The sequence below is a fragment of the Hydractinia symbiolongicarpus genome, chromosome 15 (assembly GCF_029227915.1).
Source record: "Hydractinia symbiolongicarpus strain clone_291-10 chromosome 15, HSymV2.1, whole genome shotgun sequence".
In the NCBI taxonomy this organism is placed as follows: Eukaryota; Metazoa; Cnidaria; class Hydrozoa; order Anthoathecata; family Hydractiniidae; genus Hydractinia; species Hydractinia symbiolongicarpus.
Window position 1 is genome coordinate 9,809,314 of NC_079889.1, and position 71,795 is coordinate 9,881,108.

General features: G+C 34.3%; 5 protein-coding genes across 7 annotated transcripts in view; all 5 read right to left on the reverse strand.

Annotated features, from left to right (window-relative positions):
- Nucleotides 1-12,968: 12,968 nt before the first annotated feature.
- LOC130628559 (uncharacterized) lies at nt 12,969-29,452 on the reverse strand. The gene is made up of 4 exons (XM_057441505.1): nt 29,190-29,452; nt 21,443-22,365; nt 14,866-20,776; nt 12,969-13,888 (listed from the first exon to the last, which is right to left on the reverse strand). The coding sequence occupies exons 1-3, from the start codon at nt 29,270-29,272 to the stop codon at nt 14,874-14,876; spliced, it is 6,909 nt and encodes a 2,302-aa protein (XP_057297488.1). The 5' UTR covers nt 29,273-29,452; the 3' UTR covers nt 12,969-13,888; nt 14,866-14,873.
- Nucleotides 29,453-29,857: 405 nt separating this feature from the next.
- On the reverse strand, nt 29,858-40,057 carry LOC130628560 (ganglioside GM2 activator-like). Its single transcript, XM_057441506.1, has 4 exons — nt 39,935-40,057; nt 33,254-33,449; nt 31,312-31,468; nt 29,858-30,000 (listed from the first exon to the last, which is right to left on the reverse strand). The coding sequence occupies exons 1-4, from the start codon at nt 39,999-40,001 to the stop codon at nt 29,911-29,913; spliced, it is 510 nt and encodes a 169-aa protein (XP_057297489.1). The 5' UTR covers nt 40,002-40,057; the 3' UTR covers nt 29,858-29,910.
- Nucleotides 40,058-44,005: 3,948 nt separating this feature from the next.
- Nucleotides 44,006-55,605, reverse strand: LOC130628849 (plastin-3-like). Of its 2 annotated transcripts, none has more exons than XM_057441875.1 (13): nt 55,276-55,605; nt 50,234-50,389; nt 49,768-50,027; nt 49,291-49,498; nt 48,708-48,893; nt 48,119-48,199; nt 47,954-48,034; nt 47,612-47,744; nt 46,715-46,803; nt 46,131-46,326; nt 45,905-46,017; nt 45,437-45,583; nt 44,006-44,855 (listed from the first exon to the last, which is right to left on the reverse strand). In XM_057441875.1, exons 1-13 carry the CDS (start codon nt 55,375-55,377, stop codon nt 44,706-44,708), a joined length of 1,902 nt encoding a protein of 633 aa, XP_057297858.1. In that variant the 5' UTR covers nt 55,378-55,605; the 3' UTR covers nt 44,006-44,705. The 2 variants fall into 2 exon arrangements, with proteins under 2 accessions (XP_057297858.1, XP_057297860.1); XM_057441877.1 differs by lacking the exon at nt 55,276-55,605 and adding an exon at nt 51,867-52,020.
- A 5,033-nt stretch (nt 55,606-60,638) lies between these two features.
- The window catches only part of LOC130628555 (beta-hexosaminidase subunit alpha-like), an 11,968-nt gene continuing 811 nt past the window's right edge, over nt 60,639-71,795 (reverse strand). Inside the window, exons 2-15 of one of the 2 annotated variants that reach the window (XM_057441499.1) lie at nt 70,429-70,601; nt 70,183-70,248; nt 69,862-69,908; nt 69,379-69,489; nt 65,926-66,027; nt 65,678-65,785; nt 65,442-65,512; nt 64,954-65,085; nt 63,978-64,064; nt 63,776-63,848; nt 62,950-63,090; nt 62,235-62,356; nt 61,689-61,793; nt 60,639-61,098 (exon numbers count right to left, since the gene is read on the reverse strand). In XM_057441499.1, coding sequence (XP_057297482.1) covers nt 61,017-61,098; nt 61,689-61,793; nt 62,235-62,356; nt 62,950-63,090; nt 63,776-63,848; nt 63,978-64,064; nt 64,954-65,085; nt 65,442-65,512; nt 65,678-65,785; nt 65,926-66,027; nt 69,379-69,489; nt 69,862-69,908; nt 70,183-70,248; nt 70,429-70,601 — 1,420 coding nt within the window. In that variant the 3' untranslated portion in view covers nt 60,639-61,016. The remainder of the gene's footprint in view (nt 61,099-61,688; nt 61,794-62,234; nt 62,357-62,949; nt 63,091-63,775; nt 63,849-63,977; nt 64,065-64,953; nt 65,086-65,441; nt 65,513-65,677; nt 65,786-65,925; nt 66,028-69,378; nt 69,490-69,861; nt 69,909-70,182; nt 70,249-70,428; nt 70,602-71,795) is intronic. The other variant, XM_057441500.1, reaches the window with a different exon arrangement.
- Nucleotides 67,344-69,355, reverse strand: LOC130628556 (uncharacterized). Its single transcript, XM_057441501.1, has 2 exons — nt 68,783-69,355; nt 67,344-68,622 (listed from the first exon to the last, which is right to left on the reverse strand). Exons 1-2 carry the CDS (start codon nt 68,947-68,949, stop codon nt 67,686-67,688), a joined length of 1,104 nt encoding a protein of 367 aa, XP_057297484.1. The 5' UTR covers nt 68,950-69,355; the 3' UTR covers nt 67,344-67,685.

Consider the following 71,795-nt stretch of genomic DNA (forward strand, 5'->3'; position numbering starts at 1 on the left):
TAGACCAACGTGTTTAGTACCCGTATTGATTCCATTTAAAAGCTTTGACAAATTAGCTTAGAAAGAGATCCTTATCTTACAACATACTGTGGTAAATTTATAATATCCGGTTATTACAAAATGGTGCCATAATCAATGCCTAAAATCTTGACTTTGTCTGATGTTTCTGTTGAAATTATTACATTGAAAATACCTCTTGCCCCACTTTAGATTTACTTACGCACAATAAGCGACCATGAATCTGCACATATTTCTTTTTAGCATACTACGTACTTCTCTTCTATAGCCTGATTATATGAGGCGAGTTGGCTCGGTGTTGGTTCACCACATGTCCAGCATGATAAAATTAAACAGCTCGGCATAATGGCAGATCTCTACTAACAAATATTTGACGTTACATGAGGTGAGTCAACCCGCCTAGGCGAGCAGGCTCGTTTTTTCATCCCGGGACGGGTTGGTTAGGTGGGTTGCCTCGGTTCATATAATATCACTTCGCCGAGCCAGGGCCGGGCTAAAAAAGAAGAGCATGCGCATTGCGATCCAAAACAGAAGAAAAACAATAATGGCAGCAGACAAGAAGTTTAAATGAACTTCGGAAACTTGTGGAGCAGCTTAAGTGGATTTACCTGTTGATGTTTCAAACGTTTTAAGAGTTCTTTTCGTTTTGTAAAAAATTATGTCAATATGTTCTGTTTAGTCGATTTCTTCGAAGCAATGACAAATACAGAACACCTTGGATTTGAAATAACGAACTATTGGCACCAAAATACTTAATTATAATTTTGATTTAATTTTGCTTACATCTAGCATCAGCCTTTTTTTACGCACATTTTTTTCAACCCGGCAGCAGTGTAGGTCTTGACCCGGGTTAACTTTTCCCATATAATTTGTAATTTTTTCAAACGGGTTGACCCGCCAACCGGGCCAACACCGAGCCAACTCGCCTCATATAATCGGGCCCTTATTCACCAGCATTTATCGCAATAGTTCAAATAAGTTCAACTACAACGGCGAATGAGAACTTATTATCCAATCAGATTTCGTAATAAAATTTCAAAAGGACGTTTGGAGTTTTAAAAAGAAAACAAAATTGATTAGAAAAAAAAGTATAACCTTCTTGTGTTCAATATTCGATGCAAATATTGAATATCTTGTTATTGAGTATAATAAACCAAAAAAGTGTCGAAATGTGCTGAAATTGAGTAAAGTAACTAGCTGGTGGTATCAAACTAAAAATAATCTTGTGTGGAGTTTTATTTTTCTCGCTAGTGTAAACTAAATTCTTTCATTCGCAACAAATACATTTTTTTTTTTTGCTTTTCCTCATTCGAACGACTACGACGAATGACTGTGAACCCACCTTCACTGCTTTAAGGAGAATTCCGCTGTAGTTTGTGAACTTGGTGGCGGCAAGCGAAAAAATAAATCAGACATAACAAGTTGCTGATTGGAATTGTTAAGTTTTACTTCATAAACATTTGATCTCTTTATTTATACCTTTCATCTTTCCAGACATATGCACGGGAAGTATTTGTAAGCACTTAATTTTAAGAATATTTTTATTGCGTTTATACAATTATTTTCACATGCAAGACAGTAAAGCGACCGTTTATAGAGCTTAATGAGGCCGCTAAAACATTTAAATTTTTTTGTCAAGCAAGATTTAATCTTGCAGAATCCGCCTGTCCATGAAACATGTTTTGATGATAATGAACATTAAATAAAAGTGTTGCACCGTGTTTTAAAAAACCATATTTTGTTAATGAGGCTACAAGTGGGGAAATTGATTATCCTTTAAATTAAATGTATTTGTCCCTATTAACCTTACACATTCTCGACCTCAAAAAAAAATACAGTTTTTACATTGTAGAATCCACAGAAAAACCGTTTTAAAGGATAATAAGATAGACGATAAAGTTTTTTTTACAAGAATTTAGTTTGTAGAACATTGGGGCTTAGATTTTAAGAACGTACTTAGCCTGAATTCCTTTCTAGATTGCTGAGAAAAAAATTTGGCGTTACTAAAAACAAGGTTTCCAAACAGGTTTTCACTTTTTATTATTGTAAAAAGATACATAAATATATAAAATCAGCTTCATCACTAATATCACAAAATAAACTTAGCGTCGCAGTATTTTGGCAAAACACATATAGGAATATTCGAGGCTGTAAAAATGTAAATAAATAACTAAATAAGCTCATCTAGCCTTAAATTTAGATGTTCTTATAAAAAGTTTCTTATCCCTTAAAACGTACCTAATTTCGGCTGCAAGTGAAAACGTTTGAGAATTCCTTAGCATGATACACCACAATAGATTTAAGAAGCGCATCTCTCTCACAACTTACCATTTTGTTACAAGCAACACATAACTTTGTTTCTTCCATGTTCCTGTTACCGAAATATTAAACGTGGCTAGTTCTTGAAGCAAAAGAAAAATTGTCTCTTTTCGATACTGCTGTTGAGGTACACAATCTACACTTCAATCGACATTAAGATCATGTTGCTACACAGCCAAACAACATTAATAACTCAAAACGTCATAAACATTACTCCATCGCAGAGTATAATATTTGATATACAATCTCGCAGCCTATCCAACGTGATTATATACTTTCCGTTTCATTCACTGTGATAGAGCGCTGTCTCATCTTCTTACATTTATTGTGGTTTTTTAAAAATTTTGCACCTGTCTTGAATATGAAAGTGTATTTGCAGAGTTAGTTGAGGAGGAGTGTGTTTTAATTGTAAAGCTTTTGACTCATCTTATTTAAAAAGTAATTAAGTGAGCAGAAATTAATATCAAAAACCTTTCACGTTGTCATAAGAATTATCTTGTGAGAAAAAAATCGAGAGAACACGCCCTGTTGCTGTAGATTTTGGTTCACTTTAAGGCTGTTTTCAAATTCAAATGAAATCGTTGAACGGAACGGACAAGAACGGAACAGAAAATTTTACGGACACTTTGTGCTGTTCTTACGAAATAAAATAATCTTGACTAACTAATTCACTACATGTCATTTCCTCACACAACGCAAAGAAATACTTAAACTCGATTCTACTTTTCCCGGAAAAGAAAGGAAAATTTCTTTTCGGTAAATATTTGAATTAGCTACGCACGTTCAGAAGTTTTTCGGTTCCTGCCTGTTCCATTCCGCGGAAAATTTTCTTGAATTGAGAAATAGCCTTTAAAGATTCTTTACCATAACATAAAAGTTTTCCTGCTTAAATTTTATATCCCAAACTGCTGAATAAATTTTTTTCTCTTCTCTGTCAGTGTCGCTGCCAAAGTATTTCCTTCACATTTTTCTTAGAAGAATTTATGTTTTTTTTTTCCACTTCACTCACCCGCCCTACAAGCTACCTCCATAACACAGCACTGATTTTTCAATCAACTTCCCTTTCTTCCTTGATTGTTTGACGTTTTGTTCTTTAGATCTGTTTTTATCTCTACTTCAGGATCTACGAAACTCTCAGTTGCTCTTCGAAACCAACCTCGTTTTCAGCGCCTGTTGTCTCTTTTTTATATCAGGACGGCCTATCGAGAAGAACATGGTTCTGGAGGAGGCTTATCTGATATGAAACCTGATTGGCGCGAAAGTGTCACATAATTAATAGTCATAGAAAACATTTTGGCGAGGCGGCGAGTCTGTGACACGCAGGAGAAAGCTGTTCGAATTAAAATGGCGGAGGGGCTGTATCATGTTTTGTTTTTTTAAAGTGAAAAATTTAATAGAGATCGTTACTAAGCAATGAAAGTACAAGAAAAGACATCATAAGGTGATACTGATTACAAGTAAATATTTCAATAGCTGGCAAAGTTCAATAACTAGAAAAGTAGCTAGCTAGCACGCTTACCTAGCAAACTGTCAAGATAAGACCAAATAGAAAGAAAATGAACTTGCTTTCAAGTGGTAAGGTTTAATTTACAGCTTTATGCTAAGAATAACATTTCAAATATTACTACCTTAGAGACACAATATCAGGTTGTGATTAGCAACCATGTTTTTAACTTTATAAGTTTTAGTTACCAAAAAATATATAAAAAGCCGGTAGGTTAGTCGTCAGAGCCATCTCATCATTGAATGCACATTTATCAAACCTGATTTAAATAAAGTAAACAAAGTTATTGACTTAAAAGTTGTTATGGAGTGCTTTCAGACCAATCTGATATAGCAAAATTTTGAATTAGGCATAAAATTATTACACAGGCATGTTAGTAGAGTAAAAACCTATAAATACTGAGCAAATAATAAAGAAGATAGGAAGATTCTTGCTAGGCCTATAAACACACTATGATGAAATTTTGGACAAATCAACACCACCGTAAGTATTTTCCTCAATAATTAGGTAGTTTTATTCACTGGCTATCCATTTTATATTTTGCGTAAACGTCTATGGAAGAGTACGGTATGCAATAGACAGACATAACTAATTTTTTGTTGTTTTACAATGTAGGCGTTGCAAATTCTGAGGTTTGAAATTTTTGGATAAGAGATAAGGATAATTAAAGTTTGTAATTCAACATTTTATAATCAACTTTTGTTAGTGAAGACAATATTCAATGTTACCAAAAAACGATTTTTTGTATGGAAAGGTTAGATATTTTTGTATAAACGTTTATGGGAGAGATTGGGATGAAACCGAAATAAGCGATTTTTTTATATTTAAATTGATTTTTTGACATTTTGTGTAGCTAAGATTTAATGTGTAGAGATAAAAGTATGACTTTTGTTGACTTTTCGCTTGGGTTTGAGGCAAACTGTTCTTTTTTAATATTTTGCATTGGAATATCGCGTAGAGGGCAGGACGCAATAAACCGAAATAATTAATGTTTTTATATTTTTTTCTATGTGTTGATTTCCTACATTTTACTGTATGCAATATAATAAATAGCTGATTTTGGTTTGTGTTACAAATTGTATATTCATGACAAAATTTCGAAAAATTGAGAAACTCTGCAAGGACTACCAGCTTAACGAAATATGTTACGGTTTTTGAATGCCTTGTAGCTATACATTTTTCCCTGATGTACTTTTGACAAAAAAAATATATAGTTTTGTAGATTTATCTTTTACTATGCGCATGATTAGGTTGTGATCATTGCATAAGGCAAACTGTAAAATTCGCATTTCTGTTAGGTTACTTTTTGATGTATGTGTGTCCGTTACATTGATTAAAAGAGAAATACAGCGGATTCTTCCACGGGAATACAGCTAGTAATTATTATTACTGTCTAGCGCCAAGAAAAGAAAAAATCAAAATTTATTAAAGGTGAGATGATTCATAATTTGTTATAGGTGTTGTTTCACTCTTTTAAATGGGCATTGACATCGTTTCTGTAAATACTATCCATTTAATGAATTTATTTTGTAAAAGAACGTAAATATATAAAATACAGAAAGAAGGATAATTTGCTTGATACTCTTTTTACTAAAGCTTGACCTACTTTTCCTAATCTTAAATTTTCCGTAGGTCATGGCCCCATCTCGTTCAGATATCTAAACAGTGGTTTAAGACACAGAGAAAGAAATAAGGAGCAGTATAAAATAAGGGATGCAGAGAGAAAACGTCCAACATCAAAAAATCTTATTCCCATTAAGAATACTGTAGTCAAAAAGATTACTAAAGTTATAATTATGGTACATTCTGTTTGTAAATATACGTGAGATCATAAATCTATTTAATTTTCAATACTAAAATCAATACTTACGATAAAGAATTTAAAATACTAGTCGGACAGACGGACGGACGGACGGACGGACGGACGGACGGACGGACGGACGGACGGACGGACGGACGGACGGACGGACGGACGGACGGACGGACGGACGGACGGACGGACGGACGGACGGACGTATACGGGCATTATAATATAGATATCTAGGGACCGAGCAATATTATTTGAAATTTTAAATGTTGTACCTTTTAGTTCTCTTTAATATTGAAAGAATAAAAACGATTTTTGGGATCAATTTCTTTGAGTTCAAAAGTTATTACCGTCCAAAGTATCGTTCGTACGTCTGACAATTTTTGCTACTTCAAATCCCATGCATCTATACATCGCACCGATCAGATAGACAAAAACAGAATCGGCGTAAACCAGTCTCTTCCGTTATACATTGTGTTGTAAATTAACACAATGTATGGGGCAACAAGGGTAAAATGAGTTTATTGAAGTCTATCGAATGCAGTGAGAATACAGTTGACTCTCTCTATCTCGACTACCCTCTATCTCGAACATCTCTCTATCTCGAACCAAAGTCTCGGTCCCTTGGACATTTGTGTAGGCTCTAAGCTATTTTCCTCTCTTTATCTCGAACCTCTCTATCTCGAATACCTCTCTATCTCGAACCAAAATCTCGGTCCCGTCTGACTGTTTCTCTCTCTATCTCGAACTTTTCCGGATTTAAGAACCTATTTACACTAAAAATCGAATTAAAATGTTCCATTTTCGAACGAAAATGTTTGACGTTCGAATTCTAAAGTCACTCACAAAACATTGTTTACGGTGTTTTGAACCAGAAACCTTCTTGAGGTGAAGATGTGGGCTTTAAAAAGAAAACTCAATAACGTTTCTTTAATTCAAAAATGTCAAATAATTCGGGAAATTGTCGAAAAATCATCAAGATCAAAAGTCGAGTGTAGTATTGATCTTTTGAAAGATCTAGCAATGGGTTGCGAAAAAAATGAAATGCAAATGCTTATCTCCAAATTCGAAAAAATGTATAATGAAGACAGAGTGGCATCACTTAAACAAAAAGACATAACCGATTTCTTTAAATGAAGCTGTAAATTTATTTTATGTATTTATTTTAAAAGAAGTCTTGTGCATTGAATATTAACATTTTAACATCTCTCATTGACCTCTATCAACTCCCGATACACTGAAGGTTAAAAATAGGTTTATTACGAAAAAATCCAATTTTTGTCAATTTTTCTCTATCTCGAACTTTCTCTATCTCGAACAAATTTTCTGGTCCCTTGCGAGTTCGAGAAAGAGAGAGTCAACTGTAGGTCTTTTAATTGATGATCACATTTCACTATTAAAAAACAGATTAAAAGATAAAGAGCACATTCCAAAAAATACTATGTATTTTTTAGCAGCAAATGCTCAGAAAGATATATGAACAATCTGAAAGTCTGACTGCAAGAGGTAATGGAAGTAATTTGACCTCTAAAATCAACCAACCTCTTTAAGAAATTTTTGAGCAGCTTCACTCCATCTACAATCAATGTGTTTTGTCCATTTTAACTTAAAAAAACTTTTTAAAAACTTTAAGTTTGGTTTCTAATATTGGAGTTATGATGAATCGGGAGTTGTTCAACTTTGCAGCAATCTTTCATTTCAAACGAGAACGAGAAGAAAAGAAATTACAATCGTAGAATTTTGGGTTTTGATAATGGCAGTTTCACGCCGCTTATATTTTCAATTCACAGAAGCATGGGTGGCAAATGCATCACTTTTTACAGCCGGCTTTCGGAAATGATAGCGGATAAGTAGAACATACCCATTTCAACTGCAGTCACACATATACGCACAAAACTTTGTTTTGCTCTGTTGAGATCTGGTTTAATATGTTTAAGAGGTTCGAGAAGTTTATATAAAAAGTTCGATGTAGGAGATGATATTGTGGTTGATCATGAAATTTCAAAGTTAAATCGTTAGCTAGGAATATGTTGTGTTATGTAGTAAATTAGTCCCTCGTAATCATATAATGTTCTAGTTATTGTTGTAAAATTGAAAATAGTTATTAAAGAAATGAACACATAAAAAATAATAAAAAAACCTAAGTATAACTGCATTTCTTATAGACAACTCGCTCAAAAGTCACCACCATCTGTTATCTTTGCGAAATTTTCATTGTTTGACAGAATAAGTATTATTTTGAAACTTTTATATTTATCTGATATATTATCACAAGAAAAACACAATGCAATAACCATTTCCTTGCAAACTGCTACTGGTTATGATAAACCGGGATTTGTTCAACTGATTGTTTGGTCAGCTTGTTGAAAAGTTAGAAGATAACAATGTTTACGAATGAACTTATATCTTGATTGAGAAACTGTTTCCAATTCCTGTGTAAATTCTGCAGCGTCGATTTGCCTTCATTATCAAGTAACTTTTTTTGGCTTAAATGTAGAAGCTATGTTAAACCTGAAAACGGTGTAGCATATTGCGAACATTTTCAGTATGTCAGAAGTGCAGAGCAATGCAATGAAACCTCTAATATTATTTATGAAGTTTTTGTAACAAATGGTCCAAATAAAAAGATCAGCCTTTTAGTACCAGGTAATATGTTAAATAAATCATTGATTTCCCTATATAGCAGAATGTATAATTTCTAAAGAAGTTTATAAAATTAAAGTTTCGTTATAAACTTGACACTCGAGATATAGAATTGATTTCTTTAGACATTATTTTACCCTATTCGGTTCGGAGATTCCCGAACATATTATGACCCAGGGTGGAGGGTGGACACTTATAGTAGGTCACAAAAGAAACAAAATGGTAGCAATTAAGTTTTGCTTATGTTAACACTTTTTCTGTGCCGTCATCAACAGCTTGAAAATTGATCAAAATACCGCTATTTACCTAAAATTCAATTACTTTAGCGAATTTCCACATTCTGTTATTTAACATGTAAACTAACATGTTCTTTAAAAAAGGTGCCCGAAAATCCGGTTTTCTGATTTTCAGGTAAAGTCCGAAAAAGTCGAGAAATCGGATTAATCACGTGTTTAAAAGATACACAAGAATTCTACGTAGTCAAACTTAATGACTTTATGGATTTTAGAGAGATGTTCAGGGACATTTTAGAGAAATTTCTTCTGTATAATTTGACAATCTGCAGAACCCAAACATTCATTTAACGTACCGCGATCTGTATTCTCATCGATCTCACAAAACGACCAAACACCTCTTCATCTTCAACAGGCACATTTTTTGTTATATAGATACTCTTACGACAAAATCTATTTATAAATTAAAATCAATGTTTATTTCATTTGTAAGTAAATTCCCTAATAATCCATGGTATCTTTCGAATGAAAAGAGCCCCCCCCCAAAAAAAACAAAAAAAAAAACAGTAAATTGGTCCATAATCAAACATACGTTTAGCCATGTAGATGTATATTTGGAGTTACAGCTTAATCTCCATATAATCTTTCCAATTTAATTCAAAACTGAATGATATAGTTATCAATAATTCTAATGTCGTTTGCAACTTGTCTTCTTTTTTGCAATTTTTATAAAATGTGCTACATTCGGCAGTAATGGCAGCCTTCCTCTCCAAAAGACCTAGTTCAGCAGATGCAAGAAAAATGTAAACAAATTACGTATACCAAGTTCAGAAAACCTGTTCATTCAGCGCTTTTTAATCCACTGTTTTTATAAATAACGTGTTTGTTGAAAAACTTGTATACTTCTATTTTTTTTTCGAATAAACATGATTTCAAGATCAGAAGTGAAAGTTAACAATATTTTCCTGCACTAATATAATACAACGTAAATTGTGTGAAGCTGAACTTTTGAAAGTTTAGAATGGCTGTTACTTGATCACGTTGGTTGTTAAATTTCAACCTCATTCTCTGAGCCGGTTGCGTATTTTTAATATCTAAACATCCATTTAAGCAATATATTTTCCTAATTTAATGTGAGAGATTAGAGTACCGCGCCTTGACAAAACAGATTCTTTTGACTGAAATTAATTAAAGGAAATATTTTCCTTGTCACGAGATTAAGGATGTTATAATTAATCCTATAAGAGGATGCGGTTTGCAGTACAGTGCAGGACCAGAGTAAAGCAACATTGTGGTTTGTGATATCGCTATCGCTCTCCAATGCTTGTAAAAAGAAGAAAAGAACGCAAGATAATATATACTGTGACAAGGTCCGTGAAACAACAAGGAAAAAAACACCCGTCTTTTTAAAAGAACACTAGCCTGAGGTTTTTACTGATAAAACAAAATAAGAAAAGGCTCAGGCTAAAGTAGTTGCTTATAAAGCAAAAAAAAACGACTCAAAACGTGTTCATAAGATAAAAAAAATTCCAGGATATGAATTCTATTACACTTCTCTTCAAAGCTAACGATATTTGTTTTTATCATATGGTTAGAGTTTTTCTCGCACTGTGATTGACTAATCTACACGAAATATATGCTATGTTTTTATTTTTTTACCGAGAAACGAGTGCAATTTTTAATTATTTTTCAATTCTACAGTGCAAAAACCTGATATTTTTTCTTTGATTGGCTGGAATAGCGTGTAAAAAGCTGATATTTTTTTCCTGATTTGTAATAACTCGCTAGCCAGTTTTTTTTACTAGCAATAATGCAGCTAATTCCCAGACTTGGCCACCGTACATCTGTACATAACTGTGTAGGGTGTTTTATTGCAATGCGAATGCTCCAGTCAAACTGAACTTCAGTCGTCTAAAAGTATAAATTAATAAAAATATTAATTTAGAAAAATCACATTAAGTTATTTTTTCTTATTTAAGTTTATATTTTCATTTCCAGTTTTTACAGAAGGTTATGGGGTGATAAAGCGCTGAGGTAGGGTGTGTAGAATACGTAAATGTGTTAAGTTCTCCTGACATAACATATCCTTTAATAACGCAGTAACAACCAAAAACATTTCCATTTACAAATAGAATTTTTGTAAAGGCGAAATTTTAATAATAGCTATGAAATCTTAAACGTAATCGTTGTTAGTCCTTACAGATGACATCCTTACAGGTTTTTGTCTTTTTTTCCTTTCCCTTCTCCTTTTCTTCTCCGAACAATCTTTGAAGCGATTACCGTAATATTTTGGCTTGGTCCTGCGACCTAGCCCAAAACTGGATGTTTGCATATTATCAAAATCCGTGAAACTGTGGATAATGCCCGCGCATGAGTGCACACCGGTTATCAAAAAAACTCAGTTTCCGCTGATTCTTTCTTAGTTTGTTTGCACTGTCGATAGAATTGAAGGTTTAAGTTTCCTTAAAGCTTGTTTGTAGTTTTGATTTGTACAAAAAAACACAGTACAACCCAAATCAAATGCATGTAGCTATGAGTTCTGTCACATTTTAGCTGTAGTATAATATTAGAAAAGTGTAAGCTTAAAGCCATGAAGACAGATTAACAGATATCTGAGGATAATAAAAGGTTTGGGTTGAAAAGTATGTACCACCAGTAGTATTTCAACCTTTAGAGAAATGCTCCTTATTGATAATCCTTATCAATACATGCTATTGACATTCAGCATAAAGGGAATTTAAAAGATTCAGAAATATTATTTCAAAGTGAAACCCAATTACTACCTGATCTTTATGATGATTTTAAATAAGAGACTAATTACTTGGCAAATAGGTTTTTTGACAGAGAATGGTCTAAAACATTTGACTAAAATATGCTTTCACTGAAGACTTCTTTCGATTCTATAAGAAAAAAGTTTTTGGGAACATAAAAAAAAAGTTAATAAATGTGCAAAATTTATCTGCATAGCATTCACGGGGTTCGGTTGTGTGTCGTTGGACGAACTGTCGTTTAATGGCAGCCTTAAAAGCATGTCTGCGTTAAAATAATCTTTAGTTGGTTTCGATTCAAGGCTATAATTATACGCGTTGAAAATAACAGACCAGCGCACTAATCTTGACGCAGCTAGCGTTTTGATAGGTGATATAGGATCAAATATGTGTTTTAAAGCTTTATTGTAAGTAGATAATGAAAAATGTCTCCCATGTAATACTGGTATATTTTTTCAAGCCAAAAATAATTAATAAGCCTTCTTTATCCAGCTGTGAGTACATTTTCTCATGCTGATTCAAAGTTCGGCTTGCATATGTGATAGGATGCTCCGACTTGTCAGAATATATCTGCGACAGGACAGCCCCAACGCCATGGGAAGAAGCATCGCATGTTAGTTTCAATAGTAAGTCTGAATCGTAGAGACGTAGAACGGGCGCTTGGGCTAGCTTTTCCTTTAATTGTTGAAAAGCTTTCTGATGTTTGTCGTACCATTCCCACACATTGTTTTTCCTTAATAGTTGAAGAACTTCCAATTTAGTTTACATTTTGCCAATTTAATTTCACACGCGTTAACAAATCACGTCCGCTAGGGAGATTCCCTCGCCTTTTAATACATGTATGTGCACGCCACGATGCACTTCGCGGCAGTGCTGTACATTTTTTATTAGGCTACTGAACGGGATTGCGGCTGCGAAACGCTGGTTCGAGCCACAAATAAACAAAGCAACGTAACTTAATTTAATTGTTCATCCAAAACACGTATAAAACAAAAATAAAATCTAATAAATTCTAATTTCTCTGGCTCTGGTCCAGAAAGCTTTTTACCCCAAACCCAGAACATGTTCCATTAAACCCTATGAGTTATTATCATTAAGATTGCTTTTAATGTTTTCTGTACTTGTTGACTTGCTGAGGAAAACTGCTTATCGGCGTCCCTGGAAATGCCTAAATGCAGAAACTCAGGAACTATAAATACTGATCAAATTGATTTGGGCTCTATTTTATTAAACCGGCCTAGGAACATGCCATACAAATTTTAAGTCATTTTTTTATTAAGAAGAGGTTATAGCTAAATATTTTACTTTTAATAAAAAAACATATTCGTTTCCCCGCCGACAACAAAATAGGCACGGGGCTATTTTTTTTTTTTTTTTTTTTTTTTTTGAATTACTTCATAAAATTTTCATACATTTATCGTCTTGTAATAACGTTAAGAGTCCTAAGATATATCATAGTGGTAACTTATTCAATATCCACAGACGACATATATTTTAATGCACGTCTTAACAATGCAATACCAGTAAAAGCCATTTTCTAGTTGGGACTAGTCTTTTGGGAGCTTAAATGGAAGCTTTGACCTCTTTACAACCACTTTGTGAGTATATCCCTAGAAATTAATGACTCTAACCACATGGATATAAAAGCTCGAACGATATCAATTAAGAGACATTCGTGATATACACTAAGAAATCTAATATCATAGCCATACATAGTTACGTGTAAGAGCAGTTAGATATAACATACAATTGATATTTAGTCAAGTCATACATATATAGCGATACATTACAAATATATAAACGCACCTGAACAGAAAGTAGCTATAAAGTTAAAAAAAAATGAAACTATTCATAGCCAGCTGTCTCTTGTTGTTGCGAAAGATTAAAGTGTTCCTTATGGAAAATGTTTACACTAATTGAGACCGGTAGCATGTGAAAATCTTTCTGTGATGTTTATAGCTTTTCGTTCAAACTTTTTACTAATGACTTGAAAAGGCGTGAAATAAAAGACAGGATATAAATTTCGGCTAAAGTAACCAGTATTTTTTGTTGACTAAAATTTTTGTCGACTTTTTTATTACCGACCAAACGTTTTCCGACCTAACTTTTTTTCCGACTACCTTTTTGCAATTATGCAATTATTCTTTATTAGTGACTAAATTCAAAATTTTAGTCGGCAAAAAGTGACTAAGTTTACTACAATATAAAATATTTACAGAAACATGACCAACCGAAGAACGTCTAATATATACAAATACCAACTGCAAATACAAATACAAAAAAAATTATCTAAAGCTTGCTAAAAAATATAATCCATATTTCCAAAAGTATATTTCACTAATAACAGTAGACATAAAATCAAAACAAATGGATATTTATTAGAACAAAAACAAAGAAACGAACACTGCAAAAAACGCCCAAACTTTTACTAAAAAAAAAACATTGAATATTTACAAATGATATACTACTGTTTTTCGTATCAACGTATCTTGAACCATTCGATAAGGAAACTTAGCTTGTCTATCGTTGGAAATTATCGCGGAATCTTGTAACAACTTTGCGCGAAGGACTCCAATGCATTTCTACCTTTGGTCAGCTAGACAAAATAATAAAATAAATGTTGGACATATTTCGTAGACTGACAAATGCTTCACCATATCTTCTATCCTCGCTATGAAAGTGCAAAATATAAATTTGGTTAAATTTAAAAAAATCATTCGCTTTTTATCAGAAATTTTATTTTCAATGTTACCACTTAACCAGGCCATTTTTTTTATCTTCAAGTTTCAGGTTTACTGAAAAGATTAACAATTAACTAAATTCATGACCAATCATATAATAATTTTATAGCATGTTAACCGAAATTAAAATTTAAGATGCTGGCATGCCGTTGCCACCGACTTTGGAACAAAACATTCTTAACCAAAGATATGACTTGATTCGTAACCATTACTTATCACTGTTTAGAAATGAAAAACGCAATAAAAAAAATATGAGAATTGTAAAGGCACATGTTCATTTAGGAAGATGTTAGATTTTACTATTATTTACGTTTACAAGTAAAACATAGAATAACACTCGAGTAGCTTTCTGCAAATGCATCCTACTGGCCATGTTGCATACTCTATCTTTTTCATTAGCAACGTTCACGGTAAGCGAAAACTGCTTGAGACGAAAGCTAGCTAGCTTTTTTGACAGCAGGAAAAAAAATCTAAGCGGACTGAAAAAATCTTATATTATATTAATTTTCTTACTACATTTTTTATATATGATTATTGTGTATGCAAAAAGTGGTTAGGAACTTGTTAGAAGAACTAGGTTCAGTCATTGACATAGTATTTGAAGAAGGCAGCAAGTTTACTTTTGGTGTTCCATATTAGTTTAGATTAAAGCGTTTCTCTTTTTAAGCCTCCTCGTTTACATAAGCAGTTGGAAAAACAAAAAAGCTAGACAATGGCAAGTCGCTTTACTTATTTTTTACGAAAAATATTCTTAATATTAATATTTTTTAATTTCTAAGTAAATTCCACCCTCATATTTTTATAAATAAATGTTCTTTAAAAAAGTGTGTACCTCCTATGTTAGACTACTATTTTGAAGAATGCATTCCACTTGCTAAGCTTTTCCCAATGTGAACTTGGATTGCAATTTTGTAACTGCACCTCTCTTAGTTTCACGTGCCCTTGTTGCTGCAAACATTTTTCCAAAACATCAGACACGTGCTTTAAACCAGTATAGGTGATGCGCCTGTTGTTGTTCAAGATGATCTTCTTCATTTGTGGCATCATTTCACTAAGTGTCTTTAAATGTTCATCCCCAATTCCACAATCGGACAAGTTAAGCGTCTCCAGCCTACTTCCATTTGTCCTGCGAAGATTTTGCGCGATAGATGACAAATCTGTTGGTGTTATCCTTCTATTCTTACTAAAATCGATCTCTTTGATTGATGGTGCCAAGGAAAAAATAACTTCTATTGCTTTTACATTAACACTACAATCGGATATGGATATTGTTTCCAGGTTGCAAGTCTTGGACGTCGAAGCATCTTTAAGAAGACTCTCTATCCCGTTTAGCGCGATACTCCAGTTATTTGCCATGTCAATTTTCTTTAAACGTGGTAACATTGGAGAGATAGCAACTAAATGGCAAATTTTGAGGTTGCAGTTGCTCAGGTTAATGTTTTCCAGGTTACTTTGCTTAGCATTTACAACCATTGTCATGTGTATTATATCTTTCTCGGACATATTTTGATTACCAGAGACATTTAAATTTTTGATATGACGCAAAAGAACTCCCATTGCATCAAAATGCGCATGATGTAAATTGCAATTCTCCAGTCCAACAGTTTCTAGTGAAACTGAGTCCATAGTGTGTAAATGAGACGAAAGTGACGTGATACCTGCTGGTGATATGGTGTTGTTATTACTCAAATTTAAAGATTTTAAAAAACCGATCGTCTTTGATAGTGCTCCAAGATGCTTCTCTTTGATATTGCAGTTATTCAACGACAGATCTGTTAGCTTGACCATTTTAGTAACGCTTAGGTTGCTCAAAAGATGTGTCAAACCTTTTGGTGTAATTAATTTATTTTGACTTATATCCAAAGTCTTAATATTTGAAATCAATTCTGACATCGACTGTAGATGGCATTCTTGTAAATTACAATTTGCTAACGAGAGACTCGTTAAGGACTGGTCTGAAGTACTGCAAATATGTTGCGATAATTTTCTCAAGCTAGACGGTGTCACGGTTTTGTTATTATTCAAATTTAGTGTAAAGCTTCTTAACTTTCCTATTAATGTGATTATTTCTTCGATGTGTCCTGCACTGCAGTTGATATCCTTCAGTATCAATTCTTTTATCTTAACATTTTCAACAGAATTGATAGCATTTCCCAGACTTTTAATTGCTTTTCTTGTGAGGCGCTTGTTACCACTGAGGTCAATCACTTCCATTAGGGGAAACACTTTGCATAATGCTTCCACATGTTCATCTGTCAAGTAGTTACCGCTCATATTAAGCGTCTTTATTTTAATTGTCTGTGATTTAAGGATTGAACTGGCCAAATCTGCAATTCCTTTAACGCTGCAGAAGCCTCTTGAAGAAAGAACGAGATTTTTAATAGAAGGCATATGTGTTGCTGTTTCTTTTATGTGTTCATCTGTTAAACTGAAATATTTAACCAAGTTGCAGCCTAAGTCTGAAAAATCGGATAAATTGACGGTATTTAAGACCTTTTTAATTTCTTCTGGTTGAAGGTATGGATTATTACTTAATTCTATATCTTTTAATTTTACGAGAGCTGGTAAAAGGGCCATTAGTTTGGTTAGTGTCACCTTGCAATTTTGAAATTTCAGACATTCCAATGCACAATCATCATTTAATGTGATGTGGTTCGAGAGAAATGTGCATCCAATTTCGCTGATTGAAGGATTGCTGCTTAAGTCAACTGTTTTCATTCGGATCAATAATTTGTCCATAACCTTCACATGGCCATCACGAATGCCACAATTCTTAAAACTGATACTTTCCAATTGCATTCTTTCGCAATTGGTAATCACATTGGAGATGTATGCCACGTCAGTAACCTCCAGCAGTTTGTTTTCGTCAAATATAACTTCCTTCAGTAATGGCAAGATGTTTGTCAAGCATTTCAAATGCGACTTATTTAAATTACATCCTGCCAATGATAAGCACTTTAATCTGCTAGTGCTGTAACTTTCCATTAACGCAGTGCCAATGTAGGTTAAACCAACTGGCTGGATTGTTTTGTTGAAGCTCACATCCAATTTCTCAATATTGGGAATCAACGGTTGCATGCTACGTATCTTTTCATCTGTTATATCACAGCGTCTTAACTTAACTGTGTTTAACTTTAATCCAAGTTCTCTAGACAGAACTTCCACCTTTGTTGACAGCATCTGCAAATTACTTGGTGTAGTTGCTTGATTGTTGTCAGATAAATCAATCTCTTGAAATAAGTGTAAGATATTCAACATTTCCTCCAGCTGCAGGTCCGTGAGGGTAATCTTTGAAAGATCAAGAACTTCTAAATGACAATGATGCGACTGTGTAATAGCAGTGAAGAGATGGTGTAGTGTCTCTGACGACAGGATTGTTGACGATTGCAACTTCAAAGTGTGAAATAACGCCAAAGCCTTTCCCATAACTTGAACCTCGCATTCAAGGAGATCATCGCAAGCGACAGTTGTGAGGTTACAATTATCAGGTTCACTAATGATCTTTGACAAATACGAATAGTCTGCTGCCTTTAATGAGTAATTTCCTTTAATATCCAGCTCAACTAGTATTGACACTACATCTTGCAAAGACTTCAGACAGGAGAGATTTAAATTGCAATCTTGAACAACAAGTTTCTCCAACTTTAGATGTTCTTTACTTGTAACGAAATGGCTTAACCTTTTCCAACCATTCTCACAAATAAATTTGTTTCCGCTTAAATCAAGAACTTTAACTTGCTCAATCACTTTATCCATCATATCAACATGGCAGTTGGTAATGTTGCAGCCTCTAAATTTGACTACCTCCAATGAGCACGACACAGAATCTCCAATTGCTAATGACATACTCTTGATCCCAGCTGGTGTGATTGTCTTGTTGTAGCTAACATCAAGTTCTTTCAAATATGGCAATAATGTGCACATTGCTTGAATGTCAGAATCAATAAGTTGGCAATGCTGTAGCACCAAAGACTGCATTCTGTTGCTATTTGATTCAAGAATGGCAGCCGTGATAGCAGTATAACCGATAGAAGTGATTTTATTTTGACCAGAAAGATCTAGTTTAGCAGCCAACGGATATTTTGATAAAAGTTTAGAAATGGCTCTGTCATTAAACTTCAGCCAAGTCATGTCAAGGTTATCGTTTTGGTAAAGGTCTTCGATGTTTAAATGGATAAAGATGTCTTCTGTTAGCAAATTGTTTCTTCTCTTATCAATTGACGCGACTGAAACATTTCTGTTCTGATGAAACACGTCCAGGTCTGAATTCCTTAGATCACATTCTTGTAAACCAACCGATGTACAAATGCATGTATTTTTTGATGCTGCAGAAGCGACACTTTGAAGACCACTGTTAGAGACTTTGTTATTACGTCTAAGGTTAACTGTTCTTAAACGCAATAAAGCCTTACTAAAGCCTTGTAAGTGTTGGTCAGAAATGTTGCAATCACAAAGGCTTACTCTCTCAAGGTTCGAAACACTTGCTGAAGATATGATATCGGCCAGATACCGTAAACATGCTGCTGTGATAGTTTTGTTATTGTTGAAAGATATTTCTTTTAATAAGGGGATCATTTCTTTCATTTTCACAATGTGATCTGTCGAAATATTGCAATTGCTAATATCTAAATTTTCTAATTTAAGAGTATTAGCGGAAATAATTGCGTTTGAAAGTTCACTGAAGGAACTAATGGTAAGCCTTTTATTGTTTCTTATTGAAACTTCTTTGATTAAGAGAAATGCGCCATGAACGGCATGAAGGTGGTCATTTGTCAAATTACAATCTTCAAATGAAATGCTGTCGAGTTGAAACATCACATTCTGCAAAATAAGATCGCAAAACATTTTCAACCCATTTACAGTTATAGTTCTATTTCTGCTAACGTCAATCCTCTTAAGAGAAGGAATCATCTTACTGATCATTGCAAGCCCATTCTCCTTTAAATTGCAGTCTGATAAGTTAATCGAATTTACAAAAGTAAATTGTAAAAATGGTAGTTCTGAATGAGGCTCCAACATCTTGTTACCTGACAAATCAATTTCCTTCGACATCTGCGCTCCTTCTAGAAAGACGGGAAGTGATTTTGCGCTTAAGTTGCATCTACTTGCTGCAATATATTGTAACCGCTGTTTATATGCAGATTTAATGGCATCGGAAAAATGGCGCCATCCAATTGCCGTAATCATCTTGTTCTCATGCAAAAAAATTCTTTTTACTCCTGGTATAAGATTCTTCATTGCTTTTATGTGTTCATCGGTTAGCCCGCAATTTGAGAAATCTATTGTATCCAAACAACAAAAATTCTGTGTGATAATATGATCGGTCAGCAATCCTAATGAAAGTGGTGACATCTGCGGGTTTTCTCTCAGGGACAGGTAAGCAGTATAAGGAGCCAACCTTCTTAAACTCTGCAAATGTTTGTCTGTCAAGTTGCAACTAGAGAAATCAAGATGCTTGAATACCCAGGCTTTCTCAGTGCGTTCGAACTTTGTGATCAACTGAAGTAAACCGTTAGCTGTTATAGCACAACCATTGAAGATAATATCATGTACGCAGTGTATAATTTTTCCTAAATCATACAGTTGAGAATCTTCAATTCTGTATCTTCGTAAATTAAGTATTGACAACTGCTGTTTTAGACTTCCAGTGATTAAATTTGCTATAATGGACATCCATGTCGGCTTTAAAATAACACTATCAAATGTATTTATACGCACATCTGAACATACTAGCTTCCAATATGGTTCTTGGTCATGGTCTGTGCTAAGACATAAATACTGTGTATCAATATTATCTGAGCGAAAAATTGTTTCAGAAATTTCACTCAACGCATCCTGACGAACTTTTGCATCGTGCATAAAAATATTTCGTGTTCTTGCTATTAACTTTGTAAAGAAGGCGACGTTATCTTTGTTAACGGTAACCTCCGGTAGAAATAGGAAGTCCACCAGAGTACCTTTGTCATATATCACATTAGAGAGAAATTTCCAAGTAATATCAGAAAAATATTGTCTGCCATAAATTGATACGTCATCTGAAACTGAGAAAAAGGTGTACAAAGCCGATAGATGACCGTCGTTCAAATCACAATCTGATAAATTTATCCTCTTTAGGCAGCATAATTCATCATCCAACATCTTATTTGTTAAACTTTCCAAACCAGTAGGAGTAAATCCTCTATTACGACCGATGTTAAGATTGTTTAATCTGTTTATACATGCAGCTAACGAAACAAGATGAGAATCTTGTAAATTGCAATCCCACAATTTTAGCTCTTCTAACAGTAGATTTGGTGTTTGACAAATTGTATTGGCTAAATATTTTAAACCTATAGGACTAATGTTTTTGTTTCGGCTCATGTCAACTCTCCGAATGAGTGGGATCATTTCGGCAATTGCAGCAAACTCTGCATCACTAATATTACAGTCGTCTAGCATCAGCCAATTTAATCTACAGAATTTATTCATGCAAATTTCATTGGAAAGAGCCTTCCATGCAACATTTGTAATAAATTTGTTATTACTAAGGCAAAGCGTGTCCAAATATGGAACCATTTCTTTCAAGGCAAGAATATGTGCGTCTGTCAAACCACAATTGCGAAGTGTTAAGGTATCTAAAGTGAAGGATGAGGCACCACTAATACATGTTGTTAAATACCTCAATTTTTCAACTGTTACGCCTTCGTGAAGGGTTAATTCTTTTCTAAATGCACTTAAGTTTGTTTCAATCAGTGGTAAAGTATCTAAAAACAGAAACAAAGCAACGCATTATCGAATATTAACATCTCCAAAAATAGTTGGAATTGTAGTCTGCAACCAATTACATCATTTTATGCAAAATGTTATCATTTTCGTAATAAGGCAAAACTACAGAATAGATTTTAGCGTAAACTTGGCATTTCAATATTTTAACAGATGCAAAAAATAGTTATTGATTGTTGAGATAGCTGCGACCTAAAGTTTTTTATACCCGTTTGCAAAGTACGGTTAATCTATTCGGTCTGAGGTGAGGGGGAGGGGGGGGGAGGGTTTATTTTATCAAGAGGAATCAGTCTGTAAATTGGACACGGAATTAATCCGACTTATCGATTTATTTGGATATTCGGGATTTTGTTTATTTAGAAACTTGTGTTCAAGAACTAAAGTAGATGAATTTTAAGCATATGTTGGTTTTTCGACAAATTTGAAGCTCCCGATGACGTCACAGAAAAAGTGCCAATATAAGCAAAAACTTACGGCTGCCATTTTGTTCTTTTTATGACGTATTATATGTATGGCAAGTTTAATGCAATTTGGAAAAGCCTGTCAAAAAATTATATGCCCCCGGGTCATACTATATTCGAAAAACGAATGAAGTTAAATTGATAAACATTCAGATTTTCAAAAAAAGTCTTTTTTAACTTTTTTACCATTTTGATCTTGTGTAACTGCAGAGAACGGCGCATTTTCTACCATAACAGTCAAATTACCAGGACCATCAAGATTATCCCTGTCTTCATCTAAAACTTTAGTCTGATTTGAAAGTCTTTTTTTTATTTTTGGTAGCCTGTCGTAAACAGAATACACCTTAAACACATTATCACCCTCCAGGTCACTTTTCAGTTTTCTTAATTCATACTTTATATCTTTAAACTCGGCACAATACGTGTTTCTTGTTAGATCGCTCATTTTAGATAGTTCTTCACACTTTGTCTGCATAGATTCCATGCTGGTATTGACAGAATCAATATGGTCGAAACATAAGTCAATTTGAGATTTTACTATAGCGTTCTTATATTCATATGTTGCATCTAAAGGACAATGTTCCAGTTCTTTTACATTGCTAATGCGATAATTCAAGCCAGTCAATAAATCCATTAATTCCTTCCAAAGTAACTTGAAGTCAGCATCTGATATGTTAGTGTTACCGTAATGAGATATTTTGTTGCGAAAAAGTCTCAATCGAATAATGAAAGCTGCAATACTTTGATCCTGTTGTTTTGACTCCTTAATCTTCCAGCCACCCATTGGTGCGGGTAAGGTTGTGCAATTTCGAATAATCTGATACAGCAAGGATATATCAAATTCATCAAAGTCTGTTGTTTTCGAATCCGGATAAAGCAAGGCGAACTGCTTCGTGCTAATTATTTTTGATGATTTTAACTTTACAAAGTCTTTTTGGAATACCAGTAATTGATTGTAAAGATCCTTTTTACTGCGTGACAAGCCATTGTTAAACATAATTTCTAGCAAAGCTCTTCTGCCAGCATAATTAAGACATGTGAGAAGTCGAATATAGTGTTCATTTTCTTTAATGATTTTGTCTGTGCCAAATCCTTTCATCTTCCATGGTCTAAAGAAACAAAAATTGTTAAATAAACATTGACTTGGTTGGCGGTGACATATTTGTTGACAAAATCAATAAGCATTATTATATAGCAAAAAATAGAAAAGAAGAAGAAGAAGAAGAAACAGAAAAAGAAAACGAAGACGAAGATGAAGAAACATGTACGTCCAGAACTCAAGTTTGGAACACAACAGTGACTAAAAGTCGACAAAAAGTTCATCTTCCTGCTAAAATTTTGTCGGTATCTTTTAAAAGACCACATCAAGAGCATCTACCAGACCATGTTAAAATACAACGAACTTCGTTTGATCCTTCTTCTGTGCATCAACCCATAGCTAATAATATTCATTGGGATCCATTAGCATCGCCTACTGATGGACAGGCTTTTTCATTTTTATGTTTTTAAAAGAGTGTTCACCTTGAAAATGACTATACCTACAACTCTGTACCAGAAAATCTATTAAATGTGGAACCACTGACCATGGAAAACATCTGCAAACAATCATCATTGTCATTTGAATTTTTCGCTACACTTACAAATTAAAAGTGGACACCTTCGTTCAAGGTTTGTTTTGATTTGAGATACCCTGATTTTCCCATACTGCATTGTGAAGTCATAAATTTAAAAATATTAGCTCCTTCAGTAAAAAGGTCTATGTTGTTGCGTTTTCTAGTCACATCTAAACCTAAACAAATCAGTTTTAGCATATTTGCTACAAACGTAGACTTTAAGAGTATCCTAAATCTTGGTAGTTAGCTAGCTAAAGGTAACCTTGTTTACTCCTATTCTTTAAAATGAAGTTTGGCTATAATTCTAAATCAATAATTTTTATGCTAAATGCAGTTAACGTAACAACTTCTGCTGTGATCCAAAGTTTGGCAAAGGTTTATTGCTTCAATGGGACAAAAAGCTTTATTTGTTGCCCACAATGTTGTAACAATAGGCTAACTTCACGAAAACTAATACCGTAAATTAAAATTCTGGTTAATTGTTTTAGTCGAACAGAGAACAAGGTAATGACGGGCTCTTTGCTTTTTATTTAAACTAACGCCTAAAGGCCCACAGATGTAATACACACTAACGGATGTGCGACATGATATACCTGTACTAAGCGCTCATTCCGGTAAGCGCTCCAATGGATTTTGACACAGTGTATACCTGCACCAGTTACAACTTTACTTGTGACTTAACTCGGCATAAATAAACAAACATAAATAGGCCTGATTTTAGGAAAAAAGGAGTAAAAAGAAATAATTTTGCAAACCGAGATAACAATGCATTTTTTCCATATGACAGGTTGAAATAAAGTTCTATCTCCATAATATATGCTTTACATCTCCATAAAAAATTAAGAATTAAAAATATTGTCCTTTTATCATTATTCTTTAGGAATATATTCAATAAAATTTTGTGTGATTGCCTTTCCATATTTACTTGTTAAGGTTTAAGGCAAGAAAACAAATTTGTTTTAGTTTGAAAAATTTTCACTTCAGTCTATGCTGAAGCATCATCTGAAAATACATCAATTAAATGTTCTCCGTACCGTTAAAATTACATTTATTCACACGAGGGCACTTAAAATTAAATATGTACTTAAGATTATAAACAATGATTTTATAAAATGTTCTCTCGTTCAGCATGTCCTCTTTTTAATTTCATAGCTCTTTAGTGTTGTTTTTATTTCAATTGTCTCTTTAAACCTAAACAAAATTGGCCCAAACACCTTAAAACCAAATAAAATTACGTAAAAGTAAAATATTCAAACTGCATTTTTTTATAAAAATGCATTTTGATCACAGAAATTAATTTTAAATTTTTCATTATGATTCTTAATTCTAGAAATAAGTTTTGCAAAAATTTCTCACATCGGATATTGAATCTCACATTAGAATGCCTATTACTGAATTTACACTATTGGTCTTAATAGCCACATATTCAATGGCTATTATTTTCCAGGTGGGTGATTTTGTTGAGAACACGTTAGAAATTACACAACTGCAGTGAAAATGGTTCACTACAGTTAAATATTACAGTTAAACTCTTATAAAATTTTTACACATTAATATTTACAGATTTTGCAAGATCTTATTTCGTAAAAGGGACAACATATATTTAAATAATAGGTTAAGTTAAAGCTGGTTTATTATATACGTGTATTCATTCCAAAAATACTATTTGTACGGCCACAATATGCGAAAATATTCCAGTGGACCGTAGTTAATGGCTAGCCTAAAATATAATAAATTTAATACCTTTTGGTGTTAAATTTTCTCAGTATGGTACATCAAGGAGGGTACATTGGCCTTATAAGTATTAATTTGTTAAGAAACCTTACTTGCATGTTCTTATTTGTTCCATATTTAGAAGTTTTGTTACGGCTTACTGGCTGCATTATTTTGTCTGTCGATATGCGTAAGGTTCGGAGATTATAAATAACGCACATCACGATGAAAGGGTTTTTAGCCAACAAAATGTTTTTCAGAAATGTGACAGATAATTTAGCTCATTTGCGCACTAAAATTTAAAGAAAACACGGCCAGCTTTTTACCAAAATGTTTATAAAAATAGACTCAAACATTGACTAACAACATTAAATTTTGACCCAAGTAGGGTAATAAATTTTCCACAATCGATATATACAAGTACTAGCTATTAATTAAGATGTTCACGTAATTTGGACGGTGTACGCTACAGCTAGAACTACCAGTTCTGCAGGGAAAGAACAACACTTCCCATATATCAATTTAATTATTGAGATAAATTTGCTTTATATCATGCAAAACTAAAAATGGTATCTTTTTCTAACATATTTCTAAAACGAGCCTCCCTAAAGTTGATGCAAAATTTTAGCTGGTTTTTTTATTCACTCAACAAAAAAAATCGGCCGAAATATTTGTTGTATTCTTATTTACATAAAACTCCCGCGCAGGACAGAAGTAAATTTTTTGCAGGGCAATAGCTTTCATAAATTATTTTTGGGTATAATTATCATAATTTAGAAGAGATCATGTGACCAGCCTGTTCCAGGGTCTTTTCGCCGCTATTAAATTCATCAACAAGGCAAAATGCCCTGGGAACGAGGTTGTATTATTGTGTATAACAAACACAAATAGTTGGGTGGTCACATTTAAAAACTTTAAGTTATAGATCTTATACTATTATATATTATCTTATACATATATATTCTCTTATACCTGATTATACGAGGTGGGTTTGCTCGGTGTTGGCTCAGTTGGTAATGCAACCCCATTCGAAAATTGTGAAAATTTGTGGGAATGTTTTTTTTAATAGCATCCAAAATGTAAACCAACAAGCTTAAATTTGTCCATGAGTATTTGATTTACCAATGATTGATAATTTAAATTAAGAAATTCTGTTTTTCTCTTTTCTTTAACGAAATCACTTAATACAGAAAATACGGACATATTTTTGTTAAAACGAAACTGGTAAGACATTAAAAACATAAAGTTGATTAAAATGTTGTTTTAACTTTTTTTTTAACTAGCAATGCTCCTGCTTTTTTTCTTTAACCTGGTACTCGCTCTTCAAAGTGAAAATATTTGAATCGAGTCAATTTACCTAATCAACTCAACCTGTGTTGAAAAAACAGAAACTGGCAACATAAGTGAGTTTCACATACCATGTAGCTTAAACATTAAAAATATTTTACAAAATTTAAATAACTTTACTAGAATTCAATTCATTTCCCGGATTTTCCCACTGTATTATCAGACCCGCTTTCTCAAGTTGCACTAAATCACAAATCCAATTAGGTCCCCACAAACGATAAGCCAAACTAAAAACGGCTAGTTTACAAACACAGCATCAGGTAATCGAGTCAAGAAAATTGTGCCATATTTAGTGGGTTTATTATTATTACATGACGAGTACAGAGCTACTTTCAATTTCAAAGAGCTCTGGGGACGAGAATGCGTTTGAGCGGAGCAATTTTGCCACAAAAACAGGACAGGTCAAATGACTGTAAATTATATACACATGCTAATTTGATTATTTTAAAGATAAAAAAAAATTTATAACGCAAATATTTCAAGAAACATGAAATTTGGTAAAAAATGCCTTGCGCAACAGCAGGATTTTCTTGTTAACTTGGTTTAAAATAGCTCGTCGTCACTACAAAGTTGAAGTTTCACTTTCGCCCAAAACTTATTATATTCTAGCCAGGAGAGCCAGCATAATTTTTCTTACCACAACGAAATTGTAACAATTAACCCTATTTGCTATGGGCTTTTTTGAGGGGAGGGGCATAAGGTGCCCGCGGGCTGTAACTTTTGTTCAGTTAGGTTTTAAGTGACGAAACTTGGCACAAAGAAGCATCAATATGTTGAGACTTAATTAGTGACAAAATATTTAGGTTGACATGTCATCACAGGAAGTGATGACGTTATAATGAGACAATGGTTGAAGAAAATATGTCTTTCTTGAAAATTCTCGTTTTTTATCTTTTTAAAACTATTTACATTAGTAGTCATTAAAAAAGTAATATAAGAATGTATGATATTATTAGGAACATTAACAGGTGGTATAAAGACAAAGGATTTCTCTAAGGAGAAAATGGAAACCGATCAGAATTCAAATCTTCAAGAATTTTTTTTGAAAAATCTATATTTGAGAACCTTAGTGTAAGTAGCTGTCATGGAATAAAACTTGGCATATCTATTAGCACCTACGTCAGTAGCTACTCAATAAAGACAATTTGGATTGATATGGGACAAAATCACCTATGACGTTATCATATGACAATAGAAATAGAGAAATAGGAAATTACAAACATTCTGGTCTGTAAATTACCAATATTCCGGTCTACAAATTACACAGTATGCATGTCAATATTGTATGATGACTTTTTGTCACTATTACATACATAATCGCATATTCATACAACTGGTTAGTTTAGAAAGCATTTGTTTTTTTTAGCACTACAATAAAAAAGTTGATATGACCACCTGTAAAAAAGGACAAAGTGACACTGACAGGACAATTTTTGGAAATATATTTTCTTATTTTCCGAAAGTCCAATAAAAGTTAGAAAAAGTCACAAAATTTCAGGTAATTTTATCCACTATTAAAAAAGTTATTAGACTTTGAAAATGCCGCGGGCACTTTATGCCCCTATTACATACATAATCGCATATTCATACAACTGGTTAGTTTAGAAAGCATTTGTTTTTTTTAGCACTACAATAAAAAAGTTGATATGACCACCTGTAAAAAAGGACAAAGTGACACTGACAGGACAATTTTTGGAAATATATTTTCTTATTTTCCGAAAGTCCAATAAAAGTTAGAAAAAGTCACAAAATTTCAGGTAATTTTATCCACTATTAAAAAAGTTATTAGACTTTGAAAATGCCGCGGGCACTTTATGCCCCCCCCCATACCAAATAGGGTTAAGGTAGGGAAAATTACGCTATCCTGACCGCGCTTTTTGATTGGTTAATTCTATTGTTCTTTGCTCACGTGTTGAATATCGGCAAATCCTTTGCTTTAAGCGTGAATGGTCTCACTCGCCCCGAACAAATATAATTAGTTCTTGAATTATTTAAGAAAGTAAGACATGGCCACGCCGACTTTGCGCGGGGTTTGCAATGAGGTGCGTTTGAATTTTAGGGATTTGCTCTGACATTTGTTTGCGTCTAAGATTTTGTTTCAGAGAAACTAAATTTGACATCCTCGAAGAAAGCTTAGTGTACTAGGCTTATTATAAACATATTAAAATGAAATGCGCATCTATAATTGGCGAGTTGTTATTGCGGTAAATTCCCCGATCGATCAATTTGGAACTTCCCAACTCAAACTTCGTAGATTAAAAAAAAAAACCTCTATTCTTAAAAAAAATAGAGATTTGGAAATATTTAAGCGGCCAAATTTCTGTACACTTTTACTTTGACTGTTACAAGCATTCTTGTCCCCAGAGCTCTCTAAGATAAACCTTGATGTTTTATCACAAAGAGCTCTGGGAAAGAGAATGTGTTAGAGGAGGGTCAGCCTTAATGAGTAAACTGGAGAAAAGAAAAAAAGTAAAAAAGCGGAAAATATAAACACACTTTTTCTACAAGAATTCTTTTATAAAAATCATAATTTTTTTTTTTTAACAAAGTTGAAGTCATCGATTATATATGACTTACTTTGTATCTGTATCAATCTGTAATTTTAAATGAAATATTCCAAGAATTTAAGGCAACTAATTTTTCAATTCTTTAAGTTAGGATACTACATAGGAATATGTATAGTGCTTCTTTCTTTTTATACAATTTCCTTTCTTTTCTCTTATATAACATATGACTGTACTCCGTTAAATGGAGCAGACTGTCCATGTCTGAAATAGCTAACATTACGTCATTAGGTATTTCTTAGGCATGCTGACGAGCCCTGATATTGGGTGGAACAGTCTTATAATATCTGAACTTAAGTTGTTGTTTTTGTTTTCCATGAAAGTTTGTGTAACCCTTCACAACATAAACGAGCCTTGCAAACCCAACCCCGCCATGGGGGACTTACAGCACTCCCATGGCCTCTGTCTATATTTGGCGCAGCATTGACTGACGCCATAACCTAACGTCACTGTAAACAAACACATAATCTGAAAAAAATTGAGAAAATAAAAACAAAATAATGTCTATATTTTAAAGCTGTGTTCTTACTATTAAGAAGAAAACAAGGGCTGAAAAAGGTTCGAAAAATAGGAACAGCTAGCGTCATGTTAGATTTAACTGGTTCTTAACAAAAATATGTATTCGAGGTATCTTTTTTATTTTTACCTTAGTAAATATATTTATCTTGCACGAGCAACAATAAAACAATATTGTACCTGTGTTTGAAAAACTTGTTGTAGATGAATATTGTAAAAATTGTCAAAATTAGCATAAAAAAAGATCCTTCCAGCTGCTCCATTTTGTTTCTGTTTTTTTATAAATTATCTTCCGTTTACTTCACTTTGCTTATTTTGTCTTCAAGCTCCAATTAGTTTGCTGTAATTGTTTATTTAGACAAAACAAAACAGCTCTCCTACACAAAACACATTTGCATTGACATTGTTCTTAAAAACCTAAAGCGGGGGAGCACTAAGAGAATTTTGATAACTTTGTTTGAACATGGTTTTACGTCAATCAACACTTATTTAGTAGTTTCGTTAAGACTACATGTTTAAAATATACATGTGAAGCTTCGTTACATTTTAATACACATTTAATACACGTTACAACTTGCATGGAGGGGAAATCAAAGTGTTCGATTTAAAAGCCAGCGTCAGCAAAACTTATGGCTGGTAGTCATCATATAAGACATGATTTCTATTGTCATGTGACACACTTACAAGTTTTATTATTTACGAAGTTGTAAATGGAGCTTTTATATTACACCCCTATTCATGCTAACTTCACCCCTCCCCTCTTACCTCCTGCACCAGTAGGGTTAAAAATAACGAACTTCTATATTAGCTGATCTTCTGTGATAAAATGCGAAAAAGAACGCGTTAAAGGTGATTTATTTATGTGTTTTTTTATTTGAAATACGATACAAATGCAATGGCCTTATGGACTTTTGATTTCCATTGTCTTTTCCACGCATGCCAAAACACGCCCATCTGAACCAACCAATTTTGCTCTGGCCCAGTACGTGCCCTAAAATGCAAGTAGACAATTTATATATTTACTTACAGTCCGATAAATAAGCATACAGTCAGTAAATAAGCAACGGGAAGTTCTTAAAGATTTCATCCTATCGGTTGGCTCTCTTTCCTCCTACTGTAACTATGTTACATTAACGCCAAAAATACGTAAATCCTTAACTCTAACTTGCTTGCCTGCCACACAAGCTGGTTAGCGGTTGGGGTTACAACACGACATTAAAAGTGCGCCGGAGTGGGGACGCGAACTTAAAACTTTTGATTACAAGTCAAATGCGCCACAACTACAGCATCTCCACTATAATTAAATTAATCCATGCTTTACTAACCTGATAGTTTATTTGTGAGATTCTTATTAAATTAAATAAGACTTGCGAGATCACACCCTAACTTCATGCTGACTGTGGCTTAGTTTCGTTTATTGAAGGATTTAAGCCTTACGTTGCTTATGGAAAAGAAGAGATTGTAGAAGTTGAAGAAATTAGGAGATGTTAAAATACATAAAACCCAGTGGGAATCTCCAGTGTTATTATTATATACATTGAATAACATGTATGGCACTTTTGTTTCCATTTGTACCTTAAAATTATATGGTGCCGCCAAAATAGAATGCACAGAAATGAAGGTTTTTACTATCGTTGAGTTATGCATTCTTGTTGCACAATACCGATTTTATCGAATTCTTTATTAGATACTAAACCTTTCAAAAAATATAGACAACTTCACGAAGGTAAGTCATATCCACATGAAACAGATGAATACACTGTACCGCAACCTCGTCTCCAGGGTCCCCTGAGCTGTTATTAGGACAAAATTCCCTGGAAACAAGGTTGACTTTACCGCAGATCATTAAATGTGAGGACAGGTTATAATTTTTCAAGAATGGTAATTTTAGGTAACTGAAGAATTTCTGGTAATTCTTTTTATCAAAATTGCCTATTATTGAAGTATTTACCAAACTGGGATTATTTCAGAACGTGGGTCCTATTGAGGTGATCCTGAATCACATGACCCGTTCACTTCCAAAGCTAATTCGTCGGTCCTCGATTACAATTTATACGTGAGATGTTTATCTATTGTTGCGGTGTAAATATAAATACCGAATACTGTTTGTTTATTATATGGGTGCTTATAAACTGACAAAAAACTTTGGAATACGCTATTAGAGTTCTAAGCGTTTAATATAATTCAATTTATTTAAAGAGAATGTTTATTTGGGTGGTGGATAGTTAAAAAACGGTAGACACGTGTTAAAAATTCTTGTTAGTACGTTACGTAACTCAACGCAAATGCTAAAGTCACTTACGCTTCCTAGAACTTTCACAGGTCCTGGTATATCTGGTAAGGTGATGCCAACCTTTTGCGAGACGGTTTGACCAGCTTCGGCCGGACACTTGTGATTAATGACACCACCATTCTCAATTTGGAGTTTGTTTAACATATCACATGTCACATCGTATGTACTAAAGAATAATTATAATATTTATGAATTATAAACGTAATTATAATTAATTGGCGAATTAATTTCAATTAGCTAGAAAACATCCTGCTCGTTATTTGAACTCAATAAAACCAGAATTTTTTTTTAAATTTCTACCTAAAGTCCCTTGTTCGTATTGTTATAATTATTAAATCCCATTACATCTCATTATACTCACAGTAGTAACCCCCGTCCAAGTAAATCTCATAACTTCATGCTAACAAGCGCGCAAGATGCACGAAAAACCAATGCATTAAATGTGTAGGACAGCTGAAATTATCCCCGGCCTAAGGAGTAGTTCCTTATACTAAAAACTTTGTTTGAAAATGGCCACTCGCAGTTTACCGCGCATTTTCTTACATAACCATTTTGATTTTTCTCGGAATTTTTGCTTCAGATTAATTAACCAATCAACAGGCTTAAGTCTATGTATCAACCAATCGAAAAAGCATTACATTCTCGGCGGGAGTTCTTAGCTCGAAAGAGTTTTTCTCCTCGGTTAAGAAAACAACAGAAAATCTATAAACAAATCAAACTAAAGCAAGGGTATTTCTACTTGTGTAAGAATAACTATTTGAAAACCTGTGGAAAACCTACGGAGCTCTTCTTTCGATTTCTGCAGCTCATTTTTAAAAAAATTTACTTGCGTCGACAAATACCGAGAATTTGATTAGTTCGGCAAAACAATGACATGTTTTACTTTCCATCTCTTTAATAATAGTCGTAATCTGTTTGTTTGTGTGCGTGAAAAAAAGTCGTGTAACAGAAACACGAAATGCGATATATAGAGGATTTTTTCACGGGCTACCAGCTAGTGTCTCTTTAATGATAGCCGTATTTTGTCTGTCTCTGCGCGGACCCTCCGTCGAGTTGAAAAAATCATGCTACGGAAACACGAATATTAAATGCGATATATTTTTATCCACTTTGTTGCGACGGATAGATTTAAAGGACGGGCGACCCTGTGTATTTTTTCACGGGCTAACGACTAGTCTCTGTAATGATAGCCGTATTTTGTTTGTCTGTCCGCAAAGAAAACACGAATATCAATATTATAAGACAGGTGAACCAGAAGTTTTTCCACAGTATTTTATGTATACTAATCGGTGGCCCGTGGAAAATCCACGGGTTTTCCCGTTCTTTTTAAAACGCATAGCGGGCGTCTCGTACTATTTTACGTGACAGACGGACAGTCGTATACGGGTATTATAATAAAGATAAATTTATTTGTTATTTTTTTGTTAGGCGAGAACAAAATGAGCTAAAAGCGATCATTAAAACTGAATTACCCATACTAAAATTAAGGATTCGCCGTGTAGCAAACGAAACACAATAACGTCTACTTTGACGTTGCAGATTTGTCTAGCCCGTGTTTTATGTGTTAAGTGCCGTATCTGTTCCGTGAACTACATGTTACCTACAACTACATGTTGTTTATATATAGGTGTACATATATAGGTGTACACGTGGTAAAAATATAGTTTTCCATGCTTCGTATTCTGTAGTTATTATCTGTGTGATATATGATTATTATTACTATTCCACATATTTATACAGGATAAAGCCACTTCAGTTTTGGAAACACTGTTATCAATGTGGGTCCTTTGTTCTAATCGTATACATTAGGTATACACCGCCTAGCCTACCCAATTTCCCTCACATGGCATGGGTTGACCCGTAGCTGAGGTAACTTATGATTACGAAGCGAATGCCATAACCACAAGACCACGCGCCAATTTTCTGTACGAAAAAACTTTGAACATCTTACCATGAGCCAACTTGGTTGATGCAAGGTAAAGGTACCCAGGCGAACCACACTTTTCGTTGTAAAGAGATCACTGCTTTGAAAGTTGGAGGGAATTTTCTTTTGATGTCTATGTCAAAATCTGCTTCGAATCGTTTCCCTTTCTGCAAAATTACAGGTTCTGTAATGTGTTTCACACGTAGAATAGCAGCTGGATCAGCTAAAAAGGGAAGTTCCTATAATATTTATTTATTTATTACCACGTGCTAAAATATTTGACTAATAATAATTAATAAAATTGTTGGTTAATTGAATATGTAATTGTGATCCTCAGACGATGGATAATGTGGATTTATAGTCAAACATATTCGGACCGCCATAACTCCTGCAGAATATGTTGTTATGGAAAGTGCTCCGTATTTTAAAAAAGGGTAAATTGGGCTACCAAACGGTACCAAGATTGAATCATTAAGCTCTTTTCCACTAATGGAATCTAGATAGTTTTACAACAAAAAAATGGGTCTGTGTTGTAAGGATTAGTTCTGGGTATTTTTACGTCTTGTTTTCTCTTTCCTTGCAACTAACTTGTATTTCTTAAAACTCTCTGCATATCTTTAAATATTAAAGATAAAAAGAGAAGAGAAGACGTGTCTCTTATCAAGTGACGTAACCATGACCAACTAACGCCCTTACGCCCTCACTAAAGCGGGAGTATTGCAGTACACTATGAGAAAAAAGGGTTAGGTTTTATGGTTCTAAGAGGACAATAAGATTAAAGCAACGCAAATTTAATTCTAAAATGTTTAGATTTTAACAGATAGATGTAGTTATGTTTAACACTTCTCTAGCTCAAATGTTTGTATGAAAAAAAATACTGTATTCTTTAGAAAAATGGGGAAACATAACAGTCCTAAATGGTGATAAATATTTTCAGGACTTTCTTTTACTGCAAATAAAATGCGTATAATAGTAAACAGAAAGAAAAAGTATTTTGTTATAATCTATAAAAGAATTCAGGCTCAAACTCGTTCCCAGGGTATTTTGCCTTGTTGATGAAATTGACACTCCGCAATAACGGCTCACGGGCCACAAGACCCTGGGGACGAGGTTGATTCAGGCTAGGTGCTTTTAATTTTCGGTAATATACCAGTCTTAATATTCTTACAAATAATTTTCTTATAAACAAATCTTGTACACAATATTCCTACCTTCGCATTGTTTAAAACCTTGAGCGATGCTAGCGCATGCAAGTATTGTCACCACAATGAGAATCATGGCTGATAAATTTTGCAAATGCAAGTGTGCTGCCCAACAATGAAATGATCGAAGCACATTGCCTGCATCTCATTTAAAGTAAAATGCAAGCCATTTAGCACCCAGGCCCCTCTTGTCAAGAAGTAGTTCTAGTTATTCATAGATGTGTGAGAACTTTCTTTTTCTTTCTTTTATATTTTATGTAAACGCGTTGTATTTTTTAAACTAGCATAAATCAAAACAAAAAATTACTTATCCTTATAGAAAATAATCCTTCTAAGTAACAAGAAGTAATTCAGCTTCTATTAATCCTTAGCGTGAGGCATGGGTACTATATTGTTCCGAGAAACACCATTCTTGATGACTTGCCCAACTGTTTACACATGCCCAATTGGAACCCACGTCAAGTAAAAAGAGGGTTTGTCAAGGAGTAGTTCTAGTTTACACAGCCTTGTGCTCCTAATCAATATTGACATAGCTTGTGGCATCTGTGCAAACAAGAACACGAAACAGAACACAATCTGTACCGATATGGCGTGTTATTTTAATGTATCATGGATCCATTATATAAGTTATGCCGTGGGGAGTTAAGAAATTTTCAGCACACCGGATTCGGTACTTAGTTTTATAAAAAAAGTGAAACTAAACTACGCTGAACTGAAATTCAGTTACATTTTTGAGATGGTAGCTGCTTTGAAAAGCAATTTCTTTCTTAATAAGCAGTTTAACAACGTTCTCTGTGCGAGGCTCGGAAATTTGATTTTAAAAATATTAAAATTATCTTAGTGATGAATTCATATTAAACTCATGTTAGTATTTTGTACAATGTTAGTACAGAAACCAGTTTTTTGAAAGTTTTTATTTTTGTAAAGCTCTACAAAGCAATTCTCAGTATAACATCTATATTATAATGCTCGTATACGTTTGTCCGTCCGTCCGTCCGTCTGTCTGTCTGTCTGTCTGTCACGCAAAATGGTAGCTTAGCTGCGACGGGCGAACCCGTGGATTTTTCCACGGGCTAACGACTAGTGCATGTAAATTTATGTTGTAGAGAATAATTAAAACGTTTTTTAGCTGTGCTGTATTAGGATTATCCTTGAGACCTTTTAAAACTCACAACAAAATAATATTTTAGCAAGGGGGGGGGGGATCATTAGACACGTCATTATTTCGATTTCCCAATTTTTTTAAGCTTTTACTTGAAAATTCTGGGAACTCAGATTTTCAGACGTTGAGGATGTTTAAATTTTGTTCTAAAACGAAAGTAATTAAAATTTAGGCAGATAGGGTTATTTTGGGCAAATTTCAAGCTTACGATGTTTCGATGGTAAGGTTATTTATGGCAATTTAGGCCATTTATATTCTAATATAGAGTTCGTTTATCAGCAGTAACATCGCCAACCTCGTCCCCAGGGCATCTTGTATCTTTTCTGACCCTGGGACGGCGATACGAACATGGCCCTGGAGGTGGCCTCGTCACGTGACCCTCCAATACACAGTATTTCTGTGTGTATAATGTTTAATGAGATTTGTCTCAATGTACCAATGTTTTATATTTAACCTTGCAGAGCTAAGCGAGATCGGCGTTTTACGTCACAGATACGTGCGGCGAGTTTGTTTTGATTCCTCTCATCGCAACACACAAACTTCTCGCATATTGCCCTTGATTGTTTTGTGTAGATGTATAAATATACTATAATGTTATTTAGGCTGCTGTTTACTTGAAGAAATTCAAGCAATTTAGTTATGTGTATTTCACTGAATTGATTGACTAGCAAGCACTGGGCTGCAAAACTTGTAGCTAGGGGAAACTTGGAAATTAGTAAATGATTTGCCCATCTGAACATAGCACTTTCGTTGGTTCTCTAAGGTGCAAATATGGCTACATAATTTTCAAATGTTCGTATCATTCTAGGTGCCTGACTGAAAGTAGCTAGGCAGAAATTTAACCTCATATTAACATTAACAAGAAACTTACCCAAATTGGTCAAAAGTGGTCCCTAGTTACCTACGCAGGAGATGACGTCAGTTATTTCCACCCGTTTCCAAGTTATTTAGCCGTAAATTTAAAAGTGCAATGCAATGGCTTCACTAATCTTAATATACTTTCCTTTGACGTCAAAACAAAAAAACTCGAAAAACTCGCGCATTCGGGTGGTAATCAATATAGAAAGTGTTGCGGAGAGGTTGCCAAGGCAAAGGCATTAAGCACGGCAAGGAAAGGGCAAAGGCAGGCAAGGAAATAGGAAGAGGAATCAGGAAGGCAGGGGTAGGCAAGGCATGGGAGCCACAGGCAAGGACATAGTAGGCAGGCACCAGAAAAGGCATAGGAAGGGTAGGCAAAGAAAGGCACGGTCAGTGCTGGCAAGGCAATGGAACGGCAAGGCAGGGGTGCATGACTTTAATAGAAAATCTCCACCTTACAACTCAAAGATTGCGTATACTCAATATTATCAAATTTATCTCAGGTCAATATACAGTGAATCATAGCCATTACAAGTATTTAAACAATCGGTCATAACGACATATCATTTTTTGATAAATCTGAGATTAACTTGGTTCCAATGACAACAACATTAAAAAGTCAAGATATAGAAATAATCAGAGAAGTCTTACTTAAAGATTACCTATTATATGAAAACCTGGTTGTTGTAGGTGCAAGATAATTATGTTTTCCTAGCCCTGTCCAGGATTTGAACCTGGATCTCTCATTTGCATGAGTGTCATAGCCATTAGACCAGCAGGGCATAAACATAAATATATATACAAAACTTTACAGGTGAGTATTATATACACTTAGGAATTTACGCTGGTTAAGCCACAAGTAACTGTGTTACCTGGCGTTAAACGCTTGATGGAACAATTAATACAAATTTTAAACTGTACCACACAATCATAAATCGAGTGAAACACACAACATTTAAGGTGTGTCGGGTGTGTAATTATATTTTTCAGATTCACAAAATATATATTTCCTTCAACTTTAGCTTGAATAGAAACACAATTTACATATTGTGCCATGTCATAGCGAAAACTGTTTCACAAAATGTTCCCGGTAAAACGTAAAATATATATGTACTTTAATCTGTGGTGCGCCATTAGTATAGGTAAACAAACCCTTTCAAAAAAACTTTAGCACAACTTCTGTTAAATAGAAACACAGGTAATAGCTTGTCGTTAACACTAGGCTGAGTGATTAGTACAAATATACTGTGGGGCACATCCGAAAAACTTTGGTTCAAATAAACAGACAGTAAACACCCTGTTGTTATCCTACACAGCTAAAACAATCATGCAGCACTTTTATTTTGCGGAAAAGTTTTTGTAACATTTAAAAATAAAAACACTGCTTAAAACCTGTTTTTATGCTCCTAAAGAATCCTGCAATATTTTATGGGAAAAGTTTGTGCTAGATCAAAAATTAATCATAAAATCGAACAGCCGTAATACATTTTTAAAAAAACCTTTACTGCAACTTCGGTTTAAAAAAACACAGCGGAAACAGCCTGTTGTTAGCCTGTGCAGCTAAAAATCAAATAGCAGTATATGTTTTGTTTGCAAACAAGTTTTTATGACAGTAGGATAAAAATCTCTTATTCCAGACTGAACAAAAACATCATTAGAGCCACATGTGTAAGGATCGGGTCAAGTTACAAAAACAGAAATTATTGGGACATTATTTGTATACATATCGTGAAATTAGGTAAAAAATAATGAATACACTTGGAGATTTTCAATACATGTTGACGATTGAACGAGATATCTATCTACATCTACATCTATCTATCTATTTATATATATATATTGAAATAATTTTCGCTTCTGCAACTTAAGCCGCACTGATGTATGCTCAGCGGCAGGGTTAAAAAAGTTTATTTCCTGACGTGTGTACAATATATATATAGCTAGCTACAACCGTCCACGAAAATATAGCTCTCTATTCCCCCTTAATGTTAAGAACTGCCAATTTGTGGCTAAGCAACGTAAACAATTACACGTGACATACCTGTATATAAACATTTACTATCTGCAAAATATCTAGCTGAACATATGGCTCTCACCCCCTCTATAAAATTCAATGTTATAAAATACCCAACTTGACCTCGTAAGTGGGAAGGGAAGTATCTGTAGAATTATATATAGGTATGTACTTTTGCTGATTTCGCTAAACATTTTTTGCCCTTGAACTTTGGTCTAAAATTGGACCATTGTGGATTGTCGCTAGAACAAGCTATGTAATGGGACATTCCTAATCAGAGTAGAATTATATCACTTATATACTGTGTCATAAGTATAAGCTAGGTGGCCTATCTCATTGAAAATCTGTCCAAAAGAATTTTTCTATGCTTGCTATGTAGATAATTTTATGCTAGCCTAATTAGCTAATTTTATGCCAGCTAAGTAGTTAAATTTATGCTAGCTCTGTAGCCAGTTTTATGCTAGCTGTATATGTTATATGTTTGTTCTATTGCTCTATTTTATGCCAGCCAGCTCAGTCAGTAGTTTTATGCTAGCTAGCCTTAAGTGTGAGTGAGAATAAGAAAGAGTTCATTACATGTAAAGGAATAGTGATATACTAGCTAGCTAAAAACATACCCTTTCTTCGTTTTCTTGAACAAGCTCTTCCGTCAGCTGCGATATAGCTTAGATTAACGAAAGTTTGAGTTTGAGGCACTATGTGTCCGAGAAAAAAGTCATGTGATATTAGTGAAATTAATATGTGTATCACGTGGCTAAAAATTGTAGGCAAACTTAATCTCAACTGGAAACAGCACTATTTACGCTTGGTTAAAAAACAACAAAAACTCCATCGCCGTGCTAAAAACATATTGTCTCGCTTACTAAAAAATGTAATTAAGAATGACCATAATAAATTGCTGGATTACTGTGATCCTTTGGACGAAATTTTAATATTTCCATAGTAACCATGATAATTTGGATGTATAGGGACGAAATCCTATATACTCTCCACCGTACTTACATTTCCTTTATATTTGGCTTATATAATGAGGAAATAGGCTCCGCTACGCTCCGTGCGCTGACGCGCACTCCGCTTCTCTCCGCAAAAAATATCGTGTTTGCAAAAGTGACAGACAGACACACTTAGCGTATTATTATAAGAGATGGGGAAACATAACAGTCCTAAATGGTGATAAATATTTTCAGGACTTTTTCAGGACTTTCTTTTACTGCAAATAAAATACGTATAATAGTAAACAGAAAGAAAAATTATTTTGTTATAATCTATAAAAGAATTCAGGCTCAAACTCGTTCCCAGGGCATTTTGCCTTGTTGATGAAATTGACACTCCGCAATAACGGCTCACGGACCACAAGACCCTGGGGACGAGGTTGATTCAGGCTAGGTGCTTTTAATTTTCGGTAATATACCAGTCTTAATATTCTTACAAATAATTTTCTTATAAACAAATCTTGTACACAATATTCCTACCTTCGCATTGTTTGAAACCTTGAGCGATGCTAGCGCATGCAAGTATTGTCACCACAATGAGAATCATGGCTGATAACTTTTGCAAATGCAAGTGTGCTGCCCAACAATGAAATGATCGAAGCACATTGCCTGCATCTCATTTAAAGTAAAATGCAAGCCATTTAGCACCCAGGTCCCTCTTGTCAAGAAGTAGTTCTAGTTATTCATATAAATGTGAGAACTTTCTTTTTCTTTCTTTTATATTTTATGTAAACGCGTTGTATTTTTTAAACTAGCATAAATCAAAACAAAACATTACTTATCCTTATAGAAAATAATCCTTCTAAGTAACAAGAAGTAATTCAGCTTCTATTAATCCTTAGCGTGAGGCATGGGTACTATATTGTTCCGAGAAACACCTTTCTTGATGACTTGCCCAACTGTTTACACATGCCCAATTGGAACCCACGTCAAGTAAAAAGAGGGTTTGTTAAGGAGTAGTTCTAGTTTACACAGCCTTGTGCTCCTAATCAATATTGACATAGCTTGTGGCATCTGTGCAAACAAGAACACGAAACAGAACACAATCTGTACCGATATGGCGTGTTATTTTAATGTATCATGGATCCATTGTATAAGTTATGCCGTGGGGAGTTAAGAAATTTTCAGCACACCGGATTCGGTACTTAGTTTTATAAAAAAAGTGAAACTAAACTACGCTGAACTGAAATTCAGTTACATTTTTGAGATGGTAGCTGTTTTTAACAGCTATTTCCTTCTTAATAAGCAGTTTAACAACGTTCTCTGTGCAAGGCTCGGGAATTTGAATTTATAAATATTAAAATACTAAGATGAATTCATATTGAACTCATGTTAGTATTTTGTACAATGTTAGTACAGAAATATGATTGTTTTTACCTTTAGCCTTTTACCCTATCATTTTGACTGGTCTTGATGCAAATAATTGTATCTGTTGAGTGGCGCTGCATTCACTTCATGGTTTGTTGTTTGACAATTGATCATTTATTTTGATTTCAATGCTAGATTCATTCGTCCATTGGTATTACTTCTGTTTCTGCTTATATACAAGTGAAGAAGAAAGAAGAAAGAAGAAAAATTGTTTGCCTGGTTATTAGATTAACCTCAAATTTATAAAAAACATTATTCTGGCATATACAAAACGTCGGAAGATAGTAAAAAGACGGGAGTAGTTATCGCATTATGTATCAAAACTTTTATTTGTATTTTATATTATTATATAGCCTTAGTAGCCGAAAAGCACTTGTTACCACCTCGAAAACCTCTTTCTGGTCTTCTGGTATCTCGTAAAAAAAATTGAAAAAAAAACAAAATTTGCCTAACCATAAAAAAATCCTAGATCCGCCCCTGTATCCGCGCCAATCAGGTGTCATATCGGACCAGCCTCTTCGAGAGCCATGTTTGTATCGCCGTTCCGGGGTCAGAAAAGATACAAGATGCCCTGGGGACGAGGTTGTGACATCGCTAGTATTTTGCTTGGATTAAATGCACCTTTTTTATAAGAGAACAATTTTTGGCATCTGCCACAATTTTCTTAGAAAAATACTTGAACAAAGGCTGAAATTTTTTTGAATATTTTTCTAATTTTTATTCTCCTAATTTGAACTAGTTGCATGCTTTTATTAAAAGTTATAGATTTTGTATTTTATTGAAGATTACTTTTATTTTTAATGAAAAAAAAACACCCTAATATTCACTGTTTTACCGTTTGAAGCTAAACGGTTGAACGATGTTGAAAATATAAATAGATTTAAGACGTTTTACTTTGCTAAGAATTGTGAATAAATTGAGAAATTTGGGAACGTGAAAAAGGTACTTATTGAAGAAACGCCCATTTTTTAAATAACGCCTTATTTTAGCTACCGCCTCCAACAAACAAGTTTAAATTTTAATTAACGCACAAGGCGTTGAACAGATCAAATGCATCATCCAGCTTACCTGATTATTATAGCGCTAATATATGTTGATTCTTTGAAAATTCTTTTTTTATAAGCAACTCGGTTGCTAATGGCTCAGCGCTGAAAATTGCCAAAAAACTAAGCAATTGCTTAGCAACACCCAGCCCTGAACTTAGCCAAGCAACCTTTATTTTGAAAATATTTTATAAAATTAACCAGATGATGTTCAACTCAAAACTCAAAAATTTCAGTAACTGACACAGTAAAGTTGGCATGCATTTACCCTTGCATATGTCAGGCATACCTAATTGGACTTGTTTGTCCTGGTGAATAACTGTTCTTGTAAATTTGAATCTCCCCTGATTTGCTTGTTTCTTCTTTTTGCCAAAAGACATTTTACGTGTTTAATATAACTGTGTAATTAATAACTTCTTACCACTGTACTGATCATTAAGTCTTAACCACTGTACTGATCACTTACTTTTTATCTAAGGAATATATCCAGACAATGTGTTCCAGACGGCTAGTCAAAACAATAAAGAAAAAGAAGAAAGAAATATCTATAGAAAATAAAAATACAGTCGCCAGACAAAATAAGAACACAGACACAGACAATTTATCAAAAATTCAGGGAGTGATACATTGTTTGCGTGATCGCGTGCTTTCTTTCTTTTTCCAGGTCGATTTTTCCTTAGCAACCTGCTAAGCAACTTTAGCCCTGAATTTCTAAAATTTGATAGCAACCCCAGCCCTGAACCAAAAAGTGAGGTTGCTTATGTAAAAAAAACGTGTACTTAGCAAGCTGCTTATAATACTTAGCCCAATATAATCTTGGTCAAGTTTGATACCAACAATATTGGACAAAGTTTTTTTGAGACGATAGTAGTTTTTTCCTTATTTTTTAAATATAGACAAATGTGTCAAACATTCAATGTGCTGCAGCAGGTAGGCAGCACATTGAATGCACATCGCTACTTTTGCACACACGTAGGCCAGACAGACAGCATTGAAAACTCCTGAAATATCCTGCCTATTCTTAGCCTATTTTATTGTAATATTTCATGATAAAGCAACTAATAGAATTTTTAAAAGTTTATTAACTAACAAAACTATATATTACCATATAGTACAGTCGGGTGTTGACAACAAGAGGTGGAAATTTAACAGAGAATTAAAAAAGGTAGAATTTTTAAAAAACGAATTAAGGTCACCTATAAAAAACAATTTTAGGAGATTTTGGGAGCAGTATTTTAGGTTTAAATTTTGGGAGGGTTTCCATTTTTTTTGGGTTACTTGAGATTTTAAGCTGTGTGGTCCACTCGGCTGTGCGAACAAGGTATATTTTTATAACACACCCTTCACGGCTGTGTAAAAAACTTCTCAGGTACATTTTTTTGCGCGCTAATTTCTGTGATTCTGTGATAATAAATCTGTTAGTGTAGGATAGTTAAGTTTGACCATATCTTCTGTTGGATTACGTTTTTACTACCACTGCATGGAATTGACACACGTGGAATAGCCTTTTATTTTTACACTCCCCCGTCCCGCATAGAAAAGCGGTTTTGAGATTCCTAAATAACTTAAAAAGTAGCTGAATGCGTTCTCGACCCCATAGCTCCCTCCGATGAAGAGCTTTGGAAACATGAATGCAGCTGAATGCAGTTTACTGCTTTGCCAAGGACGATTTAAGGGACGCTCGAAAACATTAAGAAACTAAATAAAAAAATTGTGGAAAGAATGGTTGACGGAATTTTATTTCCCCAGTAACTGCATGCAACAACAAAAAAATTAATATAATTTAGGGGATAAACTTTCTTAGAAAGAAAGAAACAAAAACAAAACAAAAAAACAACAAAAACAATTGGAGCTGTTTAATTTAGCATACAACCAAAAAATGAATATGTGAATTTAATTTTGAGGATTTTTACCTAATCCGTCAGATTCGCCAAAGTTCTTCCCAAACGTAAAACAGAAGTTTTTCTTTGTTTTTAACACTGAATGAGATGTTGGGGCGTGGTACCCTGACTTGTAACCTTAAATAATTTATAGCTTGATTCCACAGAACACTTCTTCGTGGAATAAGATATTCGTTCCACAGCAGGCGGACCATTGACAAGTCGAATGGGGATAAAATCACGCGCTCAAAAAAAACTGGTTACAAACAATTTAATTTCTTACAGTATACGAAAACAACTACGTCATAACTTTCTAATCAAGCGATATAAATCCCAAAACGTAAGAACTAATATAATGTACAAGTTGTGTTTTTACAATTAACTACCATCTTTTTTTTTACAAATGACCTACATTGGAGCGAGCGAATTGGATTTACATGCCCTTTAACACGAACTGAGGTACTCACAAGGGCTTCCAACTAGTCTGTCATACTAATACAAATAAAAGAAAAAGAAAATCTGAAGACGATTGTGTACAAAAAATAACCTTCAGAACCTCTCTCTATAAGTGTTCAATGTTCGTAGGCGCACGACATTGCGTGTAAAATATACAGTAGGCATGTAGTGTTGTGTGTATAATAATAAATTATCAATGCAAGGTAATAGAAAATCTTAAACTAAAATATATAAAAAAAGAAACAAAACAAAACATTTACATGGTCCTATTTTAATAAACTCAGACTCTGCTTGGCTAACGAACGTATTTCGTGTTTTAAGAAGACAGCTTTCTTCGTATTAGCTTAGTATTCACTCAGGGTTAGGACATACAGATAGAGAACGCAAAAATGTTCGCTATTATATTTGTAACAAGCTACCTAAGAATAAAATTTTAAAGATCACTAGAAACGTCCTAAAACATACACATCAGTAAATAACAGCCTCGTTTAAAATCAAGCAGTCTCACTTTGACATGGCACGTGTCATCAGACAAGCGAACACAGTGAGTACCATCTTCGGTTTGACTTCCACGAGATCTTCAGGCAAAGCGTATGTGCGCGCCCCAATCTTACGACTCATGGAGATGGCATATTGGGCGTTCAACTCTTTGTCCTAGAAAAAAGTTAAATTGAAACGGTCATTTGACAAGTAATGATGTGATTGACATTAGTCGTCAGTATGTTTAGTCATATCTAGGATATGTAATTCTTAAGTAGCGCATTGCAAGACGGATTTTGCGTCTGTCTAGAAAAAAAACAATCAAAGCCAAGGTCGAATGTTAAGGGGAAAGTCCACTTAGCACGCCAGGTAAGGCACACACAATAAAATGCTCAATACTGTGCAATATTTAAGAGCGCTTTTGCACACGCTAATCAAAAGTGAGTAATGGAGTGAGTAACGACGTGATTTCATGATTTTGACCAATAAATTTGCTTGAATCGCGGTCATCTTAAGTTTGTGCGCCAAATTCTGTTTCCAGTGGACATTATGCAGCTTCGATGCCCTATCGCGCAGCGCAGCGCTAAGTACACCTTGCAAATGTTGCTAAATATTTACCTACATGTCGATGATCATCTCACAAATAAAACGGAACGGCTCTGTCGTTGGCCAAAAATTAACACATACGTGAAAACAAAGGAATTAACAACAAAAACAAACAAAAATAAACAAACAAACAAACAAAGAGTCCTAACCTCATCCTCTAAAGCTGGATTCACAACGAGAGAATAGTCGATACTGCCAGGTTTGATAGCATCGATCAAATCGATAACAGCAAGACTTGAAGCTATAGTAGAGTCCTTGAAACTTTTTATGTTTGTCTTCTTGTGTGCTTCTTGCAACTAAACCAATAAAAAGTTGGGTTAAATTTTAATTTTGGAAATTATTCCTTCGTGAAGTTAAAAAGGGCAGTGACGAACAAAACTTTCGGATTTTTTGATTTTGAAGTTTCCAAAACGTATAGACATTGTTCTGGATTATGGCCAAGTGGATTACAAAGGCATGTGTTACCAAAATTTAGCGAAGGACGCAGACATGTTAACGATGTCGTATCGGGGGAAGGTGGGGTTGGGGTCCAAAAGATCTGTGTGCAATTGACTGTAAGGAGCATTAAGCGTCAATTCACATCATTATCTATCTATGAAACACAGTCCAAATTTTACCTTCTTGTTTACCCAGTCCACAATTTCGACGTCCTTAATAGTGGCTCCATCTTTATCCGTGAGATTACCCAACAGGTTCATGGTATAATGACGAAGCATCTGCCAAACAAGGGCTGCAAAACAAAATTGGTCAATGCGATTATAAAAACCCCGAAAAGTGTCACTGAAACATCATGGGAAGAACAGTAAATTGAACCTAAGGGTTACACAAAATGGCGATAGTTACCTAGAGTAAGAGTGTGAGTTCCATTGTAAATATCTTCGCCACCGATTCCAACGAGCGAGTAGTTATTGCTTTTCCCTAACTCAACAGCGTAGTTGCAGTTTTCAATCTTTTTCATGTTGCCACCCGTTGCGAGTTTAAATGGCGGCTTGTTGACTTTGTCAAAATTCACAGTACCTTTCTTGATGTCTTCGAATAACTGAAAACATAAAATTAATTTTAGACAATTGCAGCATGCAAAAAGACACGAGCCCACGAAAAATAGTCCTCGCAGTAATTAACCCTTAGACCCTGAAGCATTATATTATACAAAAAACATTGAACTCAATTTCCGGCCACCTGCTGCGCCGATGTAGATCAATTGGGCACTGCCGGATAGGAAATTCAATGAGGCTCCTATTTTGATATGCAAAAGTCGAGTAACTGTGCATAGAAGATCACGACAAGTCGATATTTCGGCCTTGTTGAGACGCCAATTTTGAAAGGGTCCTAGGGTTAAAACTTGTTTGAAAAACCATCTAACAAAAAGAGGTCACTTTGCTAAAATGTTCAGAAGCGTTAGGAGTCAGGAGCTCAAATGAATTTACCTGGAATAACACCATTCCATTGTTGAGATCATGATACAAGTGGTAAACAAACGGGTTTACGCCCAAACTGTTCATCCAGTTACGGAAAGCTAAAATTCAAAGAGAAGCATGAAAACATTCAACAAAAACCACATGGATGAAATTCAGCCTTAATGGAGAAAACAAACTTGGGAAAAGCTTATGTGATTTCACTATGTTCAACCAAATGATTTTAAATGTGTTGTTATTTAAGAAATCTGTAGTTAAACAATCGTCATATTCGCGAAATCGCGAAAAATAATCTATGCGAAAATTAATCCGCGTAAGGTAAATTGTGTACTTGAAACACAACTGGCAAATTACGTTTATGTCGGTAACCTTTTTCCACGGTAAATAAATTAAAGTTAAAAGGGTGCGAACGAGATGTTACGCCTAACACGTTTCTTTAGTAAAATGCCCAACGAAAAAAGAGAAAAAAAAAACGAAAACAAAATCTTTAAAAGTAAAATAGAAACTTCAAAGGGTAGTTGTAAAAGTATTCAGCGCTGTGCATAAAACTCTCGGCAAGGATGACTCAAAAGGTATTTATAACAAGTGAGAAGATAATTACACAGACATTTCCATATGAACTATCTTTGCTCGACACATCGCAATTAATTTAAATTCTCGTTCGCAATGCGAGGATGTTATAGCTATAATCAGCTTACAAACTAAGACTTCACTGGAGTGACAAAAAAATCGTGCCACACCCCAACAACGTTTTCTCAATAGGCTATTAGGGGTCATTGAAAAATGAGTTGAAGATTTAGACCAATGCAGTGTTATCACCGCCTAAATAACTTACGGTAAAAGGTAGATAGACGGGCACATGGAATGAAAGGTAAACAAACAAACAAACAAACAAACAATAAGACATACTTTTTTCTTCCCTACTTTCCTCATAATCCTCAATCTCCACGTCTTCGATATCAGCGTCGTCAAGGGCTGGGAAATGGTTGAAAAGATTAGCAACGAAAGCCAAATTCAGTTTAGCATTTCCGTTGCAAATTTCCTGAAAATCCGAATACAAAAAAATGTTATTCTGGGAAACCTCTTAAGTGACAACAAAAGAAACAAAAAAATTCCGTTTGGCTAATTAAAACCGAATAGTGAATCACGCCTAACACATTACTTTCAGTTCAACATATACTTTCAGTTTAAGTTTAAATTTTTCTAACTAGTGTACGTTGTGTGCCAACTTAGCATATATGAACGTCTTACCCTGGGTGTCAAAAACTTTTTACAGTTTATTTTATCTGCATTTTTCAGAATTAACTCAGCTCTCTTGGTATGATCTCCAACCTAAATTAACAGGAAATATATACAAATGTTAAATTCTTCTTATATATCTAAAGATATCAGATTAAAATTGAAAGATTCACTTACAGACATAACCCGTTCAGGCCGGTCAACTCCAAATTCTTGTGGTGAAATTTGATTCAACAAGATGGCATAAGCTTCAGAATCCTGAAGCAAAAAAAATAAGCTAATATTAAATTTCATCACAGTACGTGAGAAATAATAATAGGATGTAACATGTCCTTCGCAAAACTTCATTTCCCAATACTTATGTTTGCAATTTTATGGAAGTTCCAGAGTTGATTTAATTCATGATTTCAAAATTCTATAAGTTGCAGTTTTTTTTAATTAAATGCATCCTACTAGTCATTACAAGGTTTGCAGAGATTTTGTCTCTCCATAATCCTGCGAACACAATGGCACAATAGGGAGGAGAATTTTACAAAAAAAATTAAAAAAATAGTATGTACTAATTACAGTAATTATACATAAAATCAATTGTCTCTTCAATGAACCAAGTGTGTATAGAAAAAAAGATAAATAAAGACTACAATATTGTATGCTATGATAAAAAACGTGTCTAAGCAATCATTAACACATAATAAAGCATTGATCTGAAGATACAATCGGCCATATTTGTTGTCACAGCAAAGGATAAACAAAATTTTTATTGCACCTTGATGTCACCAGAGAAGTTGTTGATCCTCTTCATGGAACCGGACTTTCGAAGATGGTAATTAACCCATCGTAATAACAATTCTTCGGGTGTTAGTTTCATCAAATCTTCAATCGTCTCGCCTTCTTCTAACAGAGCTGCAATGTTGGGATTGGCAGTCAGAGTGATGTTGGCAAATAAACCAATCTAAATAAAGAAAACATGCCAAAAAATTATTAGAAGTTTATTCATGTGTCACATAGCAAAGTCATTACTGTAGAATTTAAGTTGTTCATATTAAACTATTAGGGTAGATTATTAATATGCATAACAATGAGTATATGAAAATAAAGAAACATATACAAGTTGTTATCACTGTTTTTTTTTACCTCTCTAACTTAAAAAAAAACAGTTCAAGTTAAATCATATAGCACCTGTATAAACTAAATGGACACATTAACTTGCGTATTTCGATTAATCCTCTTCGTAGGAGGAATAATCAAATAATGACCTTAATTCGAGATGGAGGTTTAAAGTATTGTATATAATGTAAAAAAAGGAATTACTTATAATCAACAAGTGCACAACACTTTGCCTAACATACCCTAATAATCTGCCACAAAAGTCCCAACATCAAATGATGTTTACCACGTGATATATCTTCGGCAGCAATGTTGACAACTGTGCATCCAATTGCCTGTGCAGAGTTAGTGACTAAAATATTGTTCTCTTGTATCAAGAACGCATTAAGCCTTCCTTTGTTTACAGCTCGTTCATCTATAGTCTTTGGAGCAGATAAATTGATCATTTTACTAAAGAAGAAATTATTTCTTTACAACTTTAATTCATCAATACAGTGCTTTTTTTCTCGCTTCCCCCACTATTCAGTAAAAACTATGAATTTAATGAATGGTCAGAATTATTGACAGGAACACTAGGACTTGTTTCAGAAAATTTACTAGCCACTGTGTTTTAGTAATTTTTTATGTTTGCCAGCAAAATTTACACTTGTGTTGACAATTTTTGTTGATACATTAATATGCACTAAGGACACAGGTGATAAAAAAGGCGATCAACATACCAAAACAAGATGCCATCCTTCATTTTCTCAAAAAGATCATCCCCTTCGCCAATCGGTAAATATTGCTGACAATCCGGATCTTTGTTAAGTTGTGAATTTATCCAATCTTTAAACGCAATTTGTTCTGCATCTGAAGACGTGTGAGTTGTACCGTCGGCAGAAGCTTCTGTTGAGCCTCCTTGTACTTTAATGCCTGCACGCTTTGATACCAGAGAAGTCCACTGTCCAAACACTCCTTTTGATGTTACTTTACAATACATCTAAATGATTTTTTTCCCTCAATGAAATGTACAGTTTATGCTTTTAACAAAATGCAAACAAAAGCTTAAATAAAAGGGTTCCGCCATAAGCAAATGGTATTCAACATAATCATTGACTCACATGGTAAAAACATGCATGAGCAAGCATACTTCATAATCATATTTGGTTTTTAAGTCTTATCAAAATTAAAAAGATGTGTTCTTACCTCCAAGAATTCATCAAATTCGATTGTTCCATTCTTATCTTTGTCAACTTCCTCGATCATTTCACGGAGTTTGTATCCAGGAACATTTTCGTTAAGTGCATTAAACACTGCACCAAGTTCTTTTGAAGTGATGTGTCCGTTACCATCAGCATCAAACTACACAAAAACAAAGATAAAATTAAAAAAATTATACCCAATTCGAAGCAGGCTTAAAATGATATTTCAAGTTAAATTCTATTTCATTACACCTTCCCCTATAAATCACAGCATTTGTAGTTTCCTAACTCTTTGTAAGCCCTTAATAAGGGAAAGCACTTTCAACTCAAATGGTTTTTCTGCTGATTGTTTGTTGCTGGTGGCTTTTACACACCTGTGAATCAGGTGAACCCAAATGTATTATAATTTGACATTAAAGACTGCAATATATATATATTGTCTAATTTATGCACAAAGTTGCTATATATATATATTTTACATATCTTTTGCAAAAAACTCATTATTTGTTTCAAATCCTGGTTACAATGTGTCTGTGTTGGCATCCACTTTTGTGTATGATTTACAAGTGTGAAACAAAATTTTCTTAGATTTTATCTGCACATGGGTGGGAATCTCACCAAAAGGTGAACATAAAACTTGCCTATAGGGTAAATCTAAACGTCAAGTAATTTTTTTCTATGTTTAGCTAATGATATCTCTGGGAAAAAGAAAAGCACCAAATAGGCAAAATTGGCTATTATTTTAATTTATAGAGTTTTAGAAATATCAGATTGAAAATGAATTGGAATTGTATATATATTTTCTTAACTATTATCTTTTCTGTTTAAGAGAAGACTTTATCAATTTTAGTGTCAATCGATCGTCACAGTCTGTTGTTTATATTTTTTTGCGCTGCATATGTGTACATACGTCATACAGAAAGTCATCTATTAACCCAGTAAAAACCAGATTGGGGATATGGTAAACACAGGATACAGAAGCTGTAATACATTTTTGCTTATTTATGAGATTGCATATAACCAGGAGTATTTTATTCCCATTTTTATTACAGGGAAGTCCCTATAATTTTGGAAGGGTTGGGATATTTAATTTCATCACAATAGCATAAAAAGCAATTAAAAACACCAAATGAAAAATGTTCTTTCTCTGTTCGTGGTTTTAAAAAACATATGAAAACTTAGCACCCAAATAAAACTCTAACAGCTCTAGCAATGTAGCTATGTAATGTAACAGCTAACACAATCTGGTAAAAGATTTTGTGAATGCATGTGGAATTTCACACCTTTATTTAACAACAGAAACTGTCCATGGTGCAATCTTATTATTAAAACATAACTAGCTAGCTAGTTTGTTTATCTATTATTAATGCTAAATGTAATGAAAACTCAATTTATATTGGTGTATATAGTTCAAATTTATTGCGGAGAAGGAATTTGATGTTATGTAACATATACAATTACAAGCACGCCTTATGAGTTTAGCTATAGGTAGGTTTACGTTAGATTTTTATGAGCAAAAATAACGGAGGTCCAAGCCGAATCGAGGTAGCTAAATAAAACACTTATGCAAAAGAAAACAAGAATAAATCAAACAAGCCTAAAGAATAATAACGACAGACAATCTATATCAGACATACTTCATTAAACTGCTCTTTTATTTCGTTTAAAGTATCTTCTGGTAAATTTTTCCCAGCCATTTTTCCAAGTGCTTTTACTGATGTGATGGCCTATCTCCAAAGTTAAAATTTTCGATATCGCCTAAACCTGCCGAGGATACGAAAGTAGCCATATATGGGACTAATTAAAAAATTGGAGCTCCTTCGTTGGGACTTTAAAAAACAGCTGGTATAAATCAACATCTTAAGTTTTACATCCTCTTGCTAGAAATAAGTTTTTATTTTAAGTTAAACATTTTGCCTAGATGACACACATATTCTAATTAATTAAACTGTTATGTGTTATTTTTTTTCTTTCAAATGTTAAATATTTTCGTTTTCTAACCAAACCTACCGACGGAGATCAATTACGTCATTAGAATATACGCACGCTGACTTGACAAGTCGCAACTTATGGATAACGATATAAAATGATGTTTTTTATCATCTCGTGAACTCAGATCATTAAAAAGTTTCTTGTCCTTTTATGGCTAGAAAATGATGAAAGGTCAAAAGTGGATGTGCAAATGTTTATTGTAACTTTATATTTAAAATCGAAAGCAGAAGTAAACAAAATTCTTAATATATATATTTTTTGTTTACTCAGAAACAAAACACTCCACCTCTACTCTCAACTTAACCTTTTGAAGAACCCTAACGTGTAAAAATATATATTTTCATACACAAGTTTAGTTAAGTATTGTTAAATAAGTATTTATTTTGTCATAGCGCTCTTATTAAAGAATTAGAAAAGAAAAAAGAAAACTGTTATGAATTAAGAAGGCTCTAGTTTTGAAGAAAAGTGAAAACATTGAAAAGAAAAGTTACAATTCCTTCACATATGTTTTGCAGGGTTACTGCCTTAAGATTAATTATTTCTTCAGAGAATGAGAAATATTTATAATGCCCAAATCCTTATTAAATTCATTCACTTTTAATACAGAAAATAAGGAATTATGGTAAATTGTTAAAGTTGACCCCTTTGGAGCTCTGACTATAGTTTAAGTATGACACAACTAAACTATTCATTAGAACATAGCAAACTTAACTTTACATTCGATCTATCGGTCATGTTTGCTAAGAACACACAACGTTAAATATACAAAAGGAGACAGCAGGTCCTAGGATCGAGGTTGAAATCCTCAATATAAACTAAACATCAGCAAACAATTTTTTGTTTATTAACGTCTTTTCTATTTTTTTTAAACAGCTGTTCATTTAGATTTAGATTTATTTAATAGATATTTTTCTTTTCTAATGAAAAGCTCCTGTGACTTGTCATTCAAAGACTGTAGTAGGACTTACAGGCTACAACCCAACCTCATCCCCAGGGTTTTTTTCCTTTTCCACATCAATACGGGCGGCGAGCCACCAAAGTAAGCGCTAAGCGGTCCTGGCATAGGCAACAAACCCTATGGACGGGGATGGTCGCAACCAGCAGGGTTTGTAAAGCAGAATTTCTTTCTCCATTTTAAGGTGGCAGTAACCCTTTTTAGCTGTCCAAATAGCTGAATTATTTACTCAGTGTTTTATTTATACCATTTTTTTTTTTACTATTTCCAAAAAATATAGGCCTTAAAACATAATGACATGATTTTACTTTAACATCAAATTTGCTGAGCCAGCAGAAATTTCTATTTAAACATGTATCATAAACAAGAAAATATTCGGCTTCTACGAGCTTCAACTTTTTACAATCTCGCTATTTTTCATCAGCTTCTGTTTTTAAATGAACCTTGGGTTAACCCTGTTAAAACGGTATGCAGAGTTTATTTGTTCATTCATATTTTTTGAATAATAGCCTCTTGTTTTTTTTCAAAAGATTCTTTGTAAACATCCCCTGCTGCATGAATGCTGTTAAAATAAAAATATTACGAATAAAAAGATTTCCGCACACCGTATTATGGCTGCATGGTTCACAAAGCCTGTCTAAAAACTTTAAAGTAAAACGAAAATGCTATCGAAAGTTAAAGCTCGTGCAGTGTAAAAATCGTCTTAAATTTCTACATAATGCGCCATCTTTGTTGTTATTACCGTTTCACTTTACTAATTACGTCAATTCTTTCGGTACTTTCGCAAGCGTGTAGACTTGAACTATTTTCGGCAGAACTAATGAATTATTCATGAATTTTATTTTAAAAAGTAATTGTTGAGGCTAAATATTTTTGGTGAAAGATAATAGTATTTTTGCTATAAAATCGTGACAAGTGTGTTATAACAGAAACAATATGGATACATAGTCTAATGTAAAAAAATTCGATTTTTAAAAGGGTTACTGCCACCTTAATTTGCAACGTTTAAATTAAACCGGGCGTTTAGAATTTTGTGCATGGGGACAAAACCTGATATGCAAAAGCCTAAAAAGCCCCGGTGACGAGGTTGATCGAACGCTTCTCTATTGGCTGACATGTATTTGTCTCCCTAGGTTTTGCTACAGTCACTTCTTTCACCAAAACAGACTATGAAAACAAAATAAAAAACAGACTGGGTTACGAAGCTATTTTGTTGGTTTTTTAACCTCGTGCACAGTCCCCTTCTGAGCCTGTGATATTCTAGTCGTGCAGTAGTCCAGCGCAATATAAGCTATTTACGTCATGAATTTGTGTCAACCTGAATTTATCAACCGCCATTAAAATGTCTGCGCAGATTAAGTATCACAACCAGCTCCAACCTCGTTCCTAGGAATTTTTGTCTTTCATCCGCGGCTGCTAGGTCGTCCGATATGCTAAAAGTAAGCAACAGATCCTGGGATCGAGGTTAAACCCTGTCAACCTAGTCTCTTTAATAACTCCTTGGGAGGTGTTATAGTCTCAGACAAGGCGTGGGTGTTTGCATTATTTTTCAAAACGTGAACTTGGCACGTACATAATGTGTACTAGCCTCGTCTCAGGATTATTTAGGTTTTTTAGATCGATCCCAAAAACCTGAAAAGTCCTTTCCAAAGCGTAGAACCTACTTCCTCAACAAAAGCAAAAAAACGCCTTTTTAAGTTTGAATTAACATTGATGCACTGCCTACAAAACTAGCTTCTGCGATCTCGATATCCTGGCTCTTTGTCTCTTTTGTTATATTATAACGCCGCTGCGATATCAAAAAGAAAAAAAAATCTAGATTTGAGGTTGCGCTTCCCGCTCAAACGTAACAAGAAATTTTTAACTCTCTTCAAGCAATTACGTTTTCCAGTTTGCAATTGGAAAGCTGTTTTTCACTTTCGACCGCTTCGTCTTTGTTTTTAACCCATTTTAAAAAACGACAACAAACTAATTTTTCCCTTCTAACAAAAAATATTTGATACATTCTTCCCACCAGACCTCTTTGTGTTTAAAATAAAATTCCGAATTTTTTTCAAAGAGATCTGTGAATGAAAGAAAATGTTGTGTGAGATACTAACTTGATGAAAAGCGTTACGACATTCGTTTACAATATCTTCTTTCAGCGTGTTCCCATTTTTCAAACGATATCCACCTTGCAAATTAGAATTCTTATAGCTCATCGTTCGTGCAATTTAATAGTTGGCTTTCAATCTAAAAAGTCTTCCTTTTGTGTGAATTAAGTTTTCCTTTTATTTCTCTTGTAGGATTCTATTGTTTTCAACCTTGTACTTTCGGTTAATTTTGCTTTTTTTTTCCTTTTCTTTAGTTTCAATAACTTTTCATATCATGACATGCAGTTCGCCTCTCTTGTTTTTGCAAGCAAGGTGTTACGACGCATAAGTGTATATGCGTTTGTTTTGTACATATGTTATCTTTCAACCTTTCTTTCATCGTGTTTTTTATGAATAGTATCAAAGAGAGAATGTTAACGATGGTGAATGTCCATTTAGCCTGGATGAATTAAGTTTATTCACTACATTCTGCTGCGTTTCATTCATCAGGCTAGCTGTATAATAAATCAAAATGGCGACGAAGTTATGAATTTAGATTATTTTTTTTACAGCTTTTTATAACCAAAACACAGCGAGTTTATATTCACTTAGTTATTTGGATAAGTTTTCTATATGAGGAGAAAGGAATTTAAGACATTAATATATTAACTTTAAGAAAGATATATAATAACATTACGCAACTAAAATTTTTCGTCGAAAAATAAATAAATAAAAAATAAAGCAAAATAACAGTAACTTATAAAAATGCTCTGGTGTTTACCAATCTTGTCCCCGGGGCTCTTCTACGCCTTTAATTTTCAGGCGAATCGGCGCTGTTCTGTCGGAGTATTACAGGCGTCTCGAAGAGCTGTGGGGACGAGGTCGGGTTTTTCTATGTTTTTTAAGTTCTGCGTAGAGGAAAATGTTTTTGCTTGTCTTCATTTATACCATAAAGTCCTCAGAACAAGGTTGCCTGGACACAAACTTTGAAGATTAAAAATATTAGACAAAATGTCGTAAAATGGAAACTGATAAAATTTCTAAAGTAAATATAAATAAAAATCAGAAATTAAGTGAATGGATGTGTGATAAGCAGAACAGGGTTTTATATTTCCTACTTCTAACTTCTAAGTTTCATCATAGTTTCATAACACCTGTTACAGCCCGTTCGAAATTTACGGAATACGCCTGTCACTAACCACAACTACCATATTCGTCCCCAGGGTCTTGTGGCCCCTGAGCCGTTAAAGGCAAAATGCCCTGGGAACGAGGTTGTCGCAAGGTATCATAATACAAATCATAACAAACAATTTTTTCCGTTCAAATTTTTGAATGACTTATATTCTTATATAGGCGTTAGGAAATTAGGCTTCTTTTAATATTTTATTCATTTTTTCTCAGTCTTCGGATGAAATGCCGTTGTGGCATCGTCTATCATCTATCTAAAGTATAAATCATCAAACAAAAGGTTCAGCTAGTCAGACTTACTTGTGTGTCCCCGGAAGAAATTTTGAGGAAGGGAGAGGGTTGCTAAAAAAAGCCTCTGCCTCCTAATTTTTGTAGTAACTTTCGATAAAAAATCGGACAGTAAATATTCTTAAAATTATGTTTTGATTATCAAGTAATTTTTTACATCGGCAAGCCTCAATGTCAAAAAGGCAAGAACCCCTGGTGACGAAGTTATTATAAAGAATGCAGGGCGGTCGCACAATCATTTCTAAATAGGGTGTCGGTGCCCACAATTCCAATCATAAGCATTGTAAACTGAGCTTTAAAATAAGTTAGATGCTCATTAACATTAAAAAGGTCACATAGTTAATGAATCGGAAATTCTTGTTATTTTTAAATCAATTTTAACCAGTATAAATACTTCATGATACTTATTACTTCAGGAAATCAAAAATTTATAAAGCGGGACCTCGGGATGTAATAAATAAAAAGAAATTTTAGCGTAGGTATGGTTTGTAGGTCACTTAGCGGTAAACCTCAAAAAATGCAACCACGAAATTAGTTATATTTCCACACTCGTTCCCAGGTTTTTTTGCGTTTTTGATATGAGAAAAGACGGCAAAGTTTCCTGAAAATGACAGTGGGCGTGTTTCTTATGGCACCTAGAAACAGAATAATATACCAAAAGGATATTGTTTTAAAAAAATTATATCTTCGTTTCACGGATCTCTTGCCTCGAGTAGTTCTCACAAACGGCAAAATGTCCTGGAAACGAGGTAGCTGTTGACCCATGAAATAAAGAAGGCATTTGATAGTACAGTAGGAAGGCTTCTTCGTCTTGTGAATCTAACCTCTATTTTCAATTTGTATATTGCTCACTCTTCTATTCGAACGACTCTTGTTTAACTCTTTAAAAAAAGGTAGACATTTTTATATTCACATAAAAAATAATGTGAAAAAAAGCATCACCCTCGTCCCTAGGGTTATTTGGCATTTTGATTAAGAAGGCAAAAAAAAAAAACTAGGGATTAGAGTGAATAAAACATCTTACTGTGAGTCAAACTTTCTCAACATTCTCAGACCAGACCAACCTTGTACCTATAAACCTCATATCAAGGGTTTTTTCCATTCTCAACTCCCGAGCTCTTTGAAATGAACCTGAGGTTTTAATCTCAAAAAGCTCTGGGGACGAGAATGGGGTTTTTTCGACTGTAATATCTTTCAGCAACGAAAACTCAGGTTTCGTGTCTCGATAATACATGCATAACAATTGTCCTTAAAGTAAAAAAGGGGAAGTTTTAACGTCCTTGGGCATTTCATAGTAATGACTGACTCTTCCTCTCCTCCGACTGTAAGTAGTTACTAGAAATACGTAGAGCATTGCCCAACTTGTTTTCTTGTTTTCCACACAAGCTAATTAACGGTCAGTAGATGGCACTAAATGGGCTGACAACACTTCATTTAAAGTGCACCGAAGTGGAAGCTCGAACCTATTACCTTATGATAAGTTGACAGCACTACCACTACACCCAACCTTGTCCCTAGGATCTTGTGGCCCCTGAGCCGTTATTACGGAGTATCAACTTTATCAACAAGGCAAATTGCCCTGGGAACGAGGTTGCGACTACACCATCTCTGCCTTAAAGAGAAGTGGCCCTGGATAAGGTTATCATTACGGATACTGTCCGGTTTTGATGCTGTATTATGAAATACAAAGCCCGAGGTCAAAAGTACAGACCGAGCTTGCGAGGTCTGTGCCCTCAGTCTGTGCCCTCAGTCTGTGCCCTCAGTCTGTGCCCTCAGTCTGTGCCCGAAGTCTGTGACCTCAGTCACTGCACCGACCTCGCAAGCTCGGTAGGCACTTATATCTCGGGCGATATTTTGCGGTACAGCCCGGGGTAATCGGTTACTATTGTATTATTGCAAAGCCCTCGTAAACCAATCAAATCATCGGATTTTTTCATACTAACCGGTTCTTTGTGTCAGTGAAGTAATAACTAATTATATAATGCATTTACGTATGCATAGCATTGGAGACAAAATCTACTGCTGCTAATGCAACAACTTCGATCCCAGGTCCTGTAGCGTTTTTGGATATGAGAGGATGAATCATCTTCATATCAAAAAAACGCTACGGGTCCTGGGTTCGAGGTTGCTAGTGCGAGAACAATATGCTAGGAAAGAAGACAAATAAAAAATCCCTGGAATAAAAACTGAATGGTGGCAATACACTGTGCTTTAGAACAAGTCGAAATAGGTAACCTTTTTACCAGTTTCACTTTTTGATTTGTAGATCTAAAGGCCGGTTTCCATACAGCTACATTTTGCGCCCAGTCGTAAAATGCGCCGCGACTTTTATCACATACACCGAACCATTTCCAATTAGCGATTTTTGCTCACGTGTTTTTTGCAAAACATGGCTGATGTAAACAGACGATATTTGTTGCTGCAAAATTTGAGAGTAGTCCTAGCAATATTTTTATGGCGTAGAAATAAACAACGTTGTAAAATGCGTAAGAAAACATGTGGATGAGACGACTTTCCATAGAAAGAAGAATCAAAGGACTATACAACGTTTTGCTTATGGATTTAATGTCGTCATATCACGAGTAGTCTTTTTAAGTTTGTTTACAATGTTGTTTCTTTGTGCCTCCACAGACTCATTAATGTTATTTTGTTTTTCATCTACTTCACTTGATTGATATATATTCTGATTCTCTATATTCATTTGGCTTTGACAAAAATTTAACACAGAAACGAGATGTTGCTAGCCATATTGAAATGATCTAATTAAAAATTCTTTCGTAATTCGTGTAGATTGCTACCTTTTGATTGGCTGTTAAGCTGAAGCGCAAAATGTAGCTCGCAAAAAGTAGAGCCTGTTCAACTTTTTTTAAATCGCTCAGCGGCATTATTCTGATAATGCGCATGCGTAGATCAAAAGTCACGGCGCTTTTTACGACGACTGGGCGCAAAATACAGTTGTATGGAAACCGGCCTTTACCCACTTTGCAGCCAGGTATTTTTCCCCCAATTTTACACAAAAGTAGATGTGGCCTTTAACGTTTTTTTTTTACAGGAAACATAGGCAGGCTCTCACTATTCAAAAATCAGCAGCACATTATATGGGCGAAAAAATGTATAATCATAGACAATTTGCTGCAAAGTCTGATTGTTTTGATTTGTCCTTATGTAGTCACCGAGAACAAAAGCTTTGTGCGCTAAACACGTACAGTGCAAGGTAGTCATTTTAGTAGGTTTTGGGCATGCTCATTTTTTTGTCACGTAAATCGTAACAAGTTACTATTCGAAAAAAAGCAATTGTTATCACCATGGACAATTTTAGAGGGAAACCAACCTTGATTGCGCAGGGCTTTTTTTCTCATTTGGCTTGATTTGTTTCCACCTGCTAAAGCTTTGTAATCATCGTTGACAGAGAAGAAACCCTTGTATATTATCTATGGCAATACTTCGATTTTCTCACAGAGAATGATGAAACTGACTCTATGACAATGAATTGCGTAGCATTAAATCCCTTGATGGACAGTTTCAAATCTCACTCTATCAAGCAAAATGAATTTAGAATCAGCACCAGTGAATATTCAGAATTTGTACAAAATTTTCAGTTTCAATTACTTAGATTTAACATCGTGTAAGAAATTAAAAGAGTTGTGATAAAAATGACAGTATTTTTTTGAAAACAAATTTGAGATTTGAGAAACTAATGAGATTTTTAAGGTAATTTCATGAGTACAGAATAAATTTATACTGTACACATTACTTCTGTATTTTACTGAAAGTTGTTAGAAATCTAATTTAAGAACACTTTTCAAAATGGAGTTTTAGGGGACGTGGAAACCATGCGTGAAAACAAAGATCAGATATTGTATTCATTGTTGATGTCGAAATATGCTGCATTGTCAGACAATTAAAAATTACAATTTAAGCTGTAAATTTTTATTTCTTTAATTTAAATGAAAAAAAGAAAAGAACGTATAAAAAATGTTACAAAAAAATTAAACACAAAAGTGAGACCCTGGATTAGTGAAATTACTCATGTGCCTCTTACCAGGCGATTCGCCTAATCGGGACTTCCGCTTTTTCGATACCTTTAACGGGTTTGTACTATACAAGCAAATCTTTATGTAAACAGAAATAGTAAAAAAATGCTCGTGTAAACAAATATTTTAATAATTAAGGTTAATCCTATTAACTATCATACCAAAAGCAGGACATAATTAAAATCACGTGTTGTCATTGCAAGAATCATTTACATCAAAAGCAACAGTACTTTCAACAGTAGTTACAAGATATGGCCTCTAGTTGTTGCTGTTATGGTAGTTCTTCCACTCATGTCGGCAGTATTCGCTCTGGACGACATTTTCAGCTTGAATACCACGTCTAGAAAAACAACAAAAACTTGTCAGTAATACAAAGTAATCAAGGCAAAAGTTACTGTACACTACGCGAAATAAAACTTCTGAAGAGAAGCAAATACATAAACTCGGCAAGGCAAATTAAATTTTAAAGCTAAGCGAAACAATTTCCTGAAGGGAGGTAAATAAAGTAACCAACGCAAAGTTCTTATCACACTGAGTGAAAAAACTGCTGAAGGAAAGTGAAGTAAATAAAGTATAGGCGATTGAAAATTTCTGTAGATGAGCGGGCAAAATGTTGTGCAGACTAGGGCTAAATTTCGCAAATATAATTTTGTTTACGACAGGTTTAAAACTAACCCACCTGCTAAGGATGTTGGCCTAAAACTAAGCCAAAAATAAGCAACTGGTTTAGCAACTCGTAGGCAAAAAGGCCCCTTATCTTTAGCACCTGTGACTAAATTGAAGTTGGTTATATAAAACGCGTGGGCAAGTAAACAAAGTTATCGAGACAGAACTTTAATAAGACGAGGCAAATGAACCCAACCCGCCAAATAAATGTTGCAAATTTTTACACAAAATTTCATTTCTCTGCATAATAATTAAATGCAATACCTCAAATATCTACATCTATGTTCCCATATTCTCTTCGTAGCATCGTTGATATCAGTTGTTGTTTTTGAGCTCCACAGTCTCTCACCGACAGATAAGCCGCGACCCCTAAACAAAATAAAGATACAAATATGGATTCTGATATTTTCCTAAACCTATACTCGGGCACAACATGTTGAATAACAAGGGTTAATAATTGATACTTCATCAAGCTCATATGCTCCTAGATTTGAATAATTGTTGCGAATTTCGCAGAGCTACCTCAATAAATACGCCTATCTCACCTCAATAAATACGCCTGAAAAATATAATTGCGAAATAATACTAGTCCGATAGCGAAAAAAATTCGCGAAATATCCCAGTATGGTTGGTTCGCAAAATGTGATCATCGCAAAATGCATTCTTAAGGCCTCAGGAAAATAACTCAAAATTAAAAAACATTGCGAAAAAAGTGGGCATGAATTCAAAGAGACACGAAACACACCGACTTCGAAAATAACTGCAGAAAATGGAGAAAAAATGTTATAAAAGACACGTTTTTCGTCCTACCATGTTCTAGCAATCAAGTTCGTTCCATCCACCCATTCTCCCCACATACACGCAGTTCCACCAATGACAAGATTCTTCTGTTCTTCTGTACCGTTGAAACCTTGAGGATCGCATTTGTAATACTAAAAAGTATTCACAATATATATTAAACAGAAGAAACATGAAACTTTTACACGATTTGTTATAAAAGTAAACATGTTGCAAGGTTTGAGATGTGGCTCAAGAGGCTAACAAAATAAGTTAATTCAATATGCAAAATCTTTAACTAGAATCATGACACATCTTGGTTTGAATGAGTCTACTCAGACCTACGATTTCTTAAAGGGGATACGAACGACTCCATAGGCTTAATCTTCACAATTTCCAAAGAATGGCGTGTAATAAACGGACCAGACAAAAGGTCAAATGCAAGAAATTATACACACTTGAGAACCATCATGGCGGTAGAATAAGCTACAGTCTGTAAAATATATTAAATAGCAGTAAATCGAAAGTTACATTTTAGTAATCCAATATATGTAGTAGAAGCTTTTCTGCCGTTTTCAGTTATATATCGATGCCCAATATAATACTGTTTTTTTCCTCAGTGATCATAAACCTTTCCACCGCCATTTAGCTCGACTTTTGTGTAAGTCACTGAAGTCGAAAACCAACAGCCGTTTTGTAGCTCTTTTAAGCTTAATCGAAAGCAATAGAGTTATAGAAATACACATACGTTAGGCCAGTCTGGACCATAGGATATATAATTCAAATACCAACACGAAGAAAGAATAGAACGATAACCCAGCGCAGTAACCTTGGCCATCTCGTTCTGCCATCCACCTTTCCAAACATTCACAACTGTGTCGGCTTTCACCTAAAATAAATGGCGAAATAAATTGCAACATTTTGACAACAGATGTGTTCTGTTAAACAGTTGGATTGAATCACTCCATCTTGTGAGAAGGAGGCTGTGGTCACTACTATGAGCCAATACACAGGTCCCTTTTCATCCCAAAAACACTACTTAGGGTGGATTGAAGTTTTCAGTCAAGATGTTCATTTGAAGTAGTCTTAAAAATGCAAACCACTTTCAAAAGTTAAAATTATATATTTTCTTGTGATTGTCAGGGTAATAATTTTGAATTTGAGATTATATATTCATCTGCGTAAATTTTTGCTTTATAATTATATTTTCGACACCTCAGAATGTTATCTTTATGTTATGTTATTTACAATAAAAAAGGGTGTGGTCAGAAGGTTCTAAAGTAATCAAATGGCTACAGGGAGAGGAAAGTTTTATTCCAATTTAAGCATTATTAAATATCAACACATTTTTATGAGGATATAAAGGCTTAAAATGCAAGAAAATGTAGGCAAATGACCTAACCTTACCTAAATTCGAATTCTAGTCACATATTCTAGTTGAGATTTTTTTCTTAATATTTATACAGGAAAGCAAAAACCAAAAAACAAAATTAAATCGCACAATTCTGACATAGTGAACCAACAAAACTTAGAATGGGATTGCCACAACTCTTCAACAAAATATAAATCCCCACCTTAACTTGATTATCGATAACTTCTTGCCAAATAACATAATTCTTCTTCAGACTACCAACAATGTCTAATAACCTAAAATAAAAACAAAAATAATAAAAAATACTAATAAATTTAAAAATATCCAAACAGGACATTAGTTACCCCGATGGCGGTGTCATTGTCATTATACAGAACAGAAATGTATAGCGATGTATAACAAACCTTTGTTCGTAGTATTGTTCCAACATGGAGTAGTTTTTGCCCATACCTTTATCTTGCATCCATTTTGCAATGTTAGGGTTGCTCTTCCTAAAGGCGAGCAAAGTTAATTTTTATAATAGTTGTATTCTGTCTCTGGAAATATGTCAGTTTGTCACGCAAAATGGTACCACAAGTAGCAAGAGGCAGGTAATGCGGTATAAAAAGGATGGGCAAACTCATGGGGTTTTTTCACAGCCTTCTGACTATTAGTAATTATCTCAGTTCTAGTATAAAAATAATCTTTCCTGAAGTAGGGACATATTTTAGCTTGGTTTTAGTTTGACTTGATAGCCCAATTTAGTTTATTCGCGCAAATATACTTCTTAAACACAACAATGAAAACTAGCAAGTGTATAAAAAAAATGTATTTTTTGGGTACCACAGTCCATAAATCATCAAACAATACCTTACTAGTCGTTAGCCCATAGAAAAATCCATGGGTTCGCGTGTCGCAGCTAAGCTACCATTTTGCATGACAGACGGACGGACGGACAGACGTATACGGGCATTATAATATAGATAAGTGACGTCATTAATATTCAGCCTTCTCATTGCAAAGAGATAAAGCTATAGGTTAGAATTGCGTGCTAAATGTGTTCTTTCCATCTGGTTGCGCAACCATTATGAAAAACTACTCCTAAAAGTGCTTTACTGGTTCCCAGACTACGCTCTATGAAAGTCGATAATAAACCAACCTTTTTTGAGGGCTTGGCAATTGCATGCTTATTTTGATTCTGTTTGTTTATTTATTTATTATTGGAAAGTAAATTTTCCGATGAAACAAGATTAACTTGTAAAACCTCAGAAATCATCTTAAATTTACTATTCACACAAAAATATGTTTAATGCAGTTCTTAAACCATGTTTTGTTCAGTTAAGATTAATTATTAATTAAAAAATAAACATTACCCTTTCATTTATAAACTAATCAACGTACCAGCAGTCAAAGCTAACTTCATCACCACCCAGATGAAGGTATGTGTCAGGAAACACTTTTGCCACTTCGCCAAAGAACTCTTCTAAGAATGCATAATTACTCTCTACCGTTGGATCAATTGGACCCAAGTTTCTAAAATAATGCAATTATTACAGAACCACTAACTATGTAGTATTGTTCATAATCCAATTGAAATTGGGGAGGATTGTTCACAGGTATACTTAATTTAGTAAATTTCACTAAAAACTCGGGAGATTAATAAAGACAGAAATTATTACCATTAAGGGATCTAAAACTTGCTCAATTAATAGGAGATTTCAGCTTAGGTCAAACGCTCACTTTTTTAAATGCACTTATACTAAATCTGACCATACTAAAAAATGTGAGGTCAACATAGTGGTATACTCCTCATATAAAATCAGACATTGCAGTTACTTATAAAATCTCCCTTGTGTCTGCGCTAGTTGCAACTCTAAAAATTAACTTACCCATTCGGTTTGCCACCAGAATAACAGGGAGTCAATAAATTGGGAATACTATACCACGATTGTGTGTGTCCCTAAAGTAAATGCCTTTTTCCGTCACATTCTTGTTTTGTCAGAAGCGTGCAGCTGTCTACATGGTTGTAGCGATACAGCAAAAAAATCACATTCCCAACAGAAATACTCTATGCTATGAACAACCTCAAGAGAGTAGCTAATGGTAAGCGTTGTGTGATACTTACAGGAGTGTCAAACTCAGGAATGACCCGAACTCCACGAAGGTTTGCGTAAGAAACTACATTCTGAATGTCTTGTGGGGTGTAAATATGAGTTTTGTTATTCCATGCGCCCTGTATGAAAAGTAGGTAAAAATAAGATAAAATCAATACTTAAATATCAGGGGAATTAACTTAGAAACATTGAAGGAAAGAATATTTTTTAAAAAAGTTGTCTAAGTTTAACAGTAGAAAACAAGTGTGTTCACACCTACCGTTAAATGTAATGATGGAAACTTTTCACTGACAAAAGGAAAAGATGGATCGTCAACTACATGCCAGTGGAGAACATTGTATTTGCTGTATGCAAGAGCATCCTAAAATAAAAAACAAATCCAACAAGATATAAATCAGTGATTTAAGTTCCTCATTTTGCCTTTTTTTTAATTAAAGGACTCGACCAACGTTAAATATTAAGGTGTGCTTAATTGATGAATAAAAATTTGGCAAAGCAACCACACGTATGAAAGAGGTACTATTAAAATACAGGCGCAAAACGACACAAGAAAAGACAGCCTTTCAAGGCCTTAACTCTTTCTATACCACGTGAATTTCATGGTAAATTTGGTAGCCCTTGAAAAAGCCTTATATCTTTTGATTGAAACATTATTAGGAAATCTATGACCCCTCAAAAGAAAGGTAAAAGATCAAGGATTCCAAATAAAAAAAAAAATTTCAAAATTCATAATGGCCAAAATCCATAATGGCGGAAAAGCTGTTGAAATTTTTAGAGAAAATGGTAAGTTTTTATATTCTCTTGTTTCTAACTTGTTTTCACATAGTTGTAGGGTGATTTCTTTGCTTAAAAAGTTGTACCCCATTATATTTCTGACACTTTACAAAAAATTTCAGGTCAAAAGGACTATTAGTTCCGGAGTTATGGTCAAATTAAGCCGGTTTCTTATTTTAGTAAGAATGTAACCGTAAAATATTCATAAAAAATGGAAAAGTGTACCCTAAATAAAGTCTAATAACATAATACTTACTAGTTCCTAGAAAGTCAATGACCCCTCAAAAGAAAGGTAATGTATCAAAGATTTTTATTGTGAAAAAAAAAAGAAAATCTAAACCGGTTGAAATCCATAATGGCGGAAAAGATGTGAAAATTTCTTCAAAATTGTGCGTAAAAATGAATTATTTGATCAAAAAATGACTTCCACTTGGTTTTAGAGTGATGTTTTTGCTTACAAAGTTGTACCCCATTATATTTCTGACACTTTGCAAAAAATTTCAGGTCCAAAGGACTATTAGTTCCGGAGATATGGTCAAACTAAGCCGGTTTCTTATTTTAGTAAAAATGTAACCGTAAAATATTCATAAAAAATGGAAAAGTGTACCCTAAATAAAGTCTAATAACATAATACTTACTAGTTCCTAGAAAGTCAATGACCCCTCAAAAGAAAGGTAATGTATCAAAGATTTAATTTTGAAGAAAAAAAAGAAAATCTAAACCCATTGAAATCCATAATGGCGGAAAAGCTGTGAAAATTTCTTCAAAATTGTGCGTAAAAATGAATTATTTGATCAAAAAATGACTTCCACTTGGTTTTAGAGTGATATTTTTGCTAACAAAGTTGTACCCCATTAAAATTCTGACACCTTGCAAAAAATTTCACGTCCAAAAGACAATTAGTTCCGGAGATATGGTCACATGAAGCAGCCTCCTCCTATTTAGAGAATTATCGTAAACCGACGAATAATCGGTTCAAATCCTAATAAAGAACAGGAATACAAACAAAAGAAAATTTGCACAAATGAATGTTTTTCCTAGTGTTTGAATGTTGTATGCCACTTCTGAAAACAATTATTTTCTTTTGTAAAGTGCAAATAAACATCACATTGTGGAGCAGAACACTTCGTGTAAACACGGACTTGCTTCTTCAACTCTGCGTAACAGACTTTACAATTTCGTTTCTCTTCGGTGAATACCGGCATATGTTCAGTGTTATATCTCTTATCAATGGGAGCTTGGAAGTTATTGTAAACAGGAGGATCTGCATACTCTTCCATACTGGTTAGTTGCCTGATAACAGCCTCGATTTCTAAAATGATCGATGAACGGTGCGACCTTCTTTAGCTTATGACCTTGTTCCTCCTCCTCAGGATCCACAACATGTAGCATGGACAACAAAGCGTAGAACCTACTCCTGGACAGCATCTCCCTTGCCCATAAACCATGAAACAGTGATTTGACACTCCAGTATCGGTCGTGTCGCGGTAGCTGCACGATACCCATGTACATAAGTAAAGCGATAAATTGCTTCATCTCGTGGACAGAGGTTTCTTTCCATGACCCATCTTTTTTTGCACAACTTTTCTTTTTGCTGATGTTTCTCCAGCCATATGTATTAGTATGCTTCACTATATCCTGAATCAATTCCTCACTAAAGAATAGTTGGAAAAAATCAATTTCTTGAACGCCGCGTATCAATGGAACATCACAATGCAATCCTGGGTCACGTGTCGGAGTAAAATCTGGTAGAATGTTTGGAGTATCTGGATCATCATAACTCTTGGTATTCTTATGTGCTACTGGCTCCTTATTAGCTGGCTTCTTATTGGCTGGTTTCTTGTTAGCTGGCTTCTTTTTACCTTTTTTTGTAGAGGTATGTTTCTCGCAAATGTTTTCTTTGTTATCGCAGTCATCATCGGTTGACCCCAAATCAATAACCTGCTTTCGAGGACGGCGCGTGCGACGAGAAATTCTCGTACTGGGCTCATTAGTGACTGTGGCATGGTCAGGAACATTATTATTGGCACAGAATGTTAGAGAAACAGCAGAATTTAGAGCAGTTACTTGACTTTCATTGTTCAACGTTTCAGTCGAGTTTGTGGACAGCGGCGGTGGCGGTGAAGAAGGAGGCGGTGATGAGCGACCGACAAGATTGCTTTCAACATCAGCATTTGGATCACTAAAAATAAAAGGAAGCAATCACCCTGAGAAAAGTCTTACCATCACCTTTTATTGAGACTGTTTAAAAGTAGACATCAAGTATGTTACATAAAATAATTACAAGACAGGTTCCAAGCGAGAAACGCATAAGCACAGAAAAAGGACGATAAAGCACTTACTTTTCATCCCAATCCGAGTAGTAACCCAATAAAGCATTATCTATTCTTTCTTCTTCGTCACTACTGAGGCCCCCATGACATGAATCGATGTCAGAATCATCAGTTTCAAGCATATAATTGACAGCATCTTCAAGAGAAATTCTCCTTGAGCTTCCAGCCTTCGCCATTTTGTTTTTTGAATGTTTGTGATGTTGCTGGCCCGAATCTACAACTCACACGGAAACGAAAATACTTGAATCTGATTGGCTGATTCAAAAGCCGTATTTTGAGCTTTTATAGCCTGCGAGACGACCAGTGGTTGTTTCACAATTCGATTTTGAAGTCATCAGTCCCACAGGACTGATTTTAGCTGGGGCGGTATAGAAAGAGTTAACCTGCCATTTTCAAAGTGTATATACAGCCTGACTGTTGTATTGCTGTTCTTTGTTGCAATTACAGAAAATTTTATACAGTCATAGCAGTAAAAGAAGTATCAGGGCTCAGAGGCAAGAGCTGTACATACTTATACACAGAACACTGTTATACCAATACAAGGCTAGTTCTTTATTTGTCATAAATTCTCCTGATAATAGTTTACAATGTCAAAAACAACTTACAATAAACTGGAAAATAATATCAATAGCAATATAATGTCTTGATGAGTCGATTAAAAAGCCACGGTGGTGAAAACGAGGAAAATCCACAATTTTGTTCTTTTGGGCGAAATACTAAAAGAGCATGACATTAATTTACCAATAAAGTACTGGGTCAAATGTTTATATATTTTGTTTTATTTAAAGTCGACTAATTATTCACCAAACAAATTATTTTTCAACTGTTTATTTGCTCCAAGCAACTTGTTTTGCCAATCTTAGTGAAATTGTGCATAGTTAACCGTAGTTACCATTTGACTGACAGACAACAGAGACCATTATAATATAAAATAGTTGTTAGAGCTTGGATAATCCACCGAAATTCACATCTTTTTGCTTGCGGTTTAGCATGAGCTGCTTTTGATAAATAGACAAACGGTGGTTATTATTATAACAATTTTTGCTATAGTTTTATGTCACAATGTAAAGTATTCAAAGAAAACTCACAGTTCCAGACTCATTTTGGTACACTACTTGACTGAAAGTTTCCAAACCTAAATGACGATGGAGTTTGCAATTTTGATGGTGGCCAGACAAAGTATTAATAATAGAAAAACTAAAATAGTTGTTACTTATATTTTTAAACAAACAGAAATCCCATAATTAGCTAGTCTTTCACTTAAGAAATAATGAATTTTTTTTCTAATTTGTTAGATTGTGTACACCTGCTTGGAAGAAATTAAAAAAAAAAAACAATACAAGACAGTAGCTAAGAAAATTGTCAAGTGTATATTAGATTTGCCATCAAGGATATAAAGACCAGTATACCTCGAAGGGCACCCCAAACAGTGTTTGCTGATAAACTGGATGTTGGTGCATTGACCACCAAAGTATCTGAAACAGAGAACTTAGTGGATTTAAGAGAATTAAATGGATTTGCACTGTAACAACTTTTCAAAGGAAATAAAAATTCTAATCAATTCTATTAACATTATATGCTATACATGTCCAAGTAAAATATGTAAGCAAAAAATGTGATACTTAAAACAGAAAACCTTTATTTCTATTACTCACATGACTCATCTGTTGTAAGATCCATTGGAGCATAATCATACTGAACATTCACTTCTAGAGATGACAGCAAAGAAAGACCTGGAGCTGGTGCTTCTTTCTCTGGGAACGTAAGTCCTTGATACCTTTTGATTGCTTCAGTTATGACGTCTGAAGATTTTCCAGTCAATTTGAACCTAAAATTAAGGGGAAAAAATCGCTAACAGGAACAACAGAGAGGCACATTTTAAAGAAAGTATAAATAGACCACTATTCATTGCTTTCTAACAAAAGTTTTGCCCTGTCAAAGAAAATTTGGGCAAAAGATCTTCATTTTAGAGAGGGGGCAGGAATATTGCCTGCCCTAAAATATTTTATACACTGATGAAATTTTGTGGCTGCATAAACACCAACTTCAAGGAAAAACGAACACAAAAAATTGCTTTCCTCGTCTTTTAATTGGTTATCAACATCAAAAGTGCATTCAATTGATTGTTTTCATTAAGTAATACGGTTATATGGCAATGCTGGAAATTCTTTAAAATTATTTTAAGCAAAATTTGGTTTTATAAGTAATAAATGTGCAGGTGCCATTAAAAAACAAAGTAAGGCGGTGTTTGTATTATTATTTGTAAAGTCATCACAAGCAAATAGGAAAAAATATGCTTCGTTTTCAAATTAAAAAAATCTAAAGTTTATCCAGTGGTTCAAATAACACTTCAAAATTCATTCAGAAAATTTAGCTACATTTTAACAAAATTTATACAAAAAATATATACATCGGATGTGGGTTTTGTTTTTAAATTTGTTTAAATAAAAATAACACATTAAAATCAATTAAATGGGACTTGTTGTGGTTTCGAATTGTTTTGTCAAATGAAAAAAAGCTTTTCTTTTACTTGCAACACTTCATGTTCTCAAAAAAATATTTAATTCATTTTATTATGAAACACCTCCAAGTTGGTAATAGAACGTTGGTCGCTTGTGCTTGAAAATACTTATGTGTATCTGTTCCGCCTGTAAGTGCAGATTTGCAGACTTGCTTCGTCCGTGCTCCGCCAGTGTCAGTTAACTGCATGGCTGGATTTCTTTTCTAAGACCAGGTTACGAACGACGAAGGGGCCAGGCAATAGAGATTCATACCTTTTGTTTTAATGCAGCTAGAGCTTCCTGAAATGCTGTCATTACGTACGTATAGTATGCACGCTAAGTATTTAAGGCGTGTACTATGCACGCCTAACTTTACTTTATGGGGTCGGTTTGTTGCACTCGCTAACAAGGTTTTGGTGTGCAATGGCCCGCACACCAGAGATTTTACTCCTGCCCAAGCCTGTATCTGGTACAATACAACACAATAATTCGCTAAGGTCCCCAGTATAGGTGCAAATTTA

What these genes read in the sequence shown, in the direction of transcription:
- LOC130628560 (XM_057441506.1), bottom strand. Translation starts at nt 40,001, where the DNA reads ATGATTCTCATTGTGGTGACAATACTTGCATGCGCTAGCATCGCTCAA. An exon ending in ATCAACCAAGTTGGCTCATG is followed by an intron (nt 31,469 to 33,253) that starts GTAAGATGTTCA and finishes ATTATTCTTTAG; the next exon opens with TACATACGATGTGACATGTG. An exon ending in CTGTGAAAGTTCTAGGAAGC is followed by an intron (nt 30,001 to 31,311) that starts GTAAGTGACTTT and finishes CTTGCATTTTAG; the next exon opens with GGCACGTACTGGGCCAGAGC.
- LOC130628556 (XM_057441501.1), bottom strand. Translation starts at nt 68,949, where the DNA reads ATGGCGAAGGCTGGAAGCTCAAGGAGAATTTCTCTTGAAGATGCTGTC. An exon ending in TACTCGGATTGGGATGAAAA is followed by an intron (nt 68,623 to 68,782) that starts GTAAGTGCTTTA and finishes TTTTATTTTTAG; the next exon opens with TGATCCAAATGCTGATGTTG.
- LOC130628559 (XM_057441505.1), bottom strand. Translation starts at nt 29,272, where the DNA reads ATGGAGCAGCTGGAAGGATCTTTTTTTATGCTAATTTTGACAATTTTT. An exon ending in AACAAGTTTTTCAAACACAG is followed by an intron (nt 22,366 to 29,189) that starts GTACAATATTGT and finishes TTGTTTCTTTAG; the next exon opens with ACCATGGAAGATGAAAGGAT. An exon ending in AGTTACACAAGATCAAAATG is followed by an intron (nt 20,777 to 21,442) that starts GTAAAAAAGTTA and finishes TTCTGTTTTTAG; the next exon opens with ATACTTTACCACTGATTGAA.
- LOC130628849 (XM_057441875.1), bottom strand. Translation starts at nt 55,377, where the DNA reads ATGAGCTATAAGAATTCTAATTTGCAAGGTGGATATCGTTTGAAAAAT. An exon ending in ACTTCTCTGGTGACATCAAG is followed by an intron (nt 48,200 to 48,707) that starts GTGCAATAAAAA and finishes TTTTTGCTTCAG; the next exon opens with GATTCTGAAGCTTATGCCAT. An exon ending in TGGACTGGGTAAACAAGAAG is followed by an intron (nt 45,584 to 45,904) that starts GTAAAATTTGGA and finishes TTATTGGTTTAG; the next exon opens with TTGCAAGAAGCACACAAGAA.